The 63054-nt window shown below is 34.1% G+C and overlaps 4 protein-coding genes and 1 pseudogene across 5 annotated transcripts; 4 read left to right on the top strand and 1 right to left on the bottom strand.

Moving 5' to 3' along the window:
• The first annotated feature begins 6374 nt into the window (after positions 1-6374).
• On the top strand, positions 6375-12619 carry LOC105628502 (26S proteasome regulatory subunit 4 homolog B). Of its 2 annotated transcripts, XR_016322157.1 has the most exons (7): positions 6375-7045; positions 7979-8224; positions 9672-9841; positions 9927-10143; positions 10235-10375; positions 10814-10983; positions 12334-12619. XR_016322157.1 is itself a non-coding variant. In XM_012209919.4 (6 exons), the coding sequence occupies exons 1-6, from the start codon at positions 6572-6574 to the stop codon at positions 10895-10897; spliced, it is 1332 nt and encodes a 443-aa protein (XP_012065309.1). In that variant the 5' UTR covers positions 6375-6571; the 3' UTR covers positions 10898-11096. The 2 variants fall into 2 exon arrangements, 1 of the variants encoding a protein (XP_012065309.1); XM_012209919.4 differs by lacking the exon at positions 12334-12619 and having other exon boundaries at positions 10814-11096.
• A 6472-nt stretch (positions 12620-19091) lies between these two features.
• Positions 19092-21625, top strand: LOC105628510 (putative receptor protein kinase ZmPK1). The gene has a single exon (XM_089724657.1). It carries the CDS (start codon positions 19097-19099, stop codon positions 21530-21532), a length of 2436 nt encoding a protein of 811 aa, XP_089580783.1. The 5' UTR covers positions 19092-19096; the 3' UTR covers positions 21533-21625.
• Positions 21626-35946: 14321 nt separating this feature from the next.
• Positions 35947-38712, top strand: LOC119371448 (putative receptor protein kinase ZmPK1). The gene has a single exon (XM_089724613.1). The coding sequence runs from the start codon at positions 36090-36092 to the stop codon at positions 38580-38582; it is 2493 nt and encodes an 830-aa protein (XP_089580739.1). The 5' UTR covers positions 35947-36089; the 3' UTR covers positions 38583-38712.
• Positions 38713-40645: 1933 nt separating this feature from the next.
• On the bottom strand, positions 40646-42260 carry LOC110010874 (uncharacterized). Its single transcript, XM_020684534.3, has 2 exons — positions 42022-42260; positions 40646-41003 (listed from the first exon to the last, which is right to left on the bottom strand). Exons 1-2 carry the CDS (start codon positions 42160-42162, stop codon positions 40881-40883), a joined length of 264 nt encoding a protein of 87 aa, XP_020540193.1. The 5' UTR covers positions 42163-42260; the 3' UTR covers positions 40646-40880.
• A 12995-nt stretch (positions 42261-55255) lies between these two features.
• Positions 55256-56628, top strand: LOC149494415 (uncharacterized; annotated as a pseudogene).
• Positions 56629-63054: the final 6426 nt, after the last annotated feature.

Raw genomic sequence — 63054 nt, 5'->3', positions numbered from 1 at the left:
AACCCAATTAAAGACTGAATAATATATAACTTCAAGGAATTCTACTTACTTGGAGTGGACTTAATGCTTGAAAATGGAAAGAAAATAGGCGGGACAAGTAAGATGAGAAGGAGAAACGTGAAAATGGTAAAGTGAGGTGATAAGAACGGGTAATCTCTAGAAGAAGTACTTTTGGCTGTGTAACTTTCTACTTGGTACCTCAAGTGTGCAAAGGCTACAACTGAATACCCAACCTATAGGTTTTGATGCAAACAAGTCCTAAACTTTTCATGCAATTAAGTCCACTCATCATCCATTCTACCCCAACCAGGTTTGGTTCAACCCGACTCAAATCAAGAGGATGTTACAATAATGGCCAACATCGCTACCGACTATCCCGCGCCTCCAGAACAGTTGCAGGATAAGCAAATGGTCAGTTAGATTCAAACCGGATCGAATTGATCTTTTATAAACAAACTGAATTGAAGCAAATTTGCTTTCTGAACTGAATCGAGCCGAACAGAACCAATCAATTTGGTCAATTTTGGTCAATTTTATCGCTTCGATTCGATTTTAAATCCAACCGATGGATTTCTATGAAATCGACTCAAACTGAATAAAAAATTTGGTTCAAACTAAATAAGCCAACAATTGAACTTTCTTGATTTAACTGATCAAACTGAACTGAAATGAGTCAATTCGATTTTTAGTTCAATTCAAGCGATAAGTTTGCATACCTCTAGCAACCGTCTCACCAGAAAATCGCAGGTTTAAATATATTTTTTAATTTAAAATGAAAATTAAAAAAAGATTATATCTAGCACTCTAAATCCAATGAAATCTTTGGATTAGAGGATGGATTGATGAATAACTCTTCTATTTATACCTAATACTTTAAAATACAACGAAATCAATAATTTTATAAAATCCATCCAAATCAACAATTTTTTGGATACTATTAAATTTGTATAGACTTTTAAAAAGTCATGATTAAATATCATCAGACTTTTATGGATTTTATAAAAGTCCGAATTAAATACTATAAAATTTTAATAGACTCTAAAGAAATATAGATCGAATACCATTAAAATTTTAAAATCTAACAAAATCATAATCAATACCTCCTCCACAAAATTTTAAAATTTGATAAGCAAAACAATTTATTTAGAATTTTAGAACGGCAGGGAAAACCTCAAGCGCCCAAGAGACTAAAACCGCGCCGTCAAGCTCCACTATTATCAAAAGCGGAGCCACATGCAGCCTAACATGGGCTTATGCCCACCCTAAAATTAAAATAAATAAATAAATAAACCTTTAAATTTTTAAGCATTTAGATGTAACCTAAAATAATGCTATTTTCATGTTTTAAATACAAGAATATGACTTGTGCTTAGCATTTGCTAATTACATGGACTAAAAGATCAAATATGAAATATTTGTTGAGATTTTAGGTATAGCTTTGATGATACTATAAATAAAATTTTCATTTAATTTTATTGAGAGACAGAGACATATATAGCAAATTTATATATTATATGCTTTGAAATATATAGTACATTTTGGACAAAAAATTTGATTAAAAATAAACTTAAATTTATTACTTTACAAAATGCACACACTAAAAATTTAAATTTTAAAAATATATAACCTAGTCAAAATACTTATTTCATTTATCTAGACACACGTCAATTTATTTAACTACACCTTTTATTTTTGTCCTCTGTCAAATAAATTTGAGAAATATTATAGATCAATAGATTTAGGTAAGAATAACTTTTGTTTCTTGAAATTGTTCAGATACTATAATATCAATAGATTCAACACCAGACTTGTAATTCCTATGTTTGAGTGCTAACAATAAAAATTTATTGTATTGAAATTTGAAAATAAAAATATATTTTAGGCAATTTTATTTTTATATTTTATTTAATATCCATTAACTTTAATTTGCTCGTACTAACTAAAATTTCTGCCTCCGTCCTGACCACTATACCGGACCTAAACTTGTAATATGGGGACTTCAACATTGAGTACAGGATTACAAAGAAACCCAACCAGCATAATAACAAGTAAAAGCATAAAAATAGGCTACTGTGTGTTAAAAAAACGAACTTGAATGAAAGCATACTTAAAAAACAGGAAAGAGAATATTGCATCATGGGATATTCTTAAGTTGCAGACATTCTTCATCTGATGTTGAACATCCGTAAAGAACCCAACCTGCAGAAATTCAAACTTAACCATTTTTTATGCCTCCACTTCAACTGATCATGCAATGAATGTTGATTCTCTCTAGTGATCTCCTGATTGTGTTGTACTACTCCTCTATGACTTCAGGTTATAACATCGTCAATATATAAAATTTGGCGATTTTTTCTTTTTTTTTTTTTTTTTTTTTTTTTTTTTTGGTGTGGATTCAGGAGCTGCTCCTCCATGCTGTTGGGGACTGCCGCCTCCCTTGTTTTTTTTGGAAAAGTATCTTTTTTTTTTTTTTTTTTTTTTTTGTGGGAAACTATCCTTTTTTTTTTTTTTTACGAGCTTGTCAAATCCTAATAGAGGTAGAAGCCGGACCATTAGAGCTATTTAGTCCATTGCACCGATTGAAAGAGACGGGAAGACAACTCAAATGTTAGCAACAAAATAGAATTAGGGTCGTGCTATTCACATTTCAATTTTTCTCAGACTCCGGTATTGACATAGATTGCTCTTATTTAATTGCATTTTTTTAAAAAAATATTCTCTTTTATTAATGTTTATTTGATATGTCAAGTTGAAATATATATATAAAAAAAAAGACATTGTCTATTATACCTATTTCCAGAGGATCTGTTGGACAGTGTGGAGATTTATTAGTCCTTGGTAATTAGTTGTATATTAAATTGTAGGCCCAATAATAAAAAAAAAAAAAAAGAGAATGAAAGAAGATTTAAAACTATAACATAATTGGAAAGAGATTTTAAAAGAGATTCGATCATATCAATATTCACACCTTCATTTTATATGATAGCTACAGTCCACGTTAGTATTGAAAATGCTCTAAGTTTCATTGGTTGATCATCCATGAGAATAGCTAACTAGGATGAAATAATATATTCTGATTTTGAAGTCACGTCATTGCACTTTATAATTTTATATGATAAAATAAAATAAATAGTTAACTTATTGTTAGTTAAGCGGTTACCATTTTAAAATTTGCTCTGATGGTTATTATTGAATAACTAAAATCTAATAGTACAAATAGCTTTTGTACCCATACAGAACATCAGTTGTCCATGGGCATAAATTTTCCTCAAAAATTTACATGTTTAACCTTATACATTTGCTAAGTTCCTTTCACCTTGGGACTCATGGCCGAGCGTTCTCCGGATGTCGATCAATCTCACCCTCATATTTGCCCGCGAATCTATCATGCCTTGGAAGTTGTATTTTTTTTTTTTTTGCTAATATTTTACCCTTCGTCCGACACAAAAAAGAAATTAAAACACACACATTGATGACGTGTCAAATGAGGACAAAAGGATGTCATATCACCAATGACGTGTCAAAATACTAGAGAAAAAAAATACCAAGAATTCATAATTAATTTTTCTTCTCATTGTTTATTTTAGGAGTTGAGTTTTGACCGAAAACGGAAAAAATAACTACGACAGTACAACTTTATTGCTTTGCTTTTACAAGTCAATATTCGAAGAATTCTCAGACCTCCGCTCCCAATAATCCTATTATCGTCTCTTTTCCATTTTGAAATTCCTAAAATCGTTCTTTTTACCCACCCGAAACTTTTTAAACCTGAGATAACAGAAGTAATCACGACAACAGTGTTTACATAAACGATAGCGACAATAATAGAGGTTGAAGTGGTGATTGCAATTTCGAGGTTTGATTATATACTTAAAATGATACAATTCTAAATAGGATTTTGATCTTATTTGAACATTTTATTGAGTTAGAGATATACCGTAGAGATCAAACATTGCATTTATTTTTCCTGCTCTATATCTTTCTTCGGAAACAAACAAATTCTCAAAAAAACAAGCATAGTGGCTAATTACTAGCAAATAATTAGATTTGACGCTTTTATCCATACGCACCAAACAAAATATGTTTCTCTTTTTATGGCTTTTTGGTTATTTTCAAGAATGCTATTAAAAGATATAAATAACCTTACTTTTCAGAAATCTAGGTGGATAATATGCCAGATGCACTCTTGATCCAACATTTAGAGGTGGCCATTTCACAGTTTTCGGAATCGAGGGTCTGCGGTCCGATTCTGATTTCAACTTTTGAGGAACCATAAACTGATGGTTTTAAAAAACCGATCGGAACTGATGGTTTTTCTAACCGGTTAGAATCAGTGATTCCGAAAGTTCGAACCAGTGGTTCCACTCGATTCTAGCAATTTTTTTTTCAAATATTTTTATGAAATCCCTAAATTAATCCTCCTAATAACTATATATCAACTAGTTTTAAAGGTATTTATGGAAAGTTGATTTTTTAGATTTACTATAAATACCCCTTTTCATTTTAAAAAAACATAAATTAAGTTCAAGCCCATCTTTAAAAAAAAAAAAGTTCAAGCCTTTTTTTTAGAAAAATAAATTATGTTCAAGCATTTTTTAATTTTTTCTTAAAGTTTTTTTAAAAAATTATTTCATAAATATTTAAATTTAAATTTTTAGTAAAAAATGTTCTCTAATTTTGATTTTACAATTATGCGATTCGCACTAGTCGGAAAACCGGCCAAAACCGTCCGTTTTGGAACTATTAAGGAGCCAAAACCAAAATCGTTAGATTCTAAACCGTAACCGAAGTCGGATCGTTCGTTTGAAACTGTAATCGGAACCGAGAGTTTTCAGTTCGATTCCTATTCTAAATTTTTTGGAACCGAAACCAGCGGTCCCGGAACTGTGGCCACCCCTACCGACATTTGAAACTCATGTGTGTTTTATCAACGTGGCAAGGCAAAGGCATAGTAGTTACTCCCTTTGTTCTCTCTGATAAATGAATTTGTATAGGGATTAAGATGGTTGTTTAATTGAATAGTTTTTCCAATTTATGCTTATTTTACCCATAAACAACATTAAATAGACTTTTTAATTGACAGAGAGCCAACTTATGTGGATATACACACAAAAAATTATTAATTATAGGATTTCAGCCGAAAATGGAGGGAATTCTGAGCTAATAGCATTAATTTATGCTTTTTCAAACTTCCCAAATTAACATTCAACATTTGAAATTTTGAATTTCCCTCATTTTCTGAAGTCTTAAGCTATTTCAAGCAAATACACACAAATATGACGAAAATGTAGAGCAATTTTTGATACTCTTGCTATCTCCTCTACTTCAATAATATGCATTTATATAAATTTGGTGCAGAACATCAACATGTAATTGTATTCACAAGCTTTTCAAACTAAGAGTAATAGAGAAATGGAAATAATATTTTTTGCATCATGAATACTTCATTTTCATTTGAGCTCAACGAAGTTCCAACAAATTTGCCTACACATTCTCACGATATGTACGCAACTGTTCATCTGCCATGTTTGAACTCCTTACCTGATGCAGAAAATGTTTTTGGAGGCCATGAGAAAAGAAGAAACAAAAAGATAAATACACCAGATCATATAAAAAATTCTGTAAGCACCATGTTTTTTCTCAGTTGCAATAATGTGACCTAAATATGCACAGTTATAAAAAAGTAGCGGCTAAATTTAATATATCTTTCAAGTCACTTTATAAAATTAGGTGAAATCCCAAGATCCATCTAGAAAATAATATTTCCACATGAAAGGTGTTCAGGGGGAAGAAAAAAGTACAACTAACTTAGTTTCACCGGAAGGAAATCCAAATAGGGTACAACTAGTGTTGTTTTTTCCCCCACTTTGTACAACTTATTCAGAATATGAGCACAAAATTTCATCGATGCTCAGTTAAATTTAAGTAATTCGGAATTAACAAAATTCATGCACATATTTACAAGGTGTAATAACATAAAATGGTCTTTTAAAATTATAGTGCCACCATCAAACTGTGTGTCTATATTTTGAATACTTACATAAATTGTTGTTCATGTTTGTGTTTACATTCATAGAGTTGAGCACATTGTTAAAAATACACCTTGAAAAATAGTCATTCAGTTAGATTTTGAAAACTTAAATACATTAAATGTTCTCGTTCAAAGCACAATCTGCACACGCCGATTATGTAGCTAATATGAGAGGATTTTGAACTTTTTTTTATCTGGTATTTTTTATAAAGTTTCAATTTCTGAGTAAAATTCTCTTTGTAAAGAAACTGCTGTAATTAGAAAGTATGAGCATTAAAATGGACAATTTTGAATGCATGATGTTGACAAATTGAAGGTGACACGAGGTTATACCCTTAAACTTAAGGGTACAAATTTATGTACTAGGCTGTTCTCCGTCCCAAGTAAATTTACGCATGGCATAGCAATTAAGAAAAACACAAAGAAGACTACGAGTGCAATCACGAAAAACCAGGTCCGTCTTTAACACTGTTTCTGCGTCTGTCTGCAGACTTCTGCCTCTCTCCCACCACTGCTACAACCGCCACAGCTACCGCCTCCATGGGTCAAGGCCCATCAGGCATGAACCGCCCACCGGGCGATCGCAAAAATGATTCCGATAACAAAAAGGACAAGAAATACGAACCCGCGGCTCCCCCGTCCCGCGTCGGCCGCAAGCAGCGGAAACAAAAGGGCCCTGAGGCCGCCGCCCGACTGCCAACCGTCACCCCTCTGACTAAATGTAAGCTTCGCCTCCTGAAACTAGAGCGCATCAAGGACTATCTTCTAATGGAGGAGGAATTCGTGGCCAATCAAGAGAGGCTGAAGCCGTTAGAGGAGAAGAACGAGGAAGATAGATCGAAGGTCGACGATTTGAGAGGCTCGCCAATGAGCGTCGGCAACTTGGAGGAGCTAATTGATGAAAACCACGCCATAGTTTCGTCGTCAGTCGGGCCTGAGTACTATGTGGGGATTCTTTCCTTCGTTGATAAGGACCAGCTCGAGCCTGGGTGCGCTATTCTCATGCACAATAAGGTATGATCATTTGTTTGTGTTTAGATTTTTGAGAATTTGGTGTTATCTCATTGTTTTGGGATAATTAGGGTTGTTTTATATGTAGTATAATTTGTTTATATTTTGACAATTGGGTTGGGATTTTTGAGAATTGGGTGTTTTTAGGGTTGCTGTAGGTTGCTTTTGCTTATGTTTATGTTTTACTTGTTAAGGAAAAAATTAGGTCGTTAAATTGTGTTTGGCAAGAGGGAATGTAGCAAAACGAAAAGAAAAAAAAAAAAGAAAAGAAAAGAAAGTGATATATGAGAAATTTCTATTGCCATTATGGTTGATGCTTAACAATCCATTTTTCATTATCATGTTTGTCATAAATTTTCTTGTGTTGCTTGATGTATGATGAGCATTGAACTTTGTACTGGTAGCCTGAAATTGGATCAAATTCGAAGCCAAATATTTTTTGTGCAACTTAAACATTTTCTGGGAGAAACTATATATAATACCTAAACAATATCTATAGAAACTGCAAGAAAAATATGGTGCAATACCACTCTCTTACATTTTCCCCTGAAAGTTCATATGTTATGCATTTTGTTTTCATTTGATAAAGAGTTTATCATGTGTTATTCTATAACAAGAAATTTTACCTAACAAGAAATTGGTAAAATCATTGGCCCAGTTTTGAATTTTCCCCATATATAATATGTGGAGAGTAAGTTATAGAACAGCATGTCTTTCTGTGAGCCATAAATCAGTGTGATAATATTCAATGATTCATCTACCAATAAATGTGTTATTTTTCATGTACCCATGATGAAAGAAATGGACATTTTACTCTAAGCTTCTATATTGAATGTGTCTTCTGTGAGGTTGAAAGTCTTGTTCTAAATTTATATGATAGACTTGTGTTCTATTATTTAGATTCTGAATGTCGTTTTGTTGTTTATGTTTATTCAGGTCCTTTCTGTTGTTGGGCTTCTTCAAGATGAGGTTGATCCCATGGTTTCTGTAATGAAGGTTGAGAAAGCTCCACTGGAATCATATGCTGATATTGGTGGGTTGGATGCCCAAATACAAGAAATTAAAGAAGCAGTGGAGCTTCCACTCACTCATCCTGAATTGTATGAAGATATTGGTATTAAACCCCCTAAAGGAGTCATACTTTATGGGGAGCCTGGAACTGGTAAAACTTTGCTTGCCAAGGTGCGTTAATCTCTCTCTCTCTCTCTCTCTAATATATATACACTTGCATCATAAATACACATGCTAATATAACTCTGGAAATTAGCATAATCTGGAAATTAACTCTTCTATAGAATCTTCATCATGGGTTTGAAGTTATGAAATTTTTTCTTTGCATATTATGAGCTCTTATTCATTAAGAACGGAAATAGTGAAAGAGCCATCTCTAATTTGAACACGATCTCTTTAATAAAGCTGTCTTTGAGTTTGGTTATATTTTCTTTCACAATTTCTCAAGGGGGATTTATAATTATTTTAGATATTGCAAACCTGATAGGAATTCTAAAAACTGGGCCATGGTAGAACTATTACCTCTTTTCTTATTTTTTTAGAAAACAAGCAATCGGATTAGATTCAATGAACTTGTTGTGATAGAGGCCTTTAGACTGGTATTTTTTTGCTCAATTTTCAGTATAACTAGATTTAGTTGCTAAAGATATATGCCTATCTTTTTATCAAATAGCTCTTTTCAGTTAAGTTGTTTAGAATTTTTTCCATGAAAAATCTGTAAATTGTATGTCTTGCTGGGAAATTAGTCTCACTCTTTTTGTTTGGTTCATCATGAAACCTCAGTACTTACTAGGTCATTCTTTTGGGGGGTTTGGTTGGATTGGAGTTTAGATTAATGTATCTATGTTGTCAATGGCAAGTGTGCTGCAATGTCAATGGGAAATGATAAGGATTTGGGCTTTGTACTTTTGCTATGATAATGAGGATGGAATTATTTAATAATTACTTCTGCTTACCTATATCCTTTCCCTGAATAAACTTGCGACTATTTGTATATCCTTGGAATATGTATACTACAATATATATAGTCACTTAGTGAATTTAAATAGGAGGAATCAAAAATATATTAGTTAGAAGTATTTTATATTAATTAGGGACTGTGAAATTAAATTGGAAGAATTAAAAATATATAATTAAATTAATTTTTCTTAATTAGGAACAAAATATATTATAGTTATGGTTAAAATGAAAGTTTTATGGTTAAACAAAAGTTTTCTTATGGTAATGTAAATAAATTTAACTATTAAACTGGCTTGTCAATGCCTTTTCTATGTAAATATAAATCATATTAATGTCCTTTTTGGTCAGTTCAAATATATATATGTGTGTTTGTGTGTGTGTGTGTGTGCACACGCGCGGCGCGTGGAGCTTAATGTAAAAATGAAGTTAAAGTGAGGAATTAACAGTGAGGAATTAACATATAACTTGGAATCTAGGAATGTATTCAGATATTTAATGCATAATCTGTGTATTTCTGGTATGAAGCAAATATGCATTGCATAATTGCTTGCACATCTTTTGTTATTCACAAATTTTGAACTTTTTTGCTTCACCACCCATTCAATATACCATTCAGCATTGGCTGATGTCATGAATATGGTCTTATATTTAACTTCAGGCAGTCGCAAATTCTACTTCCGCAACTTTCTTGCGTGTAGTAGGGAGTGAATTGATTCAGAAATACTTGGGAGATGGCCCAAAATTAGTCAGGGAACTCTTCAGAGTTGCAGATGATCTTTCGCCATCAATTGTATTCATTGATGAAATAGATGCAGTTGGCACAAAGAGGTAGTTTATTGATGTAAGTGATTGCAAGTGGTATTACCATGGTGACAGGTTATGATTGACAGTTTCTGAAAACTATGTTTGTCAGATATGATGCACATTCTGGTGGTGAACGTGAGATACAGAGAACTATGTTGGAATTGCTGAACCAGTTGGATGGTTTTGATTCCAGGGGAGATGTTAAAGTAATTCTTGCAACAAACAGAATAGAAAGTCTTGATCCTGCTTTGCTGCGCCCTGGAAGAATAGACAGAAAGATTGAATTTCCCCTTCCAGATATCAAAACCAGAAGGCGCATATTCCAGGTAGGTTTATGTGCAAGATTATACTTACTGCATGATGTTATTCTTAGGTTGGGTTCCCCATAATGTTTTCTTGCTTCCTTTGCGAATTTAGATACATACATCGAGGATGACATTGGCAGATGATGTTAACTTAGAAGAGTTTGTAATGACCAAGGATGAATTCTCTGGGGCTGATATCAAAGCTATATGTACAGAAGCTGGCTTGCTAGCTTTAAGAGAGCGGCGCATGAAGGTGATCTCTTGCATACTTTGAAGAATATTTTAGAACATCGAGCAAATCATTTGAATGTCTTGCTGATTAACTTAGTGCTTGCATATAATTGGAATTTTCCGGTGCTAAATTTGCTTGAAAGCCTAATTGAGAATAAGGTTGCTGGTTGAGAATAACTTTGATTTCTGCGCTGTCCTTTTTTTTTTTGGCCAAAGTTGTGGAATAAAATAACTGCTCTTCTATGGAAACCAAGTTTTGTTTTGAAGCATTGTCCCCCTCCCCCATTCTTTTTCTCTTCTTTCAACTTCCTGTCCTCTCTCTTGTTGCCTTTATTGTCTTCCTATGTTTTTGAGTATGGAATTTTCTTCCTATGGAGCCTTTGTTGGACTTAAGTTGTAGACTTAATTATTTGACAGTTGCCAGTTCAGTTCTCTAATGTTTTTGTGTTTCTTGATTCAGGTGACTCATGCAGACTTCAAGAAAGCAAAGGAGAAAGTGATGTTCAAAAAGAAAGAAGGGGTGCCAGAAGGACTTTATCTATGAAGGCAAATCCTTTATGTGAGGGTAGTAGAAACTCTTTTCTTGTTTCTTTTAGCTCTTCACATCGGGTTCCATGATCTTCGTTTGAGGTGATTGTTTTTCAACCATTACTAGTTGGATATCATCCTTTTGAAGCACTTTTTATTGTTTAACAGTATTTGATAATCCAACAATTATTTAATGAAACTTTATTTTCACAGAATTTCTTGCTTTAGGTTTTTGTACAAGCCATACATCTAGATAAAATTGCAATATATTTTATTTATTTGATGCATCATCATTGAATCATTCATGATGACTGAAAATTATTTGGAGACCTTGATTATAGAAAAAGAATGTAAGAATAGTGTCTTTCTAGGAGTAAATTAATTAGAGGAGAATGATTGTTGGAGGTTTTTGGGGGAGATGGTTTCTTGTTTTTGCTTTGCTTCAACGGTTAATAGTCAGATATCTCATCCTTTTTGAAACACCTTTTGTTTGTCAAGGTAATGTGATAATCTGTCTTAGGTATTTCATGTGCTAACGGGTGAAGTTCAGGGTGAAGTTCAAACTGTTCGTTCATAGAACAAGAATATAATATATCCCAAGGAAAAAGAACCACAACATAGTAATTACAAAAATGACACCACCCTTGAGTCTTTTTATTTTTCTTTCCAAGAACACTGTTTGGTCCCTAGTTTACATAAATGAGATCAATACATTTCATCAGTAACGGTATTCTGGTTGAAGATTTGCATAAACAAATGCTTTTCTTTTGAGTCATTCTGCTTTTGGCTTTTCTTTGACCCATTTGACTAACCTTTTCGGCTCTACTTCCTCACCACTGTCATCTTTCATCCATCTTCCATATATTCAAGTGATTAATTTTCCTAGCTTCCTTTACTTATGCGAGAAATTCTTCTTCTAATTGGCTAGCTTCGTTAGGTCAAATTTATGCATTAAGCTAGTAGGACACTCTAGACAGTAAGTTTTGTAACCACTCTGCAATTGCATTCCGGAATATTATTGTTAGTGTTGTTCAGAGAGACAATCACATACTTGTAGGCATACCTGCACATATATAGAGTGTAATTACGAAGTAACGAAATCATTATGTTATGTTTGAACATTAAGGAGTCGAGGGAAAGTAGCCTTATTTTCGTCTCAACCGAGGCAAGTTTTGTACCCAAGCTAGGGAGTTTCTTTCACAGACTTGAAAATGGCAAACAGGTTCTATAGAGTCATTTTATGTATAGCTTAAACACTAGAAGTATTCTGCATTTATTAATCATCCCAATGTATCTATGGCTTTTCCACTCTTTATTTGTGGCTTCTCAAAGCATCAACCTAACAAAGGAAAATCCAGTGATTCTCCAGTCCAAAAACACATTGATTTTTACTCAAAAAGATAATCTGGTTTTTGAACTTTCTTTACCCAAAACTCAAATCTCTTATTGTAGATATAGATGGAGACAGACTCATTGGGTGGATTTGAGTACGGAAGATAAGTGGAAATAAGGGGAGTGAGAGTGACATGCAGCTTGAGGTTTTATGGAAAGGAGGAAGATGGCGGTGGGGCTTCAGCGGTGAATTGGAGATTGGGTTGTGGAACGGTGCAAATACTGGAAAGGGAATAGGGGTGAATTTGAGGGTTGTAAAAGAGACGAATAAAGGAACAGGAACAAAAAAACTATGTAGGATAATTTTATCTTCTTGTTAAAAATTAGCGGTAAAGTTTTCTTTTAAGGCTTTGTCATATTATAACTTTAGAGGTAAAGTGAGCTTTTTATCGAATGTTAAGCACTTTAACATTTAAATTTTTTTTAGCAATTATAAAGTTAATTAATTAAACAGCTAATATTTTTTTTTTGTCATTTTAAATTGAACAGTTAATTTTATCCAATATTTTTAATTTAAATTGCTATATAAATAAATATCAATTAATTAGATAATATTACTTACTTCGGTCGTAAATAATCTTATGAAAGGATTAAAAAGCAAATCTCTAAGGTGTTACAATTATTTAATCAAATTATGAAAGTGAAACAATTAATTTTGTCAATTCTCAGAAACTAATCAATTAATGGTGAGATGGGTCGGGTCAATTGAGTTCATGTATTAACAATTCCTTTGGAAGTGAACCGCTCTCATTAATTGTTTGGCCTCTCCACTTTGTTTTCGCAGTCAGCCTCTCCACCTTGTTCTCTTGTACCAAGAGAGGGAACGGTGTCAAATGTAAATAATAGGCTTTTGATGAGAAAAAATAACTTTTATTTTATATTTTTTTCAATTATTATACAATTTTAAAGATATACTGAAAATGTAAATGTCTCTTAATTTAAAGTAAATCAAAATTTCAAAATAATTATACTCTTGAAAAATAGTACACATATTCTTTTTATATTGAAAAATAATTGAGAATGAGATTTTTTTTTTGGAGCTTAATATTTTAGAATACCCTAAATTTTTTAAATTTTTACACTTTTACCATTTTTTACATTTTTATCAATTTGATTTCAATTTGAACATCTTATAATAATGGCACCCTCAACTTCAATTAAGAATGAATCCATTCTGACTATAAGATAAGCATAATTTGTTAAAGCACAGTTTTAAGATTTGAAAAGAACTTAGCTACAACTGGTGTATGAATCTACCCTGTACGCTGAACGATAAAAAAAAAATAATATAACACATCTTTTGTCATTTGCAATAGCATGACAATGTTATAGCCTCTGAAATTGGGTTGGAGCTTTTAACCTTTGTAACTATTTTAATTGGCAAACAGAGTTTGACTCTTGTCCTTATTTTGACAATACTTGTTTATGACAGTAGATAATGCTGATAATAAATTAATTACTTTAATTCTTGCGGGCTGGAGGCCGTAGTTTTGATGTTGAACTCCGGCGCCGCGATGGGTTGATCTCCGAGCAGTCTCGAGTAGATCGTAACATTCCTCACCCAGATTTCAATTTCACCCAATTGGCGACTCTATTTTCTAATAAAAGCTTCACCCTAAGGGACTTAGTTGCCCGTTCTGATGCGCACTGAACACAAGTTGAACTTTCAATATCACATTTTACTTCGGACCCATATATGGATCCTAGGGCTGTTCGTGGGTCGATTGAACCCATATATATAACGGTTTGGTTTGGTTTCATGGTGGATCCTACCATCCCAATTTATATAACCTGTCCCAAGGATAACTAGAGTCTTGAAACAATTTTCATGGTGGATCCTACCATCCCAAGTTAGATAATCTGTATTATCAGTTTCTAATGCAAGGCAAAGTAGCTTTTGCAAAAAGCTCTCTCTCTCTCTCTTTTTTTTTTTTTTTTCACAGGAAGCCACAAGTGAGAGTTCACCCGTGGTCATTCTTTTCTTTTTTTTATTCGATTTTTTTTTTTGTCAAAGAATCCTTAGATCTATATATTGGGATTTTGTTATCCATGTTTTAGAATTTTGTTCTCAGATTTAGTTCTAAATTATTATTGTTGTTGTTTGTTGTTATGGTGATTTTGGCTTGTGTCTTTTGTTCCTCTGTAATAGAATGAAAAAATTTGAAAGTAATCAAATCGGACTTATAGAAAGACTATTGAGTCGAACAATAGCTGTGAATAGCCACCAAGTGGAGCAAGCGATCAAATACTTTAAATCGTGGCTGTGTGTTTTTTTTTTTTGTACAAGTGATTTATTATCAGATATTAAGAGGCTTAGGACATACTAGACTAAATAAACATTTTTTTTTTTTTGTATAACTAGGAAGTTTAATCCACTCGAGCTCTAAAGTGTAAAGGTTTTTGCCCACTTCTCAGGATCGAACTTGTATTCTCTCCCTTACGATGATTGAAGTCACTAACTACTCCAATCAATACCTTGTCGGTATATAAACATATTATTAATAACATAAATAAGTTCATAATCATTTATAATAAGGCATAAAATATAAAATAAAAAAATAATTTCTTATTTAAAATTTTAGTTAAATTCTCAACTTTGATATCATTATTAAAAATCATAGCATCTTTGGTTTATTTAAAGATATGTTGACAATTTCAAAAATTGATTGTGAATTACTTCTTGAATATCTCATGATTTGATGAGTAAAGCTATTTGACTGAATATATAAATTCACTTGTAAACTTTGCAACTTTAATCTTATGGCAACATAAATTTTGTGGATAATTTATTAACTATCGTGCATTTGAACTTGTAAATTTTGGTAATATCGTAAACCCTTCCACATTTGAGACTTTTGACTTTTACATGAAAAATATTGATTCAATCTGTAGTTAGTATAACTTTTAGAATAATATTTTTATAAATTTTAATTGTTTAATAAATGTTTAATTGATCTAATTTTACAAGTTGAAGTATACAATATAAAAAAATGTTTTCAATCAAATGATTTTCTAATTTAAAGTGATTAATAAATATAATTAATAAATATAATTTTATAAGTTGCAGTGTTTGATTTTATAAATCAAAATAAACAGTTAAAGGTACTATAAAATTAAGTAATAAAATTTAAGAGTAATTTATGTATTACACTTGAAACTATTTATTATTGGCTGAATATATTGTTTCACGCTCAACTTTAATGCTCCGTTTATATCTGTAAAATAACTTACTGAAAAATATTTTTCAAGAAAAATATTTTTCTAGAAAAACATTTTCCTTGAAAAACAAATGACTTATTCTCCGTTGTTTGGTTATAATTTTGAAAATTGGTTATAAATATTAAAGTTTTTATCTCATGAGCCCATAAAAAATATTAATAATAATAAAAAAATTTATAATTTAAAAATTTTATTGTTCAATATGAGAAGAATGCAAAATAAAATATAAATTATGCAAGTTATTTTACGGAAACAAATGGCTGCCTAAGTTTTGTTGCAATTTCACTCTGATTTGACCTTTATGCTAATTTTACCCTGAACCTTAACCTTTTATTGTAATTTCACTTCAATTTGATATTTATACCAATTTCACCTTAAACTTTGATCTTTTATTACAACACCATCCTAAATTATAATTAGGACTTAAATTGTAAATAAAAAATAGGTTCGCTCTAGACCTTGGCTTGGATTAACTTAATACATTTGTGTGAATAAGAGAGTTTGGGTTAATGGTAATGACAATCTCTATTATTATTTTTAATATTTTTAAATTCTTTCTTTTCTTGATAATAAGTTATATTTAACAATTAATTATTTGATATATGAATTTTTTTTTTTAAATTAGAAAGTGCTAGTGCAATAAAATATCAAAGTTCAAGGTGAAATTGATATAAATGTTATATTAGAGTCAAATTACAACAAGATATTAAAATTTAAAGAAATTGACATAAAGATCAAATGAAATTGAAATTGCAATAAAACCTAAAATTGAGGGTAAAACCATATGTTAGGCGATTTTGGCCAAAGTGACCCTTATACTGCTAAATCAACGCTTTCACGAGCCACGTATGTATAGACAGTTTTAATTGCAATTTTTTTAAATCTAGACACTAAAATGGAAGGATTGAACGTTTGAAACATAAAATAATTTTGAAATTCAATTGCTTATTTAATACTCCTTTCGTCCCATTTTATTTACTCGTTATTTCTTTTTGAGATGTTTCAAAATATTTATAAGATTTTTAGTTTTGAATATTTAAATAATTATTTTTCTCATAATAACTCTTATGGTTGTTTATTAAATAAAAAGACTTTTATTAATATTTTAATGAGTTAAGGGTAAAAAAAGTTTTATTGACTAAATTCTGAATATATATATTTTGTCAAATCATGCAAACAAAATGAGACGGAGAAAATATTATCTTTTGAAACTCAATAGTACCTATCTAAGCCAACTTGTTAATTCCAACATAAAACAATTTTGGATGGTGTCAAATTTACTCGTATCATAAGGCCCCAAGTTAACCAAACATAGATCAAGTTTAAGCAAATCTAATACCAAGTGTATATGTTAAAATTTCTTCAGAAGTTGACCCACTCTATAGCTTCATCTTTGTTTTCATCTCATTCGTTCCACTATAGCCCTTTAAGGTTGACCCTTCTTCATTTTGACGTCTCCACTTTGTTTTACTCAATATTTTTGAGGAAAAATTATAATACGATTCATGTAGTTTGTGAAATATAATTAGTGTGGGATTATCTTTTTTTAAAATATATTAATTTGACCTCTATATTTTGTTTCTGTTACATTATTAGATTTTTCTATCCAATTTTTGTATCTTTTTCTGTCAAGTCAATAAAAAAACACAGAGGCCAAATGAGGGATAATAAAATATTATCTCAAAAAAATTACAGTGCAGTCCCTATAGTTTGAAAAGTACAATTAGTCTATCCTTATATTTTTGAAAATAAAATGGATATTTTAGTCATTTTATAATAACTTAAAATAAAAGATACCAAAATTTAATGGAAAGATTTTATAGTCTAACAAAAGTAAATTATAAGAATATTTTAGTCTATTTCTTAAAAGATAAGGACATATTAGTTATATTTCTCAAAATAATAAAATTTACAAAGTTATTGTCACCTGCAAGAGCCAATCAATTCAATGCCCATCTTTTTCCTTGTTCATCAGAAACTTGACTACGATGCTCTATTATTACTATGGCGGGCCAGGAGATAAGGAATGGCTTCAGTCAACAATAATAAAACTTACCACAGGTCCAAAGATTTGCTGTCATTGTAGCAGAAAAAGACCGATTCACAGAGGTCCTTTATTGGGAGTTTGGTTTTTTTATTTTAGAGATGTTCGTGAGGAGAATGTAAGGAGAAGGTCTTCTTGATTTTTTGAATATGCCCCTCCAAAGGTCTTTGGATCCTTTGATCAAGAAAGGAGGTTGTGTCTATTTTCAGAGTATGAAAGAGATTTGAGAGAGAAAAATTTTTGGTTCCAGAATTGGGGAAATATGATGGGTGTCTTTTATTTAGAACTGTGCCGTAAAAAAAAAACCGGGTTTATCCTGGGTCATTTGGTCCTTGGATTTGTCTGGATTTTTTCCATTGCCATCCGATTTTTTTGTCCATCAGACCGGACTAATCACTGATTCGCAAATTAACTGATCTGATTCTGTCTTAAAAACACTGATTTTAATGTAAAAAAAAAAATTTGCCTTAGACTTGATGCGTGACCCCACTTATAAATCAAGCAAATGAAATAAAAAAAAAATATTTCGATTTTTTTTTAAATGTATAGTCAGAACCCTTATTTTAATTTCATTAGTTTAGTCCATAGGTGGAGACATAGACCAAATCTAGATAAATTTTTCCCCGATTTTACTAGCCTCCATCTCCATTTTGCTCGGAATGAGTAATTATCCACCTAGAGTTGAAAAGCGAAAATACTATGGCTTCTATATGTCAAATATAAATAAATAACTCTTTAAATCACAATTAAGCAAAAATAAATCATTTATAGAAATAATATTAATGTTTCTCTCGTAGTGAAAAATAGTTGAACGTTGAAACTAAGTTTTTAAAATAAAAAATAGTGTAATATTTCATTTTTTTAGGTTATAAAAATTATGATACAAGTTAGACTTATTCTACAGTTGAATTTCCATTACTTTCAATGCTTTTTATGTTTGACCAATATAATGTCACATCCTTTTACTAAAAAAAAAAATATTGTTATCACTTTCAAAAAAAAAAATTTATATAATATCTATATATATATGTATATATTATATATTTTTTATAATTTAATTTTGTACAATTTTGAGTGATTAATTTGATCCCTATAGCAGTAATTATTCTAAAATTAACTACTAGTCTATCTAATAGTCAACTAATAATTATTTATGAAAGATTAAGAAAATTTTAAAAAAATTAATTTCAATTTTCATGCCAAATAAATATTAGGTTTTCAGTTAATAATAAACAATCTATTATTCCTTTCAAAAAAATAAAATAATCTATTATAATGAAAAAATATATATATAATTTAAGGTAATTTAGTGAGTGGTTGGTGTATAATTAATTACATTCTTGGTAAAAGATTGAACGGTGGAGTCACAATCATATAATAGTTTCTTAATTAAAAAAAATTAGAATTTACCTTTCTCAATACTAAAAAAAAAAAAAAATTAATATTAAAAAAAAAAAAAGAAAAAATACGTTTGTCCTTCCCGTTCAATATATAAAAATGCCATGGGCTTGTCTGATCATAGACGTTGCTTTTTCCTATTTTTGTTTCCCTCAACTTTCCATGAAGCACCTAATTGTGGCTACTCCTTTGAATTTTATATTCATTATTTTCTCTCTGGGTATATCATTCCCATTTTCATCTTCAACACTTCATAACGCATTACATGAAGGCTCATCTCTTTCTGTTGAAAAGCCAGACAACATTTTGCATTCATCTAACGGCATTTTCTCTGCTGGGTTTTACCCAGTTGGAGAAAATGCATATTCTTTTGCCATATGGTTTACTCAACCCTCTTGCATTAACACTTGCACTGTTGTTTGGATGGCAAACAGAGACATACCCGTTAATGGAGAAAGATCAAAGCTTTCTTTACAAAAAACTGCCAATCTAATCTTAACTGATGCTGGTAACTCCATTATTTGGTCTTCTGACACTTTCTCCCTCTCTCCTTCATCTTTAAACCTGTATGATAATGGAAATCTTGTTCTTATTACTACAAAAGAACGAGTAATTCTATGGCAAAGCTTTGATTCCCCTACTGAAACTCTTCTTCCTTTACAACCATTTACTAGAAACTCAGTTCTTGTTTCTTCAAGAAGCTCAACAAACTTTTCTTCTGGCTTTTATAAGTTATCTTTTGACAATGATAATATCCTTCGCCTTGTTTATGATGGTCCAGAAGTTTCAAGTGCTTTCTGGCCAAGCCCATGGCTGCTTAGCCGCGAAGCAGGGAGATCTTCATATAATAGTAGTAGATTTGCTTCGCTTGATTTGTCTGGAAAATTTACTTCATCTGATAATTTCAGCTTTCTCTCTTCTGATTATGGAGTGCAAAATATTCAAAGAAGATTGACTCTCGATTTTGATGGGAATCTAAGGTTATACAGCAGAGAAAATGGGAATAGCAAATGGGTAATTTCATGGCAAGTGTTTGCTGAATCATGCAAGATTCATGGAGCTTGTGGACCTAACAGTGTATGTAAGTATGATCCTAGCTTTGGCAGAAACTGTTCTTGTCTTCCTGGTTTCAAAATGAAAAATGTTTCTGATTGGTCCTTAGGCTGTGAATCGGAAATTGATGATTCTTGTGGTGCGAGTAATGCTTCTTTCCTTAAATTTGCTCGTGTAGAAATGTATGGTTATGATCTTGGTTACTTCGAAAATCATACATACGATATGTGTAAGGAAATATGCTTAAAAAGATGTGATTGCAAAGGTTTTGTATTTAAGTATATTTTCCAAAACCGTCCTGACAATGTTCCTTACTGTTTTCCCAAGACACAGTTATTAAACGGATATCGTTCGCCAAATTTTCGAGGAAATTTTTACTTGAAAGTACCCGAAACCATGAGATCCCATGACTTGTCACTTAAAGAACGAAGTCTTGAATGTTCTATTGGAGCTGTTGAGAATCTTGAAAGAAGGTATGTGAAATCAAATGAGAGTTGGTCACAGAAGCTGTTGATTTGGTTTGTTAGTGCAATTGGGTTAATCGAGATTCTTGCAATAGTTTTAGTTTGGATTTTCTTGATTAGAACTCAGCAAAAGAAAGATTCAACAATTTCTCAAGATTACTTTCTTGCTGCTACTGGTTTTAGAAGATTCACTTACACTGAGTTAAAGAAAGCAACAAGAAATTTCAATGAAGAAATCGGAAAAGGAGCTACTGGAATTGTGTATAAAGGAATATTAGCTGATAAGAGAGTTGCGGCCATTAAACGACTGAACGATACAAGTCAAAGCGAAGGTGAGTTTCTAGCAGAAGTAAGTACAGTAGGAAAACTTAATCACATGAACTTAATAGAAATGTGGGGATATTGTGCAGAAGAAAAGCACAGGCTCTTAGTGTATGAATATATGGAAAACGGATCTTTGGCTAATAGCTTGTCATCCAAGAACCTTGACTGGAAAACTAGGTTCAAAATATCGGTAGGCACTGCTAAAGGCTTGGCTTATTTACATGAAGAGTGCTTAGAATGGGTTATACACTGCGACATAAAGCCACATAACATACTCTTGGATTCTAATTACCAGCCAAAAGTTTCAGATTTTGGGTTATCTAGGTTATTTAGTAGAGATGACCTAATTGGCAATTCAGGGTTTTCAAGAGTAAGAGGTACAAGAGGTTATATGGCTCCTGAATGGATATTTAATTTGCCCATTACTTCCAAAGTGGATGTTTATAGCTATGGAATTGTAGTGTTAGAGATGATTACCGGAAGAAGTCCATCAATGGCCGGCTATGGTGATAATGATGGTGAGGAAGTGGAGAATATGAGATTGGTCGAATGGGTGATGGAGAAGAAAAGAAGAGCTTCTGAAACTAGTATTTGGGTTAAAGAGATTGTGGATCCTGTCTTGGGGGTGAATTATGATGCAAAGAAAATGGAAAGTTTGATAAGAGTGGCATTGAAGTGTGTGGGGGAAAGCAAAGATGGAAGACCTACCATGAGTCAAGTGGTTGAGATGATTTTACAACTTGAAAGTTATAATTAATTAGCTGGAGAAAGTAAAGAAATTGATGTAATGTTGCTTATATTAATTGATGATTTTCATGCATGTAATTATATTGTATAATCCAAACTTGGTTTTCTGTTGTTAAATAATTTCAACATTATTTATTACGTTTACTTGTTCAGTTCGATTAATTTTGACTATTTGTTATTGTCCATCTTAGATGACACTTTTAAAAATTAAAATATATTAATTATTTAATTTTAATTTTATCCATGTATAAATTACTATTTATACTAAACTTTGTCTCAATTAAATGGATATTAATTAAAGGGTAATTTAGTCAACTACCCTTATTTATTTTTAAAATTGAGATTATTCAATTATTTTCTTAATTCTTAGGAAAAATAAAAAATTATCAAATTTAACTGAAACAGGGAACATTACAAACTGTTTCCCTAAGCATGTAAAAGACGGAATTAATGTTGATATTTTTTTTTCTCCTTTGTATATACATTTAAATTTTTTTAAAAAAATAACAAAATAAATTAATATAATGTTAACTCTTGACCTTTCTTATGTTAAACGATAAATAATTCACCTATAATGTATTGATTGGAGTGGTAAGAGATTTCAATCTCCTATAAAGGTAAAACACAAATTCAATTAAAACGGTACATGCATTACCTAGGTTCGGCCAAACTAAGGACTAAGAGAAATAAAGCTCTACTTTGAGTTTTAAGAATTTTAACATAGAAGAGTTCTCATCATTTAAAAGGGAGCAAACTCAACCTCACGACCCATATGTGGTTCGGTCAAAGCAAGAAAGAAGGGAGGGGGAAATGTTCTCATGCAATTGGACTTTCTCATAGGTTATTCAAGCACCCAAGAATATAATTAACCATTAGAACACATCATTCAAGCCAAAAATCACAAAATCTCCAAAATTCTATCATCAAACCCCGTAATTGAAAATTAAAGAAAATGATTAAGGAGACGAAGTTTATGAGCACTAACCTTTTAATTGAGCTTTTAGAAGCTTAAAAAAAAAAACCACCCAAGCTATGGACTTTCCCCCTGGCCACCTTGGAGGGTACTCCTTTCTCTACACAATGATAGTAAATATGTAAATATTGCCTAAGATATTCTGTTATGATTATTTGCAATTGTATTGCTGATTTATAGTATTAGTTATAAGATTATATAGCCTATAAATATGTATTTGCTTAATGAATAAAGCATGGAAAACAGAATTACTTTCATGGTATCAGAGCTTTAGGTGATACCCTTCTTTCTCCTTCTTCTTCTTTCCCTGCTTTCTTTCTTACTATTTTCTTTCCTTTCAATGGCTGACAAGGTGCATCCAGCCACCACTATTACCAATATCAAAACAGCCATTCCTCTAACTCTTGATTATGAGTCCGCTCAATACAGCAATTGGGCAACACTCTTCACTATTCATACCAAAGCTACCCTCACCCATGATCACATTACACTGGTTACAACTCCGGTTGTTCGATCTGCAGAGGAGCAAGCCACTTGGAGTCGAATTGATAATATTGTTCGACAATGGATATATAGTACGATATCCAATGATCTTCTAAATACTATTATAAGCCCTGATGACACTGCCTTGGATGCGTGGACTCATCTGGCTGATTTATTTCAGGATAATAAAACTGCTCATGCCATTCATTTGGAGACTGAGTTTGCCAATACTCATCTCCGTGATTTTTCGGATGCTAAAACTTATACACGGCATCTCAAAGTGTTGGCTGATCAACTCGCAAATGTCGGAGAACGAGTTTCTGATCATCGTCTTGTTCTTCGACTCCTAACCGGTCTTCCCGAAGCTTACGAGAGTTTCGTAACAGTTGTTAAGAACAAAAACCCCATGCCTTCCTTTTCCCAAGTTCGATCGATGCTCCTGTTAGAAGAGACCACAAAAGCAGAACGACTGAAGCAAGAAAATAATACATCTTCGCATACTGCTATGCTGATGAGGGTGGATACAGAGTCAGTGGGTCCCATCCTAATGGGGAAAATTCTAGGGCTTCTTCAAAAGGCAAGCGGCACATGGGAAAACAGAAAGGGGCCCAAAATAATCGCAGCAATGGGTCGAATAATAGTTATCGCCCAAATTCACGATTTCCACAGCAGTCTTTCGTGCCGCTCTCTTTTCCGCAGCAATCCTATTGGCAATACCCGGTTTGGAGCTATTGGAGTTCGCCTCAACCCTGGATGGCGCCACCACCGCCTTGCCCATATCCTTCCACACCATGGGTCTCCAGACCAACGCAGCAAATTTGATCTCCGGGGGTGTTGGGTCCTCATCCGTCTCAGGTTTCACCGCAGGCGTTTCATGCCGCAACTGTTACACCATCTGTTTCGGGTTACAATCCCTCTGTTACTGGTTCATCAACAACTGGTTATGCTCCCACTGACATTGATCAAGCACTCCACACCATGCCTTTACACCAACGTGAGGAGCAGTGGTTTATGGATTCAGGAGCAACATCCCACATGACTTCTCAACAAGGTACGCTCACTTCTTATTCTCAATTGAGCCCCAATAATGGTATAATTGTTGGTAATGGTGCTGTTATTCCAATTCGAGGATTAGGGCACGTACCCCTAACTAAAGCCAAACATCCTTTAAAATTATCTAATGTTCTACATGCCCCTAAGATAATAAAGAATCTTGTTTCTGTTCGAAAGTTTACCACTGACAATTGGGTGTCTGTTGAATTTGATCCTTTTGGATTTTCTGTGAAGGCATATCCGACGAGGACCAAAATTCTGAGATGTGAGAGTACTGGTGATCTATATCCGTTTAATATTTCTGCACCTACTGTTCAGTCTGCTTTGTCTGCTTCTGTGTGTTCTGTTTCGCCAAATTTATGGCATTTGCGGTTAGGCCATCCAGGTGGGAATGTTCTTCATTCACTTCGAAAGAATAATCTCATTAGTTGTAATAAAGAAAAATTTTCATTTTGTAATTCTTGTCCACTTGGTAAAAGTGTACGTTTACCATTTTCAGATTCTTTGAATTTCACTTCTCAACCTTTTGCAATAATCCATAGTGATGTATGGACTTCACCTGTTCAAAGTTCATGTGGTCATAAATATTATGTCTTGTTCTTAGATGATTATACCAACTTTTTGTGGACATTTCCGTTGTCTCATAAGTCCCAAGTTGTGTCTACGTTTATTCGATTTCATGCTTTTGTTAAAACACAGTTCTCCACTTCCATTAAACAATTACAATGTGATAACGGACGAGAATATGATAATCATACCCTTCAGAACTTCTGTTTAACGAATGGCATTGTTCGTCTGTTTTCTTGTCCTTATACCTCGTCTCAAAATGGTAAATCTGAGCGCAAAATTCGAACAGTCAACAATATAGTTCGTACTCTTTTGTTGCATTCGTCTGTTCCTGCCTGTTTTTGGCATCATGCACTTGATATGGCTACATATATTTTGAACATATTGCCGTGTAAGAATCTGAATTTCCTTACTCCTATACATGTTTTATATCAGCGTGTTCCAGTGTTGTCCAACCTTCGGGTTTTTGGGTGTTCTTATTTCCCTTTGCTTCCGTTGTCTTCTCTAAATAAGTTACAGTCTCGTTCTACACCATGTGTCTTTCTTGGGTTTCCTAAAAACCATAGAGGATACAAGTGTCTTGATCTTCAAACAAAGAAAATAATTATTTCTCGTCATGTAACCTTTGATGAATCTAGTTTTCCATTTTTTGATATTAATTCATCTTCCCCCTCTCATTATGATTTTTTGGATGCCCCAATATCTCCTGTACTCTTGCAGCAAATACATAATTCTACACCTATTATGCCGCAACCTCAGTCATCCATACCAGCCCACTTGCCACTACACCTACCAGCTTCACCACCAAATACTACTCCTCACCTTTCGCCCACTGCTCCAGCCCTGGACCCACCGCTAGCACAACCAGACCATTCCCCTCTCCCTCTAGCTGTTGTGCCGCCACAAAGAATACATAATATGACTACTCGCAGTCAACGGGGCATTACCAAACCTAATCCAAAGTACAGCCACGCTTTTCACACTCATCACACACCACTTTCTCCTCTTCCAACCAATCCAGCCCGTGCACTTAATGATTCGAATTGGAAAAATGCTATGACTGATGAATATGAGGCCCTAATTCAGAATAAGACTTGGGTGTTGGTACCTCGGCCATCAAATGTGAATGTCATTCGTTCCATGTGGATTTTTAGACATAAATTTAACTCTGATGGTTCTTTTGAGCGCTACAAAGCTCGTCTTGTAGGTGATGGACGCTCACAAAAAGCAGGCATTGATTGTGCAGAAACATTTAGTCCAATTGTCAAACCGGCCACCATTCGTACTGTGCTCAGTATTGCAGTTTCCAAATCTTGGCAGATACATCAGTTAGACGTCAAAAACGCCTTTCTTCATGGGCATTTGACTAAAACCGTGTATATGCACCAACCATTGGGCTTTCGAGACTTGAGCAAACCAGATGATGTCTGCTTGTTACAGAAATCACTCTATGGTTTGAAGCAGGCACCACGTGCCTGGTATCAGCGGTTCACAGATTTTGTCAAGAAGATTGGGTTCCAACATAGCATAGTAGATCATTCTTTGTTTATTTATAAGCATGGTCATAATATTGCATATCTACTCTTATATGTTGATGACATCATACTTACAGCCTCTTCTAGTGAACTTCGACAGCACATAATCCACCTTCTAGGCACAGAGTTCGCAATGAAAGATTTGGGCCGGCTGCATTATTTTCTTGGCATTAGTGTTACACACACTAAACATGGTCTGTTCCTCTCTCAACAAAAATATGCAGCTGAGATCTTACAACGTGCCGGAATGGAGCAATGTAAGCTTTCTTTTGCGCCAGTTGCCGTTAATGGAAAAATGAGTGCTGCTAATGGGAAATTATGCCTTGATCCTCAACTTTATCGTAAACTGGCCAGAGCATTGCAGTACTTGACATTTACTAGGCCAGATATTTCTTATGCCGTACAACAATTATGTCTTTTTATGCACAACCCATCTGAGCTTCATATGAATGCCTTGAAACGAGTTATTCGGTACATCAAGGGTACACTGGCTTATGGTTTGCATCTAAGGTCCTCCTCCTTACACTCTCTTATTGCATACACTGATGCTGATTGGGCCGGCTGCCTAGACACTAGACGTTCAACATCCGGATATTGTGTTTTCCTCGGAGACAACTTACTCTCATGGTCCTCCAAAAGACAGCCTACTATCTCTAAATCTAGTGCTGAGGCCGAGTACAGGGGGGTTGCCAATGTGGTATCCGAATCTTGTTGGCTCCGTAACTTGTTGCTTGAGCTTCATTTACCACTCGACGAAACAACACTGGTTCATTGCGATAATATCAGTGCCATATACCTGTCTGGTAATCCCGTTCAACATCAACGAACCAAACATATTGAACTTGATATTCATTTTGTTCGTAAGAAAGTTAGTAAAGGGGAAATCCGTGTACGCCATCTTCCATCTCGGTTTCAGATTGCCGACATTTTCACCAAGGGCTTACCACGTGTCTTATTTGAAGATTTCAGGACCAGCCTTAGCGTTCGTCCTCCTAACCCTATGACTGCGGGGGTGTGATAGTAAATATGTAAATATTGCCTAAGATATTATGTTATGATTATTTGCGATTGTATTGCTGATTTATAGTATTAGTTATAAGATTATATAGCCTATAAATATGTATTTGCTTAATGAATAAAGCATGGAAACAGAATTACTTTCACACAAGAGAAAGCAGCAAACTCAACTCAAAGAAATCAAAAAGAAAGAGAAAAGCATGCATGGAGATGAAGAAATGCAATAGCATGACTTGAAACCTATAAATCAACACAAAACTCAAATTAAAACTTACCTGAACTATATCGGAACTCCAAGTTTTCTTGAATTCTACAAGCCCAAAATCACCAATAAAGCTTCGATCTTCCATAAAAGTTACTAGCTTAGGGTTTGATTAGGTTTAGTTTGTGTAGTTCTTGAGGAAAAATCCAAAGAAAAAGAAGAGAGGGAGAGCTAGAAGGCTTCGGCCAACCATATAAGAAAAAAGGGAAGAATGGGAGATAAGAAAAGAAAGAAAGAAAGATTTATAGATTTGTGGGTCTTCGTCCGCATGAAGCTGCTCATTTATTGGCAACTAGAAAGTTTTTACTATCAATCGCAAGTGTTGCATTTGTTTTTGGCTTTTATGATTGTAATAGAGATTGTTGGAAACATGATCAATGCAGTCTACAATATGTGGCAACTATCTTGGTTGCCCATCAACTTAATCTTGATAGGAAATAGTAGTAACATGACTATAGCTTAAAAAAAAAAAAAAAAAATTGTATTTTTCACATATCCACTTTATGAAATTAAAAAATAGTGGTTTAGTTTTAATTTGAGAAATTTAGAAGTTAAAATTTTAAATTTAATTTAGTTCAATTTAGTTTTAAATTTTATTGTTGATTACAAATTTTAACTTTTCATCCATATGTTTTTAATGGACCTAAACTAGAGTTAATATTGAAGCTTCTTTTCCTTTTAATTGATTTATTTAACACAAATTAATGTTTAAATAAGAGAACTAATTTTTACAAAATTAGCTAAATGTTAAATAGGGCCTTAAAAATACTACAATTTATAAAGTTACAAATTAAAAAATAAATAATGACTAGAATTTGATAAGTCCAAAACTTCATGAATTTGAATTAGTTAGAAACTCCAGCTTTAAAGAATTTGTTTAAACTCCAAAATTTTACACTACATATTAGAAAATTCAAGATTTTTATTTTGGCAATGTGATTGTAGGAAACTCCAAAATTTAACATGAGAAGTTAAAAAACAAAATGGATTACAATATTTATTTTATCAAAATTGAAAAGAGAGTAAATCATGAAATTAAACAATTTTGGGGATGTCGTACATGGTAAAGGAGGAGAGATGGTCTTGTATGGGCCAGCGTACACATAGCCCATATGAAAGCTTACAGGACAATAATGTCTATAGGTGAAACAGGTTTCCATATCTCCTTAACTCTTCTTGACACGTAGTTGTAGCCAATGGACTTCCCTAGGAGTTTAACGAGAAGGGCATGCTGCCATGACCTTCGCAAACGTGCCTTCTCCACCTTAATGAGTGATATGGTAGGGCAAGCATCCTCTGAATCCTCTGCAGAATCCATGGAGTCTTCACTAAGATAGCCATCTGCTGAAGCTACACTGACGGTATCCTCCTAAACCATATTATCATCCTGGGCTCCTAAAAGAGCATCTCTGAAAGAACGAACTGGTTGAACAGGAGGAGATTCCCCAGCACCAGCCACTGAACTCGCAAGGTCCTTGGTTTCTTACGATTACTGCGGTTAATCTGGTCATCCTCTTCCAACGTGACCCCATGCTCACGCAAACCCTCACCGTCCAGAGAGAGAGCCATCACTCTATACGTTATCATATACGACCAGTTTGTTAACTACACTAGTAAAAAAATAAAAATAAAAAACTAGACTAGGTGAATATAAAATAAAGTTCAAAAAATTAATAAAATAAAGTACTAATATGTTTGAGCAACACGCCAGTTTTTCGCTTGTTCCTATAGAACCAACGGATAAGATTAGTATGAGTTAGTTATTCTTAATATGCATAGAGTTGTATTTAGGTGTAAACTTTATCACTTGTAACCAAATTGGTTGTGAGGATATATGCTGTATAAATATAATTGTTTGTGAATAATAGAAAAACAGTTCACAACCTATTTTCTGTGTATCTTTCTTATATGGTATTAGAGCCGAAAACCCTTTGGTTTTCGTTCTTGATCTAAATTTTTTTTTTTTTAAGGAAGTACTTATTTGTTTTGTTCCTGAAGTTATCTTGATTCGATGGCCTCTTCATCTAATCTTCCCAATATTGTTCACTCTACTGGCAGAACTCTGCTTTCTTTCAATGCTACTCGGTTTCCCTTGAAGTTTACACAACAAAATTATCCTGCATGGAGAGCTCAAATTGTGCATGAAGGGAAAATTATATATTGGGATACTATAGATATTTACCTACCATTTTAAGACTGAAATTGCTTAATGTTGACGTTTGACAACATGGCCAATTTCTTACCTGGATAATTATACATGGCCATAGATAAATGTGTGCTATATAAAAATAAGGAAATATTATATGTCATCAAATCAATCATGACCTATTTTCTGAGTATTTGGCTATAAGTGTAGGCTTAGGTTAACTATATTTGTAATGAAATCTATACTATAGAATATTTTTGACGTTATTCCTAAATCTGATACATCAGTTCCTCATCGATTCATTTTATTGTGGAGGTACACCATGCTGTATTTATTAATCATCCCAATGTATCTATGGCTTTTCCACTCTTTATTTGTGGCTTCTCAAAGCATCAACCTAACAAAGGAAAATCCAGTGATTTTCCAGTCCAAAAATACATTGATTTTTACTCAAAAAGATAATCTGGTTTTTGAACTTTCTTTACCCAAAACTCAAATCTCTTATTGTAGATATAGATGGAGACAGACTCATTGGGTGGATTTGAGTACGGAAGATAAGTGGAAATAAGGGGAGTGAGAGTGACATGCAGCTTGAGGTTTTATGGAAAGGAGGAAGATGACGGTGGGGCTTCAGCGGTGAATTGGAGATTGGGTTGTGGAACGGTGCAAATACTGGAAAGGGACTAGTGGTGAATTTGAGGGTTGTAAAAGAGACCAATAAAGGAACACGAACGAAAAAACTATGTAGGATAATTTTATTTTCTTATTAAAAATTAGCGGTAAAGTTTTCTTTTAAGGCTTTGTCCCATCATAACATGATATTATAACTTCAGAGGTCAAGTGAGTTTTTTATCAAATGTTAAGTACTTTAATATTTAAATTTTTTTTAACAATTATGAATTTAATTAATTAAACAGCTATTGTTTTTTTTTTATCATTTTAAATTGAACAGTTAATTTTATCCAATATTTTTAATTTAAATTGCTATATAAACAAGTATCAATTAACCAGATAATATTACTTACTTCGGCCGTAAATGATCTTATGAAAGGATTAAAAAGCAAATGTCTAAGGTGTTACAATTATTTAATCAAATTATGAAAGTGAAATAATTAATTTTGTCAAATCTCAGAAACTAATCAATTAATGGTGAGATGGGTCGGGTCAATTGAGTTCATGTATTAACAATTCCTTTGGAAGTGAACCGCACCCATTATCGTTTGGCCTCTCCACTTTGTCTTCGCAGTCAGCCTCTCCACCTTGTTCTCTTGTACCAAGAGAGGGAACGGTGTCAAATGTAAATAATAGGCTTTTGATGAGAAAAAATAACTTTTATTTTCTATTTTTTTCAATTATGATACAATTTTAAAGATATAGTGAAAATTTAAATGTCTCTTAATTTAAAGTAAATCAAAATTTCAAAATAATTATGCTAGTGAAAAATTTTAAATAAATTTAAAGTAAATCAAAATTTCAAAATAATTATGCTCGTGAAAAATTTTAAATAAATACTTTTTTTCCTCCAAAATAATAAGTAAATTATTAAAATCTCCATTATGCCAAATGAATTATTAAAAAAATAGAACACAAATTCTTTTTATATTGAAAAATAATTGAGAATGAGATTTTTTTTTTGGAGCTTAATATTTTAGAATACCCTGAATTTTTAAAATTTTTACACTTTTACCATTTTTTACATTTTTATCAATTTGATTTCAATTTGAACATCTTATAATAATGGCACCCTCAACTTCAATTAAGAATGAATCCACTCTGACTATGAGATAAGCTTAATTTGTTAAAACACACAGTTTTAAGATTTGAGAAGAACTTAGCTACACCTACACCTAGTGTATGAATCTACCCTGTACACTGAATAATAAAAAAATAATATAACGCATTTTTTGTCATTTGCAATAGCATGACAATGTCATAGCCTCTGAAATTGGATTGGAGCTTTTAACCTTTTTAACTATTTTCATTAGCAAACGGAGTTTGACTCTTGTTCTTATTTTGACAATACTTGTTTATAACAGTAGATAATGCTGATAATAAATTAATTACTTTAATTCTTGCAGGCTGGAGGCCATAGTTTGACGTTGAACTCCGGCGCTGCGATGGGTTGATCTCCGTGCAGTCTCGAGTGGATGGTAACATTCCTCTCCCAGATTTCAATTTCACCCAATTGGCGACTCTATTTTCTAATAAAAGCTCACCCTAAGGGACTTAGTTGCCCGTTCGGGTGCGCACTGAACACAAGTTGAACTTTCAATATCACATTTTACTTCGGATCCATATATGGATCCTAGGGCTGTTCGTGGGTCGATTGAACCCATATATAAAACGGTTTGGTTTCATGGTGGATCCTACCATCCCAAGTTATATAATCTGTCCCAAGGATAACTAGAATCTTGAAACAATTTCATGGTGGATCCTACCATCCCAAGTTATATAATCTGTATTATCGGTTTCTAAAGTAAGGCAAAGTAGCGTTTGCAAAGAGCTCTTTTTTTTTTTTTTGTTTTTCTTTCGCAGGAAGCCACAGGTGAGAGTTCACGGCGGTCATCCTTTCTCATTTTTTTATTCGGATTTTTTTTTTCACATAATCCTTAGATCTATATATTGGGATTTCGTTATTCATATTTTATGATTTTGTTCCCAGATTTAGTTCTAAATTATTGTTGTTGTCGTTGTTATGGTGATTTTATTTTGTGTCTTTTGTTCCTTTCTAATAGAATAAAGAAATTTGGAAGTAATCAAATCGGACTTATAGAAAGGACATCGAGTCGAACAATAACCGTCAATAGCCATCAAGTGAAGTAAGCAATCAAATACTATAAATCGAAATTGAGTTTTTTTTTTTTTTGTAAGTGATTTATTATCGGTCATTAAAAGGCTTAGGACACACTAGATTAAATAAACTTTTTTATATATATATATAACTAGGAAGCTTAATCCACTCGAGCTATAGAGTGTAAAGGTTTTTTGCTCACTTCCCAGGATCGAACTTGTATTCTCCTTCTTCCGATGATTAAAAAGCCACTAACTACTTCAACCAACACTTAGTCGATGTATAAACATATTATTAATAACATAAATAAGTTCATAATCATTTATAATAAGTCATAAAATAAAAAATAAAAAATAATTTCTTATTTCAATATTATTAGTTAAATTCTCAACTTTGATATCATTATTAAAAATCATAGCATCTTCGGTTTATTTAAAGATAAGTTGACAATTTAAAAAATTGATTGTGAATTACTTATTGAATATCTCATGATTTGAGGAGTAAAGCTATCTGACTGAATATATAAATTCACTAGTAAATTTTGCAAGTTTAATCTTATGGCAACATGAATTTTGTGGATAATTTATTAACTATCGTGAACTTGAACGTGCAAATTTTGGTAATATCGTAAACCCTTCCACGTTTGGGACTTTTGACTTTTATATGAAAAATATTGATTCAATTTATAGTTAGTATAACTTTTGAAATAATATTTTTATAAATTTCAATTATTTAATAAATGTGTAATTAATATAATTTTACAAGTTGAAATATACAATATAAAAAAGTGTTCAATCAAATGATTTTCTAATTTAAAGTGGTTAATAGATATAATTTTATAAGTTGCAGTGTTTGATTTATAAGTCAAAGTAAACAGTTAAAGATACCATAAAATTAAGTAATAAAATTTAAGAGTAATTTATGTATTACACTTGTAACTATTTATTATTGGCTTAATATATTGTTTCACCTTCAACTTTAATGCTCCATTTATTTCCGTAAAATAATTTGCTGAAAAATATTTTCCATGGAAAATATTTTCCTTGAAAAACAAATAACTTATTTTCCGTTGTTTGGTTATAATTTTGAAAATTGGTAATAAATTTTAAAGTTTTTATCTCACGAGACCATAAAAAATATTAATAATAATAAAAATTTTATAATTTTAAAATTTTATTGTTAAATATGAGAAGAATGCAAAACAAAATATAAATTATGCAAATTATTTTACGGAAACAAAAAACGCCTAAGTTTTATTGCAATTTCACTCTTATTTGACCTTTATGCCAATTTTACCCTGAACTGTAACCTATTATTGCAATTTCACTCAAATTTGATCTTTATACCAATTTCACTTTAAACTTTGACCTTTTGTTGCAGTAGCATCCTAAATTATATCCAGGACATAAAATGTAAATAAAAAATAGTTTCACTCTTGACTTTGTCTTGGATTAACTTAATACATTTGTGTGAATAATGGAGTTTGGGTTAATGGTGAGGAAAATCTCTATTATTATTTTTAATATTTTTAAATTCTTTCTTTTCTTGATAATAAGTTATATTTAAAAATTAATTATTTGATACATGAACTTTTTTTTTTAAATTCGAAAGTGCTAGTGCAATAAAATATCAAAGTTCAAGGTGAAATTGGTATAAATGTTATATTAGAGTCAAATTACAACAAAATATTAAAATTCAGAGTAAAATTGATGTAAAAGTCAATTCAGATTAAAATTACAATAAAACCTAAATTTGAGGGTAAAACCATATATTAAGCCATTTATTATTCACGGATGATAATTTGGCCAAAGTGACCCTTATACTGCTAAATCAACGCTTTGACGGGCCCATGTATGCATAGACAGTTTTAATTGCAATTTTTTTAAATCTAGACACTAAAATAGAAGGATTGAACGTTTGAAACATAAAATAATTTTGAAACTCAATTGCTTATTTAATACTCCTTGGTCCCATTTTATTTACTTGTTATTTCTTTTTGAGACGTTTCAAAATATTTGTAAGATTTTTAGTTTTAAATATTTAAATAATTATTTTTCTCATAATAACTTTTATGGTTGTTTATTAAATAAAAAGACTTTTATTAATATTTTAATGAGTTAAGGAAAAAAAAAGGTAAAAAAATTTTTAGTGACTAAATTCTGAATATGTATATTTTATCAAATCATGCAAACAAAATGAGACGGAAAAATATTATCTTTTGAAACTCAATAGGGCCAGGACACAATGAATGACTTCAGTCAACAATAATAAAACTTACCACAGGTCCACAGATTTGTTGTCATTGTAGCAGAAAAAGACCGATTCACAGAGGTCCTTTGATTTAGAGATGTTCCTGAGGAGAATGTAAGGAGAAGGTCTTTTTGATTTTTTGAATATGCCCCTCCAAAGGTCTTTTGATCCTTTGTTCAAGAAAGGAGGCTGTGTCTATTTGCAGAGTATGAAAGAGATTTGAGAGAGAAAAATTTTTGGTTCCAGAATTGGGGCATTATGAATGGGTGTCTTTTATTTAGAACTGTGCCGTCAAAAAAAACCCGGTTTATCCTGGGTCATTTGGTCCTTGGATTTGTCTGGATTTTCCATTGCCATCCGATTTTTTTGTCCATCAGACCGGACTAATCACTGATTTGCAAATTAACTGATCTGATTCTGTCTTAAAAACACTGATTTTAATGGAAAAAAAAAAAGATTTGCCTTATACTTATGTGTGATCCCATTTATAGACCAAGCAAATAAAATAAAACAAAAAGTATTTCAATTTTGTTTAAATGTAAGGTGAAATACCTTCATTTTAATTTTATTAGTTTAGTCCATAAATGGAAATATCGACCGAATCTAGATAAGTTTTTTCCGATTTTACTAGCCAGCCTCTCCATTTTGCTCGGAATTAGTAATTATCCACCTAGAGTTGAAAAGCGAAAATACTATGGCTTCTATATGTCAAATATAAATAAATAATTAATTAAAATCACAATTAAGCAAAAATAAATGATTTATAGAAATAATATTAATGTTTCTCTCGTAGTGAAAAATAGTTGAACGTTGAAACTAAGTTTTTAATATAAAAAATAGTGTAATATTTCATTTTTTTTTAGGTTATAAAAATTATGATACAAATTAGACTTATTCTACAGTTCAATTTCCATTACTTCGAATGCTTTTTATTTTTGACCGATATAATGTCATATCCTTTTACTAAAAAAAATATATATTTTTTTAACACTTTAAAAAAAATTGTATATAATATCGATATATATGTATATATTATATATTTTTTATAATTTAATTTTGTAGAATTTTGAGTGATTAATTTGATCCGAATAGCAGTACTTATTCTAAAATTAACTACTAGTCTATCTAATAGTAAACTAATAATTATTTATGAAAGATTAAGAAAATTAAAAAAAATATAATTTTAATTTTCATGCCAAATAAATGCTAGGTTTTCAGTTAATAATAAATAATCTATTATTCCTTTCAAAAAAATAAAATAATCTATTATAAAATATATATATATATATATATATAAAATTTAAGATAATTTAGTCTAGCTAGTGGTTGGTATATAATCAATTCCATTCTTGGCAAAAGATTGAACGGTGGAGTCACAATCATATAATAGTTTCTTAATTAAAAAAATTCGAATTTACCTTCCTCAATACTAAAAAAAAAAAAAAAAAGAAAAATACGTTTGTCCTTCCCATTCAATATATAAAAATGCCATGGGCTTGTCTGCTCATAGACGTAGCTTTTCCTTATTTTTGTTTCCCTCAACTTCCATGAAGCACCTAATTATGGCTACTCCTTTGAATTTTATATTCATTATTTTCTCTCTGGGTATATCATTCCCATTTTCATCTTCAACACTTCGTAATGCATTTAATGAAGGCTCATCTCTTTCTGTTGAAAACCCAGACAACATTTTGCATTCATCTAACGGCATTTTCTCTGCTGGGTTTTACCCAGTTGGAGAAAATGCATATTCTTTTGCCATATGGTTTACTCAACCTTCTTGCTTTAACACTTGCACTGTTGTTTGGATGGCAAACAGAGACATACCCGTTAATGGAGAAAGATCAAAGCTTTCTTTACAAAAAACTGCCAATCTAATCTTAACTGATGCTGATAACTCCATTATTTGGTCTTCTAACACTTTCTCCCTCTCTCCTTCATCTTTAAACCTGTATGATAATGGAAATCTTGTTCTTATTACAACAAAAGAACGAGTAATTCTATGGCAAAGCTTTGATTCGCCTACTGATACTCTTCTTCCTTTACAACCATGTACTAGAAACTCAATTCTTGTTTCTTCAAGAAGCTCAACAAACTTTTCTTCTGGTTTTTATAAGTTATCTTTTGACAATGATAATATCCTTCGCCTTGTTTATGATGGTCCAGAAGTTTCAAGTGCTTTCTGGCCAAGCCCATGGCTGCTTAGCCGCGAAGCAGGGAGATCTTCATATAATAGTAGTAGATTTGCTTCGCTTGATTTGTCTGGAAAATTTACTTCATCTGATAATTTCAGCTTTCGCTCTTCTGATTATGGAGTGCAAAATATTCAAAGAAGATTGACTCTCGATTTTGATGGGAATCTAAGGTTATACAGCAGAGAAAATGGGAATAGCAAATGGGTAATTTCATGGCAAGTGTTTGCTCAATCATGCAAGATTCATGGAGCTTGTGGACCTAACAGTGTATGTAAGTATGATCCTAGCTTTGGCAGAAACTGTTCTTGTCTTCCTGGTTTCAAAATGAAAAATGTTTCTGATTGGTCCTTAGGCTGCGAATCGGAAATCGATGATTCTTGTGGTGCGAGTAATGCTTCTTTCCTTAAATTTGATCGTGTAGAAATGTATGGTTATGATATTGGATACTTCGAAAATCATACATACGATATGTGTAAGGAAATATGCTTAAAAAGATGTGATTGCAAAGGTTTTGTGTTTAAGTATATTTTCCAAAACCGTCCTGATAATGTTCCTTACTGTTTTCCCAAGACACAGTTATTAAACGGATATCGTTCGCCAAATTTTCGAGGATACTTTTACTTGAAAGTACCCGAAACCATGAGATCCCATGACTTGTCACTTAAAGAACAAAGTCTTGAATGTTCTATTGGAGCTGTTGAGAATCTTGAAAGAAGGTATGTGAAATCAAATGAGAGTTGGTCACAGAAGCTGTTGATTTGGTTTGTTAGTGCAATTGGGTTAATCGAGATTCTTGCAATAGTTTTAGTTTGGATTTTCTTGATTAGAACTCAGCAAAAGAAAGATTCAACAATTTCTCAAGATTACTTTCTTGCTGCTACTGGTTTTAAAAGATTCACTTACACTGAGTTAAAGAAAGCAACAAGAAATTTCAAAGAAGAAATCGGAAAAGGAGCTACTGGAATTGTGTATAAAGGAATATTAGCTGATAAGAGAGTTGCGGCCATTAAACGACTGAACGATACAAGTCAAAGCGAAGGTGAGTTTCTAGCAGAAGTAAGTACAGTAGGAAAACTTAATCACATGAACTTAATAGAAATGTGGGGATATTGTGCAGAAGAAAAGCACAGGCTCTTAGTGTATGAATATATGGAAAACGGATCTTTGGCTAATAAGTTGTCATCCAAGAACCTTGACTGGAAAACTAGGTTCAAAATCGCGGTAGGCACTGCTAAAGGCTTGGCTTATTTACATGAAGAGTGCTTAGAATGGGTTATACACTGCGACGTAAAGCCACATAACATACTCTTGGATTCTGACTACCAGCCAAAAGTTTCAGATTTTGGGTTATCTAGGTTATTTAGTAGAGATGACCTAATTGGCAATTTAGGGTTTTCAAGAGTAAGAGGTACAAGAGGTTATATGGCTCCTGAATGGATATTTAATTTGCCCATTACTTCCAAAGTGGATGTTTATAGCTATGGAATTGTAGTGTTAGAGATGATTACGGGAAGGAGTCCATCAATGGCTGGCTATGGTGATAATGGTGGTGAGGAAGTGGAGAATATGAGATTGGTCGAATGGGTGATGGAGAAGAAAAGAAGAGCTTCTGAAACTAGTATTTGGGTTAAAGAGATTGTGGATCCTGTCTTGGGGGTGAATTATGAAGCAAAGAAAATGGAAAGTTTGATAAGAGTGGCATTGAAGTGTGTGGAGGAAAGCAGAGATGGAAGACCCACCATGAGTCAAGTGGTTGAGATGATTTTACAACTTGAAAGTTATCATTAATCAGCTGGAGAAAGTAAAGAAATTGATGTAATGTTGCTTATAGTAATTGATGATTTTCATGCATGTAATTATATTGTATAATCCAAACTTGATTTTCTGTTGTTAAATAATTTTAACATTATTTATTACTCGTTCAGTTCAGTTAATTTTGACTATTTGTTATTTTCCATTTTAGATGACACTTTTAAAAATTAAAATATATTAATTATTTTATTTTAATTTTATCCATGTATAAATTACTATTTATACGAAACTTTGTCTCAATTAACATGATTTATATATAATGTTGATATATATATATTTATACTTATAAATAGCTAAACAAGTTAACATGAATTTACCTTTCTTATATTGAAAGATAGATATTTTTTCATCGTTATTAGAAGAATAATGACAAAGTTTACCTTGCTTTCATCCTTATATTTTATGTATGTAGAATATTAATGTTTCAACAAAAATAAATTATTTCAATAAAAAAAAGAAGTAAGAATATATATTTTTCCATTGGTTTTAATTAATGATAAAATCTTATTTTCATAAATAAATAAAGTGTGAAAAATGATATAGATAAATATATTATATTAAATCTTTATTTGCAGAAAATAGCAGCCCAAGTGGATGTTGTGGGAATATTAAATCTCAGGTTCGCTTCGCTTCACATTAATATTTAGCAAGTGCTTAATTTTTTTTCTATTGAATTCGGCTGCTTTCAAATGTAATGTATTTTTATAATTAAAGTCTATTTCTTAATGTATTTTGAGTACATGGTCAACGAAATAAGTACATGATTGGTAAACGAAAAAAAAGGAAAAAAGAAAAAAGAAGTAGCGACCTTGTTCCATTTTGAGTGATTGGTAAACGAAATGGTGCTGTTCCATGATAAAGATAGAGGTGTATGTATCTTATCTGGTCCTCTGTTTGGCTTTGGAATTTCATGATCGATAGTCCATAATATGCCAAAGTCAACTGCAGGACGACTTTGAATAAAGCATTCCAACGAAATCAATTCGGAAAATTATAAATTTGTTCCTATATTATGTTAAAATTAATTCCTCTATTTTTATATTTTTTTTAAATATATTACTTTATCTCTATATTTTGATTCTGTCTAATTATTTTAATTTTCTTTCAATATTTTTTTAAAAGCGAATATTAAGTAGGAAATTAAATATTTTTGGATCTAAATCATGACCAAATTAATATTTATGTCCCTCAATATTTGAGTAATTATTCACTTTTCAACTCATATAAACGGAAAAAAAGGTAAGAATTTGGGTGGAAGGGTCTCACAGTGTGACGGCAGTATTACTTAAGTTCTTCAAAATAATTATTTAAACGTTAAAGGATCTAAGTGTTAATTTGGCATAATTTAGAGATCCGAAAATATTTAACCATTTTTTTTATCAAGTGATAGGAAAAAAATTTAATTGATGTTCGTATTAGTTGATTTGTATTTATATGATATATCACTTATATTAACATTATAAAATATTTTTTTTCTCAAATTAATATTTTAAATGATCGTCATTTTATTTATATTTATTGAAACATAATAAATAACTATTAAACATTATTAAAAAAGATTTATTTTATACATCACATTAAAATAAAAAAAATAGTATATTTACTTTTAAAAAATAAAAAATATATGTATGATATGTAATGAGATATAAAAATAATTTTATCCTTAATGGTCATTTTTGTATTTTAATAGTAATTATTATTAAAAATTTACTGAAATAATTAAATTTGTCTACTAATAATCACCAAATAATGGGCTTAGTACGTCACAACTCCATCAAAGAGGGCCTTTGACCCAAAATTGTGTAGAAATTGTTTTTCATGGACTTTGTGAGGGCTAGTAAAGTAATCACAACTTTGACCGCATATTTCAACCCATAATTTTTGGGATAATTACAAATTTAATGTCTAAAATTTCCAGAGTCAATTTTTTTTTTTTTTTTTTTTTTTTACTAATCAAATGTATAAATTAAAAAAAAAAAAAATTCTCCACACCAGCAAAATTTATTGGTGCAAGTACTAGCAAGTTTGCAAGACCAAGAAAAGTGCAACTGCAAAATTTGTATTGCGATTTTCAAGCTTTCCAATTTGCAAAACATATCTCCAGTGTGTAACATATGGATGCAAAATCAACTATACAAATAATTCCTTGAGATTCATCAACCTCCACACCTCTCTCAATTTCATTTTTTTTTTTTTTTTTTTTCTGAGAGTGAAGGAGGAACTGAGGAATATTCCTGCACAATAGCATTCACAAGTTTTGAGAAATGGTACAATCTACTCCAAAGCTTTGGCCATGATGGAACGCTGAGAGAGTTGCTGCTCATACAGCTGCCGGAAAATATGGTATTTGGCATCATGATACTTCTTCACCTTTGGGTCCTTTGATGGATGAATAACCTGTAATATTTAAGGAAATGATAGAACGACACAGACTCAGCTAGCTTTAGAACCATAAATGGCAAGGTATTGCCATTCAAATTAAACAGGCAGTAAAGGCCAACTTAACAAAGTAGAACAGCAAGCTGAGGAGTGGTGTGTAATTATCCAAAACATGAAGTGACTAAAGGATCAAAATGAAAGTAACTTGGACTGGCCACTGCGCCAAAGAGTAGCTTAAGAACCAAAATATAGTCCTAGTATAATTATGGCACAATCAGCAACATTATCCCTTATATGACAAACGAAAAGTCACTCTGGTGAAGAACAAATGTACAGTGGCATCTATTACATGAAAGTGACGTACTGTCAAAAGGCACAGTGACCCTAGCAGAGAAAGTTCATATATTTTAGACATTAATATCCATTAATGCCTAAAGCTGCGAATGAGTCTCAGAATGCATCTGTGTAGTGAAAGGCTAAAAAACATGACCACATGCCAAACTACTGTAAAGCAAGACTATGAGACATAACATAATTAGATGTGCATCAGTGATAGAAGCAGGGTTAGGCATAAAGTTCATAGCATAAGTAGATCAAGTCAAGCCCTGGACAGCTAAGGTTCTCTGCCAAGGTTGTAGGTCTCATTTATTCAGATGTGCTGCTACCCATTTTCAGACTCCTATTTTAGCAACGTCCTTACGATTTATTTACAATGTTTCACAACAATCTGTGACATAAATCATTTTACAGGTTAATATTTATTAGAGTCCAGTTGCCTCAAAGTCCATTTTTTTTTTTTTTTTCCTTTGTGAGGTTGTAAGAAGTTGGTGTAGGGACAGGAAGAGTTGGCTAAATGGAATTCCAACAAAAACCGAACACTCTACTGCACAATTTTACATGGCATTGACTAACAAAAAAATATGCATTATTATCCTGACCTGGAAAACCTCTTTCTCAAAATATATATTTTTTGTCCTTGTCCCATAAAAGTCTTAAATCGAACTGAAGATTGAAGAGCTAGAATTCTCAAGCATACCTGACCAGCTTTATTCAGTGCCCTCATGGCCTCACTAAGACTGGCATATTTCTTTGCAGCAACAGCACCAAGAATTGCAGCACCCATTAGCACAGACTCACTTTCTCTTGGAAGTATAATAGGGCAACCTGAACCATTCATTAGCAAGTATGTGTTATGTTAATATGGCAGATATGCATAGAGCATGACATCCTAGCACTTCTTATTATGTTTCTTCTTGTCCAGATAAAGCTGATTGCAACCAGAGCTTGCAGAGTAGAACAAATACTGCAACTACCGACCATTATCAACCTATTGGTACGAGTATGAGCAGACCACAGAGTTTGCTTTGCTCATCTTTTAAGACAAAAAAAATTAAAACATTGCAGAAAAAATAGATTAATCAACCATTCATGCTAACTAAGAAGACTTTCCTAACCAGGTATATTCATAGCAGTTCACCAGCTAGCAAACCATGCAATCTAACCCAATACATTAACATGGGGAAAATTTAAGAAACAATAGGTACCAAAGTTAAATACACAGAATTGCAGTGAAATTGATTGAATGATATAAGCAACAATGAAGCGACAGAAGGATCGAAATTCAGCACATTGCCAAATAACTTCGGAAATTTAAAATCTCTGAAGAAACTTGACGCAACCGGAAGTGGCATAAAAACATTATCATCCTCTTTCAATCAATCAAGCCGATTGGAGCGTTTGAATTTTAAGGGATGTAAAGGTTTGACGGTATGGCCTTCTTCGTTGTCCGGTTTGAATAGCCTACAGATGCTTCATCTGAGTAACTGTGGTATATCAGAAATTTCAGAGAGTATTGGATCATTAGTTTCATTGAAAGATTTATATTTAGAAGGAAACGATTTCGAAAGCATTCCTGCAAGCATCAAACAACTTTCTAACTTGGAGATTCTTAGGTTGGATGATTGTAAGAGGCTTAGATATTTGCCAACGCTTCCAGGCACAAGGTTTTTTTCTGCATCAAATTGCACCTCTTTAGAATTTGTATCATTTCCGTCCTTTTCCAAAGCAGAAACAGAAGGTGACTGCATCAAATTGGGTGATATTGTATATCTTCTATTTCCGAACATTGATCTTAATTTTGGTAACTGCATCAAATTGGGTGATAATGTACGTCTTCAAATTTCGGAAGCCCTGTTCTCAGCACAGCAAAGCCAGAACGAATGTTTCCTTTCTCTAATATTAAATTAATAAAGAAGTCCTTATTTAAAAAAAAATCTTAATTAAGATTTTCGATGATAAACATCAATGGAATATTTTCCTAACTTGTGAATTTGATAATTAATTTATGCTTTGACAAGGGAAGAGAGATAAACATAATAAAATTAAACTATATATCATCTTACCATAAAAAAAAATATCACGAAAAGATTTCAATAGTTATTATGGGCATTTTTTAAAATTTGTGTTTAAATTGTCCATTTACTCGTTCATCAGCTATTTAAATTCAGCTCTATCGTTATTTAATTATGATATTCTTTTAATAAAATATATTTTCATGGAGCAAGGCCATCGATTATGTATCCCTGGGGTGGAAGTGCCGCAAAGTATGAAATATCGAACAAGGGGTCTCATCTTTCAGTTCAGTTAGAAAGGCCTGATGGTATGTTGGTTTTTTATTTTTCCGCTGTTATTGATTGCCAAGGTTTTGATTTATATGAGTATGGCATTACAGGTTTTGGGAATTTCCAAGATAAATCTGGAAAGATGTATGACTATGGCTGTGACTATTATTTTCGTCGGTATGGGCTTCCTAAGTTATATTCAAAACATGTGGTCCTTGGGTATAAATCTTTTGATCAAGAATGGAATTTCACTCGAGTCTCATTCCATGTTGATCATTTCTTTGTAAAGCGTGGCGAAAAAGCTGAAGTCGTTAGTGGGAGGGTGATCAAATGCGGCATTCATCCTATATATCGGGAACAATATAGGAAAGCCAAAATAAGGAATGATTAAAACCAAGAAGGATGGTATCAGGGAGAACTAGACAAGGATACAGTACAAGCGGCGAACGCTGAATTATGGGAGAAGAATTCAAGACAAAGACTCTGATTAAGGTCAATTAGTATGGCAAATGGAAATTGACAATAGGTAAAAGAATTTATAGTTTCGTGTGTTTTACTTTGGGATTTTGGTTGACTTCAGTTTTCAATTCACAGCATCACAGTAGTGGAGAGAATCAGCTTATTATTGGCTGTTACTTGGCTATTAGCACTTGTAATAGCTAATCTATTTCCAAGTTTCCGCAGTTGTAGATTGGCATAGTATCTTAAGGGCTTGTTGCAGTTGCCGGAAGATTTGTAATCATGTTTGTAGTTATCCTAAATGCTTGTAATTATTTGCTAGTTTGGAGTTTTGGAGGGAAGTATAGATTGATCTTTAAAAGATGTTTGCTTCATTTCAATTGATCTTTCAAACAAATTTTGTAAATTGGTTCAATTATATCAGCAACTCATATAAATATTTTCTTTGGATCTTTGATGCTATATCAGCCTATCAAAAAAAAAAAAAAAAAAAAAAAAAACCCCTATCAAGTCTATTGTTTTTCTTTTTATTTATTTATTTATTACGAGTTTCAATACATAGAATAACATTATGAACTATATAATATAATACCCTCTTTAATTCATTAAATTATAAAAAAATTTATCATCATTAACTTTTTATGAAATTAAATTAATTTTTAAAAATATTCTTACATTTAAAAATATTTCTTTGATAATATAGAATCTAGATATATAATTAACCAAAAATAAGAATCTCAATTTTTTATAATTAAACTAATACAATTAGATGCCATTTAAAAATATTTTCATCATAAATGTATTGTATCTGCTGCTACTGACTTGACACAAGCTTTTCTGTCAAGACGGGTGATTAAGGTTGGAAGGTAACAATTAATTTGACTTTCCTATAATATCTTTTTTTTAAATTCTATTTTTATGGTAATATTTTTATGCCACTTGCTTTTATTTCACTCTCCATCCACAATTTTAAATCCCAAAATTATCTGGCAATCCGTTGAATTTCAGACAATCTGTAACATCAATTCCTTGAAGAGATAATTGAACTAATTTACAAAATTTAATGTGACATGTAACACCCCTTCCCGGTCCACCCGTTAACCCGAATGAACCGAGTCGAGATGTTACAAAACTAGATGACTTTATGGTCTGACATGCTGAAAATATACTGTATATTGAATATAATAACATGCTGATACTGTTTCCAAAAATAATATAATTTATATTTACAAAACATGATACAAGTTTACAAAATGAAATGGGCCCAACTGTGTGCCCTGTACATGCCATAAAAAGAAAAACAAAATGAGTTTCTACCCTGAAGACTGAGTCTTCTACAGATGAACTGCAGCAGTTGTACGCGGACTCTATATGGACCAGTCTCAAAACCTGCGAGTTAAACAGGTAACTCGCTGAGCAAATAATGCTCAGTGGATATCTCAACAGATAAAGAAACAATTAAACACATACATATATAGAAAGAACCATGGAAACATATATGGCACATATAAGCTCACACATTATGATACTTTCATGATGTCTTGATTTCCTTTTGTACTGTTTATAATCCTGTATAATTCATGAAATGTTATGTCAAGATATCTGAATGGCTCCATAAGGTTATAGCGAAACCGAAGTGATAAGATAAACTGTATGAAACTGGGTAAAACTGTATGCTATAGGCCCCGAACCGGATTCGCCTATGCCAATATTGTCCGTTTTGGTGCCCCTAACCGGATTCGCACCGCACGGCTTAATCATATCTACTCAACGGCCTGTAGCCGGAGTTCCAAACTGTATGGGGCGCAGATCTGCTATCCTATGTCGCGACATAGCCTTATCTGCCTGGTTTCTACCTAACCTCAATGGAGCTTCTTATGTACATGTCAATTATAACACCATAACACATAAATGGATGCAGAACTTCATAGTTCATCATGTTGATTTGATTTCACATCATATGAATGCTTGTGTGTTGTTTTAATCCATGTTCTTATGTTGTATTTTTGTTGTAAAATGATTGGATGCATGCATGTTGAGCAAAGGAATGTAATTACATAGCAAATGAAAGGCAAAAGTGTGTCAAAGCATCAGTCGCGAGCGCGACATTCCAAGTCGCGAGCGCGAGATGCTTCCCAGAGAGAAGTCGCGAGCGCGTCTTCAAACCTCACGAGCGCGAGAAATGCATTTGAGAGTCAGAGAGTTTTCTGGCTCAAGTCGCGACCGCGCAGCACAAAACGCGAGCGCGAGATGAAGTCGCGAGCGCGCTTGTGTGATTCGCGAGCGCGAGAAGCGCCATTTGAGAGTCAGAGAGCTACCTGACTCAAGTCGCGAGCGCGCACTGGGAAGTCGCGAGCGCGACGTGTTTTCCAGTATGCGCGAGCGCGCGACGTTTTTCCAGATTGTGCAGTCTGTGTTCTTTTGGCCATAACTCTCAATATACAACTCCAAATGGAATGATTCAAAAACCCACGTAAAGATAACACATAGAGGAACAAATAATTCTTCTATAACACTTCCTAATTCCATCATTTCCTGGGGTCAAAATCAAGATGAAGTTGCTGGTAAAATTTCCAGCAAAACTCTGTTTCATACATTCATTCCATCCCCTGTTTTCATAACACATCCAATCTTCTTACTCAACAACAAGCAACATATCATCTCACTAGCAACACACCACACAATTTACACACAAAGAAACTAGTAAACGACATGAGATACCAAACCTTGATGTCAAACGCTTGAACTCTGTTTCAGCTTCTCTTTTCTGCAGCTTTTGAACTTTCTTCTCCTATACACAAGAATTCTCATAACTCATCTCCAATATAACTCAATTAAAGACTGAATAACATATAACTTCAAGAAATTCTACTTACTTGAAGTGGACTTAATGCTTAACTATGTTGAAAATGGAAAGAAAATAGGCGGGACAAGGAAGAAAAGAAGGAGAAACGTGAAAATGGTAAAGTGAGGTGATAAGAACGGGTAGGCTCTAGAAGGAGTACTTTTGGCTTTGTAACTTTCTACTTGGTACCTCAAGTATGCAAAGGCTACAACTGAATACCCAACCTATAGGTTTTGATGCAATTAAGTCCTAAACTTTCCATGCAAATAAGTCCACTTATCCTCTCATGCTACCCCAACCGGGTTTGGTTCAACCCGACTCAAATCAAGAGGATGTTACAGTTCTCCCCTTCTAAATAAAAACTTCGTCCCGAAGTTTACCTGTTGTAAACAAATGCGGATACTGTTGTCGCATGGTTTCTTCTGATTCCCAAGTTGCTTCTTCTGTCTTATGATTCCTCCAAAGGACTTTCACCAATGCGATTTTCTTGTTCCGCAATTCTTTAGTTTCGCTGGCTAGGATCTGAACTGGTTCTTCTTCATAAGTGAGATCCGGCTGAATATCAATCTCTTCCGCTGATAATACATGTGAGGGATCTGATCTGTATCTCCTCAACATGGATACATGAAATACATTATGGATTCGATCTAAGGTTGGAGGTAATGCTAGGCGATAGGCTAATGGTCCTACTCGTTCAACAATCTCGTATGGACCAATGAACCTAGGACTTAGCTTACCCTTTTGTCCAAACCTTAAGATCTTCTTCCATGGTGAAACCTTCAAAAATACTTTATCCCCAACCGAATACTCAATATCCCTTCTCTTTAAATCAGCATAGGACTTTTGTCGATCACTTGCTTCTTTCAGCCGTTTTCTTATGACGTCCACTTTCTCTTCTGTGTCTCTCACCAAATCTGGACCCAAAATCTTCTTTTCACTAAGTTCTGTCCAACATACAGGTGTCCTGCATCTTCTACCATACAATGCTTCATAGGGTGCCATCTTGATGCTGGATTGGTAGCTGTTGTTGTAGGCAAACTCCATGAGAGATACATATTTGTCCCAACTGCCTTCAAATTCTATAACACATGATCTCATCATGTCTTCCAGGATTTGAATTACTCTTTCTGACTGGCCATCTGTCTGCGGATGAAATGCAGTGCTGAAATGCAGTTTCGTGCCTAATGCTTCTTGAAGTTTACCCCAGAACTTCGATGTAAACCTTGGATCACGATCAGAAATAATGGATGATGGAACTCCATGTAGTCGAACTATCTCTCTAACATAAATTTCTGCTAACTTGTCTACAGAATAGTCCATCTTCACTGGTAGGAAATGAGCAGACTTGGTTAATCTGTCCACAATTACCCATACTGCATCATGCTTCCGCTGTGTCTGAGGTAAGCCAGTAACAAAATCCATCGTGATCTGATCCCATTTCCATGTTGGCACTGTTATTGGATGAAGTAACCCAGATGGCAGTTGATGTTCTGCTTTTACTTGTTGACATGTTAAACATCTTGTTACAACATCTCCGATATCTCTCTTCATGCCTGGCCACCAGTAGCCTTTCTTCAAATCTTGATACATCTTGGTGCTACCTGGATGCATGGTATATGGACTGTTATGAGCTTCATGCAGGATCTTTTGTCTGACCTCCCCTGTCTGTGGTACAACAATTCTATCTTCATAGAACAATATGCCATTGGTATCCACTCTAACTTTCCCACCATGATCTTCCTGGACTTGTTTAACCCATAGGGCTATTTGAGCATCTTTCTTTTGTGCTTCTGCAACTTCCTGAATCCAAGATGGCTGGACTTGCATCTGTGCTAAAATAGCTCCTTGCTGTTGTAACTCCATGCTAATTCTCATTAAGCTCAAAGCATACAAGGATTTCCGGCTAAGGGCATCCGCTACCACATTAGCTTTGCCCGGATGATAATTAATGACATAATCATAATTAGCCAGAATCTGCATCCACTTCCGTTGTCTTGAATTCAAGTCCTTTTGTGTCGGTAAATACTTTAAACTCTGATGATCCGTGTAAATGTAACACTTTTCACCATACAGATAATGCCGCCATACTTTAAATGCTAGAACAATGGCTGCTAGTTCTAGATCATGGGTTGGATAAGTCAACTCATGTGGTTTCAATTGTCTGGAGACATAGGCGACCACTTTCTTATCTTGCATGAGTACACATCCCAACCCAGTATGAGAGGCATCACTGTAAATTTCAAAGTCTTTACCTGACACTGGCTGAGTTAACACTGGTGCTTCTGTCAACGTTCTCTTCAAAGTGTCAAAACTCTGCTGACATCTAGCATCCCAGTGGAATACAACCTCTTTCTTCAACAGTCTGGTTAAAGGTGATGCAATGATGGAGAATCCCTTTACAAACCGTCTGTAATAACCGGCTAAACCCAGAAAACTTCGAACTTCTGTGACATTTCTGGGTGGTCTCCAATCAACAATAGCTTCAATCTTCTTAGGATCCACTCTGATACCCTCTGATGATACCACATGTCCTAAGAAAGAGACTTCTTCTAGCCAAAACTCACATTTACTGAGCTTAGCATATAGCTGTTTATCTCTCAATGTCTGAAGTACAATCCGTAAATGCTTATCATGTTCTACCCTGTCTCTGGAGTAGACCAAAATATCATCTATAAACACCACCACAAACTGATCCAGGTATGAATGAAATACGCGGTTCATGAGATCCATGAAAACCGCTGGTGCATTTGTGAGACCGAAAGGCATGACTAAAAATTCATAGTGACCATATCGGGTCCTGAATGCAGTCTTGGCGATATCTTCTTCCTTTATCCGCAACTGATGATATCCCGACCTAAGGTCGATCTTAGAAAACATACCTGCACCTTTTAACTGATCAAACAAATCATCTATGCGAGGCAATGGATACTTATTCTTGATTGTCAGTTTATTCAGCTGTCTGTAATCAATGCACAATCTGAATGATCCATCTTTCTTCTTAACAAATAATACTGGTGCTCCCCAAGGTGATACACTGGGTCTGATAAAACCTTTATCCAATAACTCCTGCAGCTGAATCTTTAACTCTTTTAATTCTGCTGGTGCCATTCTGTAAGGTGCAATTGATACTGGTGCTGCTCCAGGATAGACATCTATGGTAAACTCCACTTCTCTCCTTGGTGGTAACCCTGGTAATTCATCTGGAAATACATCTGGATAATCACATACTGTTGGTATGTCTTGCACTTTTAACTTTTCTTTCTCTGCGGTTAATGCACATACCAAGTATGCTTCACAACCCTTCTGAATTAATCTCTTTGCTGTTATGGCTGATATCACCGTACTCAGAAAATCTCGCTGCTTCCCGACTACTATAATCTCTTCCCCTTCTGGTGTAGATAATGTCACCCTTTTCTTTGCACAATCAACTAGAGCATTATGTCTAGATAGCCAATCCATGCCCAAAATAACATCAAATTCCCTAAATGGCAACTCCATAAGATCTCCTGGAAATTCCTTTCCATGAATAACAATTGGGCAGTCTTTGATCACCGTATGAGTTGTTACTACATCTCCTAATGGATTGGTAACCAACATACCCTGACCCACATGTGCAACCGCTAACCCTTTAACCCAGGGTTTAGGTACACTAATATATGAATGAGATGAGCCAGGATCAATCAAAGCATAAACTACATGCTTAAATAAAGAAAACTCACCAACTATAACATCTGGAGCTTCCTCCTCTTCTCTGGCTCGCATAGCATAAACCCTGGCTGGACCCCTAGTCTCAGGCCTGTCCACAGTCTCTGACTGCTGTCTCTGCACTCCAGAGGGCTCACCTCTACCTCTACCTGCTATGAACTGGGTAGGAACTCTTGCCTTCTTCGGACAGTCTTTCTTTTGATGGTCTGATGCTCCGCATGTCCAACATTTACCGGTCACCAACCAACAATCTCCACCATATCGTCTACCACAATGTTCACAAGGTGGATACGGATAACCGGCTGACTTTGCACCTCTACCGGTGCCTCTACCAGTTCCTCTGCCTGAACCTCGAATACCACTGGCAGAACTAGCCACAACTGATGCCGCTGGCATATTAGTGCCCCTGACTAAGCCTTGACTAAAAGGAGGCCTAGAACCGGATGAACTACTTGCACCTCTGAATTTCTTGCTCTCCGGCTGATGTGTACTGGGTGCACTCTGAGTCTGATCTCTTCTTTGCTGAGACCGCTGGCGTCTAGAACGCTGATTGGCCTGTATTCGCTCTATCTCTTGAGCTGCATCTACCAAGGCTGAGAATTCTCTGAATCTGGAAGCTACCACTCCCATCTGAATCTCATCATTCAAACCTTCTTGGAACTTCTTACACCTTTCGGCTTCTGTAGCCACTATCTGCTTACCATACCTGCTTAGTCTAGTAAATTCTCTTTCATATTCCGCTACAGACATCCTATTCTGTCGCAGGTATAAGAACTCCTTCCTTCTCGCATCTAGGTAAGCCTCGGTGATGAACTTCTTCTTGAATTCATCCAAGAAGAATTGCCAAGTCCGCTGCTCTGTTGGGACTCTCTGTTGCACAGTAGTCCACCATGTATATGCTTCATCCATCAACAATGATGTAGCACAAATCAGCTTGTCCTCTGGTGTACATTGTAATTGGTCCATAACTCTCGATGTCCCATCTAACCAATACTCAGCTCTTTCTGGACTATCATCTTTATTAGCACTGAATTCTTTCGCCCCATATTTCCGAAGCTTCTCTAGTGGGGGCTTCCTTTCTCTCTCTACTACTATTGGTGCTTGCGGGATCACCCCTGCCATCTGTCTAAAAGTATCTGCGAGTTGCTTTAACAACACCTCTTGACCTGGTGCTGCTGGAGCCTCACCCTCCACTGCTCTGGAGGCGTGTGACTCACTCTCCCCTTCTTGAGACATCCTCCTAAAATAATAACAACTGCTTAGTTCATCAGGGTAGTCATGGCATGTACATATACTGACTTATGCCTGCAAACCCGAGGAAATTTAACCTAGGGCTCTGATACCAAAATTTGTAACACCCCTTCCCGGTCCACCCGTTAACCCGAATGAACCGAGTCGAGATGTTACAAAACTAGATGACTTTATGGTCTGACATGCTGAAAATATACTGTATATTGAATATAATAACATACTGATACTGTTTCCAAAAATAATATAATTTATATTTACAAAACATGATACAAGTTTACAAAATGAAATGGGCCCAACTGTGTGCCCTGTACATGCCATAAAAAGAAAAACAAAATGAGTTTCTACCCTGAAGACTGAGTCTTCTACAGATGAACTGCAGCAGTTGTACGCGGACTCTCTATGGACCAGTCTCAAAACCTGCGAGTTAAACAGGTAACTCGCTGAGCAAATAATGCTCAGTGGATATCTCAACAGATAAAGAAACAATTAAACACATACATATATAGAAAGAACCATGGAAACATATATGGCACATATAAGCTCACACATTATGATACTTTCATGATGTCTTGATTTCCTTTTGTACTGTTTATAATCCTGTATAATTCATGAAATGTTATGTCAAGATATCTGAATGGCTCCATAAGGTTATAGCGAAACCGAAGTGATAAGATAAACTGTATGAAACTGGGTAAAACTGTATGCTATAGGCCCCGAACCGGATTCGCCTATGCCAATATTGTCCGTTTTGGTGCCCCTAACCGGATTCGCACCGCACGGCTTAATCATATCTACTCAACGGCCTGTAGCCGGAGTTCCAAACTGTATGGGGCGCAGATCTGCTATCCTATGTCGCGACATAGCCTTATCTGCCTGGTTTCTACCTAACCTCAATGGAGCTTCTTATGTACATGTCAATTATAACACCATAACACATAAATGGATGCAGAACTTCATAGTTCATCATGTTGATTTGATTTCACATCATATGAATGCTTGTGTGTTGTTTTAATCCATGTTCTTATGTTGTATTTTTGTTGTAAAATGATTGGATGCATGCATGTTGAGCAAAGGAATGTAATTACATAGCAAATGAAAGGCAAAAGTGTGTCAAAGCATCAGTCGCGAGCGCGACATTCCAAGTCGCGAGCGCGAGATGCTTCCCAGAGAGAAGTCGCGAGCGCGTCTTCAAACCTCACGAGCGCGAGAAATGCATTTGAGAGTCAGAGAGTTTTCTGGCTCAAGTCGCGACCGCGCAGCACAAAACGCGAGCGCGAGATGAAGTCGCGAGCGCGCTTGTGTGATTCGCGAGCGCGAGAAGCGCCATTTGAGAGTCAGAGAGCTACCTGACTCAAGTCGCGAGCGCGCACTGGGAAGTCGCGAGCGCGACGTGTTTTCCAGTATGCGCGAGCGCGCGACGTTTTTCCAGATTGTGCAGTCTGTGTTCTTTTGGCCATAACTCTCAATATACAACTCCAAATGGAATGATTCAAAAACCCACGTAAAGATAACACATAGAGGAACAAATAATTCTTCTATAACACTTCCTAATTCCATCATTTCCTGGGGTCAAAATCAAGATGAAGTTGCTGGTAAAATTTCCAGCAAAACTCTGTTTCATACATTCATTCCATCCCCTGTTTTCATAACACATCCAATCTTCTTACTCAACAACAAGCAACATATCATCTCACTAGCAACACACCACACAATTTACACACAAAGAAACTAGTAAACGACATGAGATACCAAACCTTGATGTCAAACGCTTGAACTCTGTTTCAGCTTCTCTTTTCTGCAGCTTTTGAACTTTCTTCTCCTATACACAAGAATTCTCATAACTCATCTCCAATATAACTCAATTAAAGACTGAATAACATATAACTTCAAGAAATTCTACTTACTTGAAGTGGACTTAATGCTTAACTATGTTGAAAATGGAAAGAAAATAGGCGGGACAAGGAAGAAAAGAAGGAGAAACGTGAAAATGGTAAAGTGAGGTGATAAGAACGGGTAGGCTCTAGAAGGAGTACTTTTGGCTGTGTAACTTTCTACTTGGTACCTCAAGTATGCAAAGGCTACAACTGAATACCCAACCTATAGGTTTTGATGCAATTAAGTCCTAAACTTTCCATGCAAATAAGTCCACTTATCCTCTCATGCTACCCCAACCGGGTTTGGTTCAACCCGACTCAAATCAAGAGGATGTTACATGACATATCATCAAACACTTTGTGGGGTGGAACTAGACTTCCAAGTGTTGGGATTAAGGATCAATATAAATATTTATGAGAGTTGCTGATATAATTGAACCAATTTACAAAATTTGTTTTAAAGATCAATTGAAATGAAGCAAACATCTTCTAAAAATCTAGGTCATTGAATCATGTACATCATTACATACTTCCCTCCTAAATTCCAAACTAGCAAATAATTAAAATTTGAATTAAAAACTGAAGTTTAGTTAATCAAAATCCCAAAGAGAAACATAAGAAACTAGAAATTCCTTTAATTAAAGTCTTGGTCTTGAATTCTTATCCCAAAATTCAGCATTCGCCGACTGTTTCCTTGTCTGGGGCTCTCCGTTACCATCCTTATTGGTTTGAATCATTTCTTGTTTTGGTGTCCTATATTTTTCCCGAGATACAGGATGAACACTACCCTTAATCATCGGTTCCCTATTATAACTAGGTTCATAACTGTTACTAATAGCAAAGTGGAATGAGGCCCAAGTGAAATGCTCTTCACGGTCGAAAGATTTGTACCAAAGGAGCACATGTTTTGAATCTAACTTAGGCATCAACAGCATACATGAAAAAATAAAAGTCCTGAATCTTTCTAGATTTATCTTCGAATTCAGCAAAACATTTAATGGAACCTGGATCATGAGAATGAAGAAGTTGGGGATCAAGCGCAAACGCAGAAACCCAAAATATCATCACTCCCTCTCCAGCTCGAATGAAAGATGAGATCCACTTGTCTGATATCTCATACTTTGAGACACTTCCATCCCAGGGATACATATTCCGAACACCTGCCCCGTAAAAATAAAATTGGGAAAAATACAGTCAAATTAACACTTAAGTTAGGACTCTCAAAGTTGTTTCAAACTAGAGGAACATTAGAGAAAGGAACCATATCTCTATGTTTGAATGTGGTGACAATGCAATTTCTATAATTTCAATATATTAGGCTTAAATTCAGGGATTAGGCTTATCATAAGTGTAAATATTTGCTGTTAATATCTTGTTGTACTAATTTAGAAGTTTACCATGATTAGGAGTTTACCTTCTTTAAGAATCTGTTGTATATAAGTTAAGCAGGAAAAGGAATAAACGGCAGAAACCTTTTCTCCCATTCTTTCTCTGTTTTTTCATGGTATCAGAGCAATGACGAAAGAAGGGGAAAAGATCTCAAAGCCTTACTTTCTCAATTCGAATGACAATCCTGGTAATATAATTACTCAGGTTCAATTGAGAGGAGAAAACTATGATGAATGGGCACGGGCCATGCGAACTGCACTTCGTGCCAAGAAGAAATATGGATTTGTTAATGGAACGATTACACAACCAGCTGAGAATGCCCCTGAAATTGAAGACTGGTGGACAATTAATTCGATGTTGGTTTCTTGGGTGTTTAATACTATTGAACCCAAACTTCGATCAACCATCTCACACATGGAGATTGTGAAAGATCTGTGGGATGATATCAAGGAGAGATTTTCAATTGGAAATGGGCCACGAGTGCAACAGTTGAGATCAGATTTAGCAAACTGTAAACAGAATGGGCAGACCATTGTGACTTATTATGGTCAGCTCAAATTGATCTGGGATGAATTGAATAATTATGACAAGATACCGGTATGCAATTGCGCAGGATGTGAGTGCAATCTGACGATTGTCTTGGAAAGAAAACGAGAAGAAGAAAGGGTGCATCAGTTCTTGATGGGACTGGATGAAGAAGGTTATGGTACGGTGAGATCAAATATTCTTAGCACTGAACCCTTGCCGAATTTGAATCGAGCTTATTCCATGATCGTGCAACAAGAAAGAATGAGAATAGTGACTCGTATAAAGGAAGAAAGAGGGAATCCAGTAAGCTTTGCCATGCGAGTGGGGAATCAAAATTCAAGGGGGGAAGCAAAAGATAAAAACATGGTATGCACAAATTGCAAATGTGAAGGACATGATACAGAGACTTGTTTTCAACTGATTGGGTACCCAGAATGGTGGGGTAATAGACCAAGAACAAATGGTGTTGTAAGAGGAAGTGGACGTAAACGCGGAGTCACCGGAGGATATGATAAAGGGGGGGCTGCTCGGTCAAATGCAGCTCAAATGATTGGTGGGGCAGATAGAGGACTGAATGAAGAACAATGGGCATCTTTGATGGAAATGCTGAATGCTAATAAAATTAGTACTAATGAGAGGTTGATGGGTAAGAAAACTCAATTAATCTGGATCATTGATTCAGGAGCTTCCCATCATATGACTAGTGTGTATTCATGCATGAGAAATGTACGAGACATTATTCCATGCCCGGTGGGGCTGCCAGATGGAGAGGAGATTATGGCATTGAAAGCAGGGACTATTTATCTTGGAGAAAGATTGATATTACAGAATGTCCTTTTTGTGCCAAAGCTGAAATGCAATTTGATATCTGTTTCTCAACTTCTTAGAGATTCAGCTTTGATGATTATATTCACTGACAAATTTTGTGTTATACAGGACCAAAATTCGAGGAAGGTGATTGGAGCGGGTGAGCAACGTGAGGGGCTTTATTTTCTTAAGGGAGCAGCTCCTGTTCCAGCCTACAAGATGAAAGCCTGCAAGATAGGTGGAGTTAATTCTTTCCAGCTTTGGCATAGGAGAATGGGACATCCTTCTTCTAAAGTCTTAGGATTGATTCCTGAAGTAGTGCATAAGAATGAAAATAATAATCATGTTTGTGATGTTTATTTTAGAGCTAAGCAAACAAGAGAAATATTTTCTTCTAGTGAGAATAAAGCCAAAGAATTTTTTGATTTAATTCATTGTGATTTATGGGGACCCTATAGAGTTCCCGCTTCTTGTGGAGCAAAATATTTTTTGACCATAGTGGACGATTGCTCTCGTGCTGTATGGATATATTTGTTGAATGAAAAAATTGAAGTAGGTTCTGCTCTTAAGAAATTCATGGCAATGATTCAAAGGCAATTTCAAAAATATGTCAAAATTGTGCGTAGTGACAATGGTAGTGAGTTTGTATGTCTGAAAGAATATTTTGCTGAAACTGGGATCATACATCAAACTTCATGTGTTAGGACTCCTCAACAGAATGGGAGAGTGGAAAGAAAACATCGCCATATCCTGAATGTGGCACGAGCATTGCGATTTCAAGCAAATTTTGTAACGTCCCATTTTTCTATTGAATCGAGTCGTTGCTTAGAGTCGAGTCGGGCTGATCCAAAACCCGGTTCGAGCCATTAGAGTCTAGAGTGGGCTAGAATGAAATAAGGAGAAGAAGTGGACTTACTTGAAGGAAACAAAAAGATCAAAGTATAAGGATTAGGACCTGCTTGCACTAAAATATAAAGTTGATGTATTAAGTTGTACCATTTTGACACTTGAGGTACCATTTGGTAATTTTCACATAAAAATCCATGATATTTTGGAGATGTACCCGTGAGTTCCATTTCATTTCATTTCTTCATCCTTATCTTCATCTTCTTCCTCTACTTTCCTCTTCCACTTTCCTTTCTCCATCACTTTTAATGGTAGTGAAGATTTTAATGGGATTCAAGCATTAATTCAACTTCTATTCTATCCAAGTAAGTAAACCTTCTTGAATTTCATAATTGAATCATTTGGTGATATTTTTAGATGATTCATAAGAATTCTTATGGATAGGAGAAGTGAGCTCAAAGGTAGAAGACAAAGGAAGCTAAAGAGAAGAGCTTAAGCTTTTTGGAGTGAAGGTGTGCTATCTCTTTTAGTTTAATTAATTTCCTTGCATGAGAATTTGTGTGGTGTGTTGATAATGAGAAAATATGTTGTTTCATGTTGATTAAAATGACTGAAAATGGTGAAAAAGCATGAGATGAAATGAATAAATGACGTAGATATTGAGTTATGCTGAAACAGGTTTTGCTGGAAAAAGAACCAGTGACTTCACCTTGATTTTGACCCTATTTAATGATGGAATTAGGAAGTTTCATAGAAGAGTTATTTGTTCCTCTATGTGTTAGCTTTACATGGGTTTTTGAATCACCCAAATCGGAGTTATATATTGAGAGATATGACCAAAAGAGTACAGACTGCGCAGGCTGGAAAACACGTCGCGCGCTCGCGACTTTCACCTGAAAACTCTCTGACTCTCATTTTCACTTCTCGCGCTCGCGACTTTGCAAGGCGCGCTCGCGAATTGTGTCTGGAAACTCTTTTGGACTTCATTTTCAATGCAATTGTATTCCTTTGCTCAACTTATATGCCTCCAATCATTTTAAAGCAAAAAGACAACATTAGAACATGCATCAAAACAACATGCAAGCATGCAAATGATGTGAAATGAGGTAAACACAACTTGTAATTGTATTCTATGCAATTGTGAAATGATGTGAAATGGTGTATGAAGTATGAATTCAATGCAATTGTATTCCTTTTCTCCACTTGTATGTCTTCAACCATTTTAAAGCAAAAAGACAACATGAACACATGTATAAACACAAAATGCAAGCATGCAAATGGTGTGAAACTAACATGACACAAGTTGCCCGCTTGGCGAGGCTATCAGCATACAGGTAAGCAGTAAATTTTATGAAATGATGAAGCAGTAAATTTTATGACACAAGCATGTGAAAATAACATGACACAAGCATGCAAATTATGACACAGTTACTATGCATTTGTTTTATCTATTGACATACCATTAATATGCTCCATTGAGGTTAGGTAGAAACCATGTAGATAAGGCTATGTCGCGACATAGAATAGCAGATCTGCGCCCCATACAGTTTGGTACTCCGGCTACAGGCCGTTGAGTGGATATGATTAAATAGGCCATAGCAGCCAAGCATACAGTTTCATCCAGTTTCATACAGTTTTTCTTATCACTTCGGTTTCACTATAACCTTATGGAGCCGTACAGATATCTTGACATAACATTGCATGAATCATACAATATACTAAACAGCAAGAAAGATCATCAAGGTAAAATGAAAGTATCATGATATGTGTGCTTACATTCCATATGTGAGTACATGTTTATTTCTACATATGTATGTGCTTATATGTTTCTTTATTCATTGTGATATTCACTGAGTTTAATCAAAGTTGCAGAATTCATACAGCATAAAGAACATCAGGTAAGATCATGAAAGTATAATGCTATATATGCTTACAAGTTTAGTTATTGAATCTTTAAGGAGCCATACAGTCATGAGATGTTATTAATCATAACTTATATGATGTGACTAAAAGTGCATAAGTCATACAGCATAATGAATAGCAAGTAAGACAATGAACATATACTGTTATGTATTCTTACATGTTTATTGATCTCATCCATACAACACAATGAACAGCAGGTAAGATCATGCTAGAATCATAATGTGTGATTACAGGTTCATGTAAAGGAGTTATGAGATAATTAGAACTAAATTATTGATGTTTATGAATTAGAAGTTTATTCGTTGCTATAAAGAGACATTTATGTTGAAATTTACTGATTCTATGATGATCAATGCTTTATGAAATTTGTATTTTAAGTTAGTTGCCATCACACTTTGTTAAGTATGTGAATTATGAGCACCACTGAGTTTTATACTCAGCGCGTCGATTTTTATCACGCACAGGTTGAAGATCGTGGTTGCTACTTGAAGACTTGAAGAGTACCATCAAAACAGAAGTGACTATTTTAGTCATAGTAGATTGAGAGTTGTATAATTAAGAATTATGGCATGTATTAAGATTTATGGCATGTATGGTTATTACATTTGTTAGAGCTTATGTGATTGGAAATATAATTGAAGCATGTAATTATTATGGTGTAAGTATTTGGAGGAAATGATTGAATATGAAATATTTTACTATAGTTGGTATGATTAGGTCATGAAGACTTGATATAGATCATGAATGCAATTAATTGCTGGATATTAAATGCTATTGAGGATTTATACAGTTATGACTATCTATATAAAGTGTTGTTGTGTTATGATGATTAGTTGGAGATATTGGAAGTCTGAAATTTTACTTGGGAGTGTTTTATATTCATATTTAGCATACAAGATGATATCAGCATGACAGGATATAAGTTCAACCAGATTGTAGCGTCTCGGCTCGGTTCATTCGGGTTAACGGGTGGACCGGGAAGGGATGTTACAAATTTACCACTTGAATTCTGGGGTGAATGTATTCTCACAGCGGGTTATTTAATCAATAGAACTCCATCTATGTTATTGAATGGTAAAAGTCCTTATAAAGTTTTATTTGGACAAGAGCCATCTTATCAGAGTATTCAAATATTTGGATGTTTGTGTTATAGTCACAATTTGAATCGAGACAAAGACAAGTTTGCTAGCCGAAGTCGAAAATGTATCTTTGTTGGGTATCCATTTGATAAGAGAGGTTGGAAATTATATGATTTAGATACTAGAGAATATTTTATCTCTCGTGATGTGGTGTTTGTTGAAACTGAATTTCCGTTTGCTGATGGGCAAGTTACTAATGATGATTCAAAAGATTGTAGAGCGCATGATTGGAGCGCTGGTATTGAGGTGCACTGTGATGATGAGGAGAACAACATTGCAGGTGGTAGTATTGAAGCAGGAAATATAGAAAATGATGTTGTCGAGAAAAATAATGTAGAGGAATCTCTTGGACGAGGACGACTAGCTAAAGTGCCGTCCATTCGGTTGAAAGACTATGTGACTCATATGGTTAAATCAAGTCCCTCTGTTTGCTCACCACTTCACTCGCATTCCTCAGGTACTGTCTATCCTATTGCAAATTATGTCAGTTATGATAAATTATCTTCGTTGCATCGGTTTTTTTTGGCAAGTGTTGGTGCAGGACATGAACCTACTACATATGCAGAAGCGGCAAAGAAAGATTGTTGGAGAGATGCAATGCGTAAAGAAATTCAAGCTCTTGAGGATAATGGCACTTGGATCGTGGTTGATCTACCACCTGGGAAGAAAGCAATTGGAAGCAAATGGGTTTATTAGATAAAATGTCGTTCCGACGGCGGTGTTGACCGTTACAAGGCGAGATTGGTGATCCTTGGCAATCATCAAGTTGAAGGAATCGATTATCATGAGACCTTTGCTCCCACGATCAAGATGGTTACAGTACGCACTTTTCTTGCGGTTGCAACTGCCAAGAACTGGAAGCTATATCAAATGGATGTTCAAAATGCATTTTTGCATGGTGATTTGAATGAAGAAGTGTACATGAAAATGCCTCCTGGTTTCACTTCCAGTTCCTCCGAGAATGTGTGTAAATTATAAAAGCCCTTATACGGTTTGCGTCAAGCACCTAGGTGTTGGTTTGCAAAGCTGGCAGATTCTTTGATAAAGTTTGGTTTTCAACAATCAAGCTTTGATCACTCTCTCTTTACTTTTCGAGAAGGAATGGGTCAAATGCATATACTGGTTTATGTTGATGATCTTATTATTTCGGGGAATGATGATGTGATGGTTCACCGATTTAAGGATTATTTAAATCACTGCTTTCATATGAAAGACTTAGGCACGTTGAAGTATTTTCTGGGTATTGAGGTGGCTCGAAATTCTGCAGGTATGTTCTTATGTCAATGAAAATATGCCTTGGATATAATTTCTGAAACTGGATTATTGGGAGCTAAGCCGTCCAAGACTCCTTTGGAGCAGAATCATAAACTAGCACTTTCAACGAGTGCAGTTTTGAAAGATCCAGCTAGGTATAGGCGGTTGGTGGGAAGACTTATTTATTTGACCATCACACGTCCTGAGTTGTCTTATTGTGTTCATATACTAGCTTAGTTCATGCAGCAACCGAAACAAGATCACTTCGATGCAGCTCTGCGTGTTGTTCGCTATTTAAAAGGCAATCCAGGACAAGGGATATTTCTAAGTGTTGATTGTGATATGCAGCTGTATGGTTATTGTGACTCTGATTGGGCTAGTTGTCCTTTGACTCGACGATCTTTGACAGGATATTTGGTTTTCTTCGGCAATTCTCCGATTTCTTGGAAAACTAAAAGCAACCAACTGTATCTCGCTCATCTGCTGAAGCAGAGTATCGATCTATGGCTACTGTTATTTGTGAATTGAAGTGGTTAAAAGGTTTGCTGAGTTCTCTTGGTGTTGAGCATTCTAGACCTATGACTGTTTACTGTGATAGTCAGTCAGCATTGCAAATTGCTGTTAATCCAGTATACCACGAACGTACGAAGCATATCGAGGTTGATTGTCATTTTATTCGTGATGAAATCAGCTCCGGTCATATTGTCACCAAATATGTTCATACTTCAGTCCAGCTTGCTGATATCTTGACAAAGGCTTTGGGCAAGGACACATTTGCAACTCTTCTAAGCAAGTTGGGCATTCTGGATATTCATGCTCCAACTTGAGGGGGGGTATTAGGCTTAAATTCAGGGATTAGGCTTATCATAAGTGTAAATATTTGCTGTTAATATCTTGTTGTACTAATTTAGAAGTTTACCATGATTAGGAGTTTGCCTTCTTTAAGAATCTGTTGTATATAAGTTAAGCAGGAAAAGGAATAAATGGCAGAAACCTTTTCTCCCATTCTTTCTCTGTGTTTTCACAATACCTACATTTTCACCCAATTTGATGCAATTAACAAAGTTAAGACATACATACAGAAATCCATCTTCATCTTCATGGGAAAAGCATGGACATGATACAAATTCTAAAGCATATATCAATAAAAAGGAAACAATTAAATCTTGTATTTCTTCCAAATTAGGAGTCCAAGTTGATCAATTATGATAGAACTCGAATTAGGTAGTAGCTTTGTGGTCCCCACTCTTCCTTATTTGATATTTAGCAAATTCCTAATTAAATCCCTGCAAAAACCTTCCAAGACAAAATCAAAACAAGAAAGGAAGAAAATCTTAACAGTTAAATAAAAACGTAAATAAAATTAAATAAAAAATAATTTAAGTAAATAAGAATGCTAAAAATCCTAATAAAAACTATATTGAAAAT

This window comes from Jatropha curcas, chromosome 8 (genome assembly GCF_041381405.1).
Source record: "Jatropha curcas cultivar XTBG-Jc1 chromosome 8, XTBG_Jcur_1.0, whole genome shotgun sequence".
NCBI classification, from domain to species: domain Eukaryota; kingdom Viridiplantae; phylum Streptophyta; class Magnoliopsida; order Malpighiales; family Euphorbiaceae; genus Jatropha; species Jatropha curcas.
Note: the sequence above shows the minus strand (reverse complement) of the source record. Positions and strands in the feature narration are given on the sequence as shown.

Coding starts and splice junctions, on each gene's coding strand:
- LOC110010874 (XM_020684534.3), bottom strand. CDS start 42,162: ATGAATGGTTCAGGTTGCCCTATTATACTTCCAAGAGAAAGTGAGTCT. Junction 41,004..42,021: donor CACTGAATAAAGCTGGTCAG/GTATGCTTGAGA, acceptor TAAATATTACAG/GTTATTCATCCATCAAAGGA.
- LOC105628510 (XM_089724657.1), top strand. CDS start 19,097: ATGAAGCACCTAATTGTGGCTACTCCTTTGAATTTTATATTCATTATT.
- LOC119371448 (XM_089724613.1), top strand. CDS start 36,090: ATGGGCTTGTCTGCTCATAGACGTAGCTTTTCCTTATTTTTGTTTCCC.
- LOC105628502 (XM_012209919.4), top strand. CDS start 6,572: ATGGGTCAAGGCCCATCAGGCATGAACCGCCCACCGGGCGATCGCAAA. Junction 8,225..9,671: donor GTAAAACTTTGCTTGCCAAG/GTGCGTTAATCT, acceptor ATTTAACTTCAG/GCAGTCGCAAATTCTACTTC. Junction 10,376..10,813: donor TAAGAGAGCGGCGCATGAAG/GTGATCTCTTGC, acceptor TTCTTGATTCAG/GTGACTCATGCAGACTTCAA.